Genomic DNA, 72,089 nt, shown 5'->3' with positions numbered 1-72,089 from the left:
GAACTTCCTAAGGAGAAACTGTTCTTGGATTTCTTATCTATATTGCCATCAGAGCCACACCCCACTTTTAAGAGAGAAATGTCTAGTCTTAGCAAACTAAGTTATCTGTTGCTCAAATGTCCACTAGTTTCTTCTAAAGACATTCATGAAGTCTGTGTTTATATTCATAGTTGTAGGGAAACTTGTGACAATGAGAAGCCTCTCTTCTCATCATTGTATACTTTTGAGGAATATAAAAGTTGTTTTTTAATGTCAAGACCCTCTGCAGCTTCTATTTCATGTCCTTATTTCCATTTCATCTTGTGAAATGGAATAGATTTCCAACTCTATGTTCTTTTAGCTTAACAACATTTCAACCCAGCTACAATTCCCTCTAGTCATGTCAAGATCTGATAACCCTCAAGAAAGAGGTATTCCCAAGTATCTATTCTTTTCCTGTAATTGACTTTTCTGGTCCGTGCTCAGGCTGGACGTGCTGCTGTTCACCTGCTGATCTGGCATCCCCTTGTTCACACAGCCAAAGAAGCACAGCAGCTGGGGTTCAGTACTGCTAGAGATGAACTTCCAGGCTCTACACATCTCCATTTCACTCATAAGCAAATAGACTCTTTTCCAGCCCCTAAATAGGACTTGATCCCAACATTTGCTGAATTCGCATGAAAATGACACACTTGCTGAGGTGCCAGATGGATGAATTGGAGTGCTCTAGGGCAAAACTACACCTGTTTCAACTCTTACCTCTATCACATCTTATCTATTGTGCCAATTATGCAGACACATTTCATTTTTCTCTCATGCTTTCAAACCAGAGACATAATAATCTCCTCACAGGAATTGTTTGGGGGATAAAACAAGTCTACAGCACAAATATAGCACTTGAGCCACAAAAGATGCCCTAAAATGTAAGTTAGCTTCAATTTTCCATTTTACAAGGTTATTTGAATGGTTTATCCAATGACACTTAGAATTTACTTGATCTAATTTTCAGCCTGCAGGCAATGCATGCCGGTGTGTGTGTATATACATTCTTTTACAGAAAGAAGGAAAAATATAAACTATTGAAGAGCTAATACAACCTTCTATTTAAAAAGTTCTCCATTATAACCAACTTTCATTATTAATGTTTCCATTTTTCTTGTCTACAAAATGCTTAGGTTGAACTGGATAATCCCCAAGGCCTTGCACTCCATTTTATTCTCAGCTATTTTTCTTGTAGCAAGACTATTTTCATTCTGTTGTTGAAGGAGAAGATGAGGAGACATGTTACATTCCAAGTGTCTCCTTTCCTCTGCAGGCTCTAGGGAAGGCCTGTGTCTGTCTGGTTCAACTTTATTCTCACTGATGAAAGTGTTACCACCTTTTTCTTATGCACAGGTGGGAAAGATCATATGCTTGATACATTAACCACAGTAATTATCAGAGGTTTTTAAGGCTTATCTGTCTAAAAATTGTAATTTGTCCAGGGCACAACTCTGAATGTTATCTCACACCCCTGTAGATATCCAAATAGTCATTTGTCCCGACCTGCGGGACTCGGTTATTCGTGGGGGCGAGGGGAACCAAAACCTGGAAGAGAAACGGGCGAGAGAAAGGAAGGACCCAAGCAAACGGTTGCTTGTCAAGAGCCGTGTATTTTAAAAAAGGCAAGCTTTTTATAACAAGCTCGGGTTAGGGGAGGGGGAAGGCAGGTGGGGTCATGGAAAGGTACAGCTTCTTCTTGGCCTGTGCCCTAGAACATTTTGTGGTTAGGGGCTTTTCTCAGAAGTAGCTATCTCTTTGTGCATCAGCTTTCAGCAGGATGAGGCATAGTCAAGGTATTCAACTGAACAGGATGTAGGTGGGTGACAAGGCTTCGGTTTCCAGGCGAGGGGGAAGGCTGGCAGGGGTCCCTGTTAGGGGTCCTGGTCTCTGACAGTCATTACTGTTAAGTAGAATTTTTGTTTCACTTTATGAAAGCATTTTATGTCATTACATCCAAATTACCTGGTAGTATGCTTCCAACTAACTCAGTATTCCAATAATTAGAGCAGCTATATCAGTCATCTTTGAAGTGACATTAGAGTAAATGGACACTTGGTGAAGGCATCCTCTGTATCCAACATCAATTGTGTTCCAAGTCATATACGGGTCCACTTATATTTGCACAGATAATCTTTTGTCTCTGCCTATGGAGAGTGTGCAATCTTTGCAAACAAATTCCCTGCTACACACACAATTAGAATAGAAGCTAGAAATATTATAAATATCCTGTTAGTAATTATACTGGATGACATTTGAAACCCTTTACATTTTTTTTTTGAAAATTAAGAAATTTAATATGTGACTGAGTTCATATCTAAATTACAAATTACAGCCATATGATCCTAGGAGGGGGCTACCACTGAGATTTAACCACTGTGGCCATCTTCCTGACTAGCATAACTGTCAGTCCTGATAAACAGCCATCAAATAATATGTAGCAGAAATGTGAACCTCTGACACTCAGGCAGAGAAAATGACGTCCAGCTCCTGGCTCTGGTGTGACAAAGCACAAGTCTATTATACAGGATCCCTGGAGTGTGCTGTGGACCCCAGTGCAGCACTCACTGGAACACAGCAGGCTCACAGGGTATGAGGATCTTCCCTTTCACTCCAGCCCTGGATTGCAAAAGACCCTGTCTCTCAGAGAGTCCAATTCCTAATTCACTAGGAAGAGGGAGCACTGTAACTTGCTGGGGCAGAGGAAGAACAGGAGGCTTCTGGATGTTTAGTTCTGACAGGAAACAGTCTAAGTTCAAAGAATCTCTCCTTTAGTGGGAACCCTGAAAAGGTATCTAATCATCCAGTCTGTGACTGATACAAATGATAATACAAGGGTCTGGAGAAGCACTATCACTCCGTGCAGACAAAAACTGACCAGAATCAAAATAAATGCCTTCAAAAAAAAATGAAGAAAGAAAAAGGAAGGCAGCTCTCAGCATCTCCCTGTTCCAGAGATCGCCGCATCTTCTTGTGCAGTGCCAGCCTCATCCCATAGACAAAATGGTGAAGGTCGGTGTGAACGGATTTGACCGTATTGGGCGCCTGGTTACCAGGGCTGCCTTCTGCTCTCCATCTGGTGGCAAAGTGGAGATTGTTGCCATCAACGACCCGTTCATTGACCTCAACTACATGGTCTACATGTTCCCGTATGACTTCACCCATGGCAAGTTCAACGGCACAGTCAAGGCTGAGAATGGGAAGCTTGTCATCAACGGGAAGGCCATCACCATCTTCCAGGAGCGAGATCCTGCTAACATCAAATGGGCCGATGCTGGTGCTGAGTATGTTATGGAGTCCACTGGCGTCTTCACCACCATGGAGAAGGCCAGGGCCCACTTGAAGGGTGGGGCCAAAAGGGTCATCATCTCTGCCCCTTCTGCTGATGCCCCCATGTTTGTGATGGGTGTGAACCATGAGAAATATGACAACTCGCTCAAGATTGTCAGCAATGCGTCCTGCACCACCAACTGCTTAGCGCCCCTGGCCAAGGTCATCCATGACAACTTTGGCATCGTGGAAGGGCTCATGACCACAGTCCATGCCATCACTGCCACTCAGAAGACTGTGGATGGCCCCTCTGGAAAGCTGTGGTGTGATGGTTGTGGGGCTGCCCAGAACATCATCCCTGCATCCACTGGTGCTGCCAAGGCTGTGGGCAAGGTCATCCCAGAGCTGAACGGGAAGCTCACTGTCATGGCCTTCCGTGTTCCTACCCCCAATGTATCCGTTGTGGATCTGACATGCCGCCTGGAGAAACCTGTGCGCAGCAGTGTCTCCTTCCTGAGCTCCAGGTATCTTCGGAGCCACTCCACGCACTCACCCTCCATGTAGGCCCAGAATTTCTGTGCCACACCAGCCTGCTCCCACTTGTGTTAGGTGATCTGCGCCACCATGTCTGCTGCTGTCCACATTTTCAGGTCTTCTTTCAGGATGATGAAATCTCGGCCATCGTAGGCAGACTGATAATACCCGCGGAGGAGGCTCTTGTTGGACCTCTCCTCACAGCCACATACCCACTGGAGTGTCTACATTTTTCTTAATCCTATAAATGTCTTAATCTTATATATGTCTAAAAGCTTTAGATTAACTGCAAGGATTGGCTACATAGTTTTCAGGGTATATTACTTAAAATGACAGTAAAGTAAATTAAGTGTGTAGGTAATAGAAACTAGTTGTAAATAAAAATTTGAAACCAAGTTAGCTTTTATGATTAAATACAGAATATATACTGAAAAATGTTCATGTACAATGTAAAATGATCTTGAATATATACCATTTACTCTCTGCTTCTGTTAAGTTAGATTATTTTAGGTTACAAATATAAGTGACAATATGTAACTTTTTCTGTACTGGACTTCTTCAACTTAACATAATGTTCTATAATTTCATTCTTGTTGGTGACAATTTAAGGGGCAGGAAGAGTGACTGGTAATAATTAAGGGATGCAGGGCCTGAGTGAGACAAGAACGATTCTGATGTTTTTCTTTTTGAGTGTTTTTGTACACGAAGCTGCATATAGCTGCTAACTGAGTACTATTATTGTAGCTTCTAAGATAATTTAGTTTTGTTTCTTGTTGTCAAAATAAAACACTAGCAAATCATCTTAAAGGAAAGGGTTTTGTTTTGTTTTTTCTTTTTGTTTTCATCTCTCAGTTTTGGGCTACAGACCATCGCTATTGAGAATGTTGCATCATAGTCAAGAAGGAGAGAAAAATGAGTTACTATATATGTTTATGCTAAGCTTGCCTTTTTTACTTTTAAGCTGTCTGGATCCCCTGCCTAGAGAATGATATCACTCACTGTTGGTGAGTCTTCCTATTTCATTTAATGTAATCAATACATTCCCCCACAGAAATGCTCACAGGCCAGCCTGATCTATAAAATCTCTTTTTGAAGCTTACTAGAATGTACCCAATTCTATCACAGTTTTGACACATTTTATGTTAAATTTAGGAAGAATTGAGGACTTATAAAAGGATAGACATTGAACTAAGTGGCCTTCACTATCAGCTCATCAATAATGTAGTCTGAGCAAGTCATTAAACCTAAGACTTGTTTTTACCATTTATAATAATGAAAATGATTATGTTTTCCACAGGGAAGGATTATAAGGGTTAAACAGGATACACTATTAAAATCTTCCATTATATAAATGCTTAGAAAATATCACTGGCATACAGTTTAGGATTTTAACTTCTCTAAGTGGGCTACATGATTGGTGGGGGGCTAGGAAAGTTGTATGTGTTTTTACTGCATCTTTTGCTCATTTCTTCTAAGTTCCAATCTCAGTGACCTTTATCTCACAATAAAACAAGAGCATAGCGTTTAAATTGAGGCATGTAGAGTATCTGGGAAAGTGCTTGAGACATGATGAGTGTGCCTCATGGGAAAGCTGCTTCTGTTTGCTGCTGCTGAAGACACAGTGATCTATTAAACTGTGAGTACCATCGGTTTACAAACACATACATATTTCATTCCCTAATATACATTCAGCACCAAAAGCTCAACATTGAGGGGACGCTCAAATTGTTTAATGGATGAATGGATGATAATATGTGCTATCCTAAATTTAGATGGGGACATTGTGGTAGTTAATAATCATTGTCAGCCCGGCTGGATTTAGAATCACCATGGAAACATGCCTCCAAAACTGTTTTTTTCAAAGAGGAAAAGATCCACCTTCAGTGTGAGTGATACTAGCTCAAGGGCTGGAGTTCCAGGCTAATTAAAAAGTAGAAAGCATGATGACCACCTGCATTCATCTCTCTTTGCTTCATAAGTACAGATGTATGTGGCGAGGTGCTTAATTTTCTTGCTACCATAAGGACTTTTCAACTATGATGAACTATACAAGTGACCACATAAATCCTTCTTTCCTTGCTTATTACAGGATATTTGTCATAGCAATGAGAAAGTAACCGATACAGTCATGGACTCAGGGAAGAAAATGCTTTTCCTACTGCTCAGAAGTAGAGGAATATCATCATGGAACAGAGAAAGTACATATTGTCTTGAGAGACAGAAAACCCACCTTTCTGCATTTACCCTACCTCTGCCTTTCTATTTAGTTCTGTTCTGTTCTGCTTTTTGAAACCCAGGTTCGTATCAAAGAGAATCTGACAGTGGTAGGATCTGATAGAAATAAGAGCATGCAAGCTGGTGTTCTCAAGGCTGCATGTAGCCAACAGCACATGTGCCTTAACTTTCATTTGGGGAAATGTAATTGAGGTCTATTAAAATGTGAACCAGAAAGTATCACATGTATCTTCAGATGTACATTCTTCCCTCAAAACCTTAGAGGATTTGAGAAATAAATAAGAGTTTCCAAACTGGAAATGAAGAAATTACATTGTTCCTATTTCATCCTATATATGAAAAGTAGAAAGATCCCACAAATACCTGTTAGGTTTAATAAATAATTTCAGTAAAGTCATAGGCTACAAAGTCAACATACACAAAACAGCAGTTTGTAGTAACAATGAGGTTCTGAAAAGTCAGTAAAAGCATTTATAACCACTACAAAGATAAAATAAAATACTTGGAAATACATTTAATCAAGGAAAGCAACCTATATTAATGAAATGTTGATGAGGAAAATGAAGATAGAGTTAACTGAAAGTTCCACCAGACTTTAAAATAAATCTCTGATAGTGAAGCCCATTAATTTGTGCTTCACTCACCATGAAAAGGTATTTTTAAAGTTAGTTAAATAGTATAACAGAAAGCCTCAATTCACTAATACAAATAGTTAAAAATAAGTCAGCTAACTTGCTAACCCAGTCACAAAAGATGCAAGGAAACAAAGGTCAATTGAGTGCTCCAAAGATCTGCCAGCTGTAGAAGATAGGGAAAGTGCCCAAGGGTAAATTCCTTAAGAAGGGGTGGGTGGGGGATGGGGTAAGGGGACAACATATGAAATGTAAATAAAACATCCAATAAAAAAATTTAAAAAATTAAAAAAAAAAAAAATTCCTTAAGAAGGAGAACATTACTGAAACACCCATCTGTTCCTGTGATGTTTTAGCCTTCTCTGGAAAAACTCCCACCTAAGGGCCCAAGGACTTGCTAACTAAATCCTGCCAGGTAGTGAGCTGGCTCACATAAAATTCGCACTGGGTCCCAAGGCCACGGAAACCAGGGACAGTTCTTGTGAGATCTGTTTACATACATTACAGATGTTTGGAACAGACAATTGTGTATGACTGTACCACAACCCCTTCCTCCCCCCAGCCTCTACCTTTAAATATCCTAAGCTGTTAGATCTCAGCATTGAATCCACTGTCTCCTATGTGAGACACGTTTCGATCCGAAGCTTCGTATAGTAAAGAACTTGACTTACATTATTACAGCAAGAGGTCTCTGGAGTTTCTTTGGGGTTCGCATCATACCTGAGTCTGTTTTAGGTTCTGGAGGATCTTTCAACCACTCCTGCTGATTTTTGTAAGAACCTCAAGATAGAAGATACATATCCACACCCAGCAAAAATTCTAACATGTGTGACTCTCAGGCTGACATCAACTCAAAGGAAGTGCATGAGGATAAAAAACTACAAGGAAGATCCTCAAGCCCTCAAACTGGAGGCTTGATAGTGGCGATGACTCCAGGCATACAAAGTTCTTACCTGAGTTGAACATCTATTGTGTTTGTTGCTTTAACCTGGCTCCTGAGCTACGAAAGCTTGTACTTTCCTTTTCCCAACCACAAGATGGATTATAAAAACATTATCATTCTTGGCAAGGGAAAGATAAAGACATTAACTACTGTAAGGTCACCGAAGTGGGGAGACTCCCACTCAAGCCACAGGATATTTCTACCACCCAGAATCACACAAGAGATCAAACTTGCAGCAAACCGCAAAAGGCTTTATTTCTGGATTTCGGGATATCAGTCAACTGAGACCGAGACTCCCAGGAGGAATGTCGACCTCAAGGCTCGGGAGCAAGGGGTATTTAAAGGAGAAAACCCGCAAACCAGGGGGGTGGAGGGAGAAACCAAGAGGGAACAGCAGGAAATCCCAACCCACATCATAAACCAGGGTGGGGAGTGGGAAACATCCTGTACACAGAAAGTTTCAACTTATTATTCAGCTAGTCACAGACCAGGGTGGGGAGTGAGTAACATCCTGTATACATTCTTTTCAGGAATGTGACCTTAACCTAGTCATTTACTTCGTGGTCAGTCACTTCCCGGGTGACTTGGCCAATCTGTATTATTAGTTCTGCTATTCTTTGTTGGAACAACCTGACTGACTTGCCCCCTGGCTAGTTCTTTTTTGGGTGGCCAGCCAGTTCCTGGAACCTAGGCCTGTGAGACTGCCAACCTTAATTCAGATTGGGGGTGGGAGGGGTCTCAAGCTTCTCTATGAATTTTTATATACTTTAACTACAGGGGCTTTGGGGACATGACTGAGGCAAGATGATGAGTTCTTTTACAAAGGCACACTTGCTCATTACTATGCCTTTTTGTTCTACGTTCTTCACAAAGTGGCTCATGTTTTAAGAGATTAGATAGACAGACATACAGACAGATAGAACAAAGTCTTTAGAGATAGCATGTGTACTCTGTTCCCAGAGCAAGAATGTATTCCATACCTCAATCAAACTCTCTTCTTTTTCTAGTCCAAATTCCCATGGCAAGGGACACAGTTCAGTGACAGGTCATTTCTCATCTCAAAGGCTTATTTCCCTTAGCCAAAGATATGAGATGCCTGATAAACCAGGAGCAAGAAGGAGTGGTGATTGAAGCTTATAGGGAGAAATGCTCATTTTGTGGAGGATGGAAAAAATATCTCCCGATTCCTTATCAAGACTAGGGTCATTGGCTTCCATGGAAGAAAGCACTTTTTTTTTTAATTGTGCAAAGACAAAAAATCACAGGTCAGCTATCCCACGGAATAGTGAAAAATAATTTTTCTTACCTGCAATCAAAAGGGCAGAGTTTCCTAGGGTGACATGCTTTCCTCAAACAAAGAATAAGTGAGGAATAAGTTAAGGAGACCTATGCATATTCATATGGAGAGGTGCTTTGGAGAAGATATATTTCTGTATATGTTTAATTTAAGGTACATACTACTGACAGTGCCATTAGATTCATAATTCAAGAAAAAAAAATGTAGCAGAAAGGCACACCCATACATGTTATGGTGACATTGTAAAGCTGTTGGGTAGATGATTCTATGGGATGCACCCAGCAAGTGTCACAGGTACACAACAGAAACTTTCTGGTTGTTTCTGGCTTGCATCATCAGTACCCTGCTACTGAAATAATAGGAAAGAGAAAGCAGGGAATGATCCAGCTTGGCTTCAAGAACACAGACATTCCAGAGACTAACAACTTCTTCCAGGACCCCTTCCCTTTCACATTCCAGCAATCTGAGCAATGTCCCCATGTACTGGTGACAATATTTAAACTTTTAATAACCAAAGGAAAGAACACTTTTTGAGAAGAGTTGAAACATATCTGTCCCCAGTCCCTTGTACTTTTATGGTGCCTAATATCAGCAGGTATCTGGTAGCAACAGGATTTTGCTAGTTTGCATCCCCAGTAGGCAGCTATAATTTTTAATGCTAGATGCCCTTTTAAAGTTCACCAACAGGAAAGGTTGAAAACCATAGTAAATGGAAATTGAGTTTCCATTCTATAAACTCTTCAGAGTTTAGTATAAATAATGGGATATAGACTCATGTAAATTACTATTATCTTAAATGCAGGTTATGTTTAATTCCAGCTTACTGAATCCCTACATTATGTAAGGCAGCTCTGAAGAGGTGAAAACACTTTCCATGTGATTTACAAGAGGTCAGCTGGGGTACCAGCTCCTTCCTCAGCTTTGTCAATGGGAAAATGAGGAAGTTAGACCTCATGATGCACATTCAAGGTCCACCTTACTACTGACACTGTCTAGGTTTTATTTATGTCATGTTTTTGGATCATTTGTGGGTATATAGATATCTAAGAGGTATTGGACACTTGGACACACTCATTCCTTAGTTTAAGAAGGATAGATGCTAGACATGTCTGTCAGGTTTTTGGTCACTCTAGCAAATACTGGAAGCAGCAGTTAAAAGAAGAAAGCTTTCTTTTATTGTCAGAGATTTCCATCCTTCCATGGTCAATTTCAGGTCTGATCAGAGGCAGAAATATCATGGCTGTGGCAGGAGAATGAAGTAAAGGCTACTCATCTTATAGTAGTTGATGAGGCAGTGGGAAGGGATGAGGGTTGAGGAGGCAGGAAGAAAGAATCTGCATACCCACTTTCTTACTTCCTCTAATAAAAACTTACATTTCACAAGACCCCCATCTCTCAGTTTAAACTAAATCATCAATGGAGCTGGCCATGTTATTCATGAATGCAGAGACCTTTGTGATCCAATCATTTCCTCAAGGCCTTATTGCTGCATGTTGCTTCTGTTAGAAACCAAACCTGTAATAATGGAGGTTTTGGAGAACACATTGTAGAGTGAAAAATTATAGATACTGGGTATATAGAATCCTTTTTAGACATATAAAATATTCTTTAGGCTTTCTTTATAAGGACATGGAAAATTTTCTGAGAAACTGAGCCATGAAGCAAGTTAAGAATGTGGAAAGACCAGTCACCATTACTGGAACTGGCCTATCTGCAAAGAGAAAGGAAAGAATGCAAGTGAACTAGGTGGAACCAAGCTGGGAACCAAGCTGAGAACCACAGTGACAGGGCAAAGCCACAGTGACAGGACCACATTCTTGAGAAAGATAAGCGTACAGAGAGTTTTCACCTGATCCTGACTCATGTAGGTTGGGTTCCTTTGGAATGTTCCACTATTTTTATGTTATGCCACCTCAACAACCCCTCACCCTCTCCCCATTCCTTGGTTTGTGGTTTTTCCCCTTAAAAACCCCTCTCAAACTGGCTGTCGGGGTCAATTCAGCTCCTGCGTGGACATACGAATTGACAGACAGCTAGCTGTCACGCCCTAATAAACCTCGCTATTGCTCTGGTACATGGTGTCTCGAGCAGATTACTGGGTGGTCACGACTTTCTGAGACTTGAGAGAGGGTCTCCCCTCTGCGGAGGTCTTCAACATCATATTCCAATACTAACACTAGAATTTGAAGGTAGGCTGAGAATCCCCTCTTAAGCAACAGGCTCTGAAAAGAATAAACCTTTTGAGACCCCTAGTGTATAGAGGCTGAAGCCAGGCCATCCGTGCTCCAGGAACTTAGCAGACTACAAAAGGGCAGAGCCAAGAATGCAGGTCATCTGGTTCATAGGCTTTGGGCTCTGGATTCTAGGAACTGATTGACCATAAAGAAAATGCCAGTCATCTGGGCTGTTCTAAGGACTGGCTGGCCACATGATAGATGATTAAATAAGATTAAATTCTTAAAAAAATAAGTACACAGGGTGTTTCCCACATGATCGAATGGCCTGGGGACCTTCCACTGTTTTTAATGATACTGTCTGCTGATGTTCTTATGATTCTCCCTTGTCCCCTAGATTGTACCCCCCTAGTTTGTGGTTTTCTCCTTTAAATACCCCTTGCTCCTGAGCCTTGAGGTCGACCCTCCTCTTGGGAGTCTCGGCCTCAGTGGACTGATATCCCGAAATCCAGAAATAAAGCCTTTTTCGGTTTGCAGCAAGTTCTGTCTCTCGCGTGATTCTAGATGGTCATAATCTCCTGTGGCTTGAGTGGGGGGGTCTCCCCACTCTGGGGGCCTTACAGCTCCTTCTTCTGCTCTCACCTTTTCCTCAGTGTCTCTTTCTGTGGGGTTCTTTTTAATTGAAGCCTTTTAAGCTCTTCTCCAGTCCTTCCTTTGCTTTTTTTGTTTATTCTGAAAACCCCTCTAAACCCATCCCTTGTTCTGCTGGTCAGCACAGGGAACTGCCTTTCTCAGTTCCTTGGACTCTTGGTGTCTTCAACTACTGTAAGACACTGAACAGAAGACTGGAGAGGAAAACACCTGGGAATCTCTTTCTCCCAGCTTTCAGAAACATCAACAGGAGCAGTCACCTCTTGAAGAATCTGGACTGGAATCCATCTCTAATGCTGTTCTAGCTTCCACTGGAGAAGCCTCCAACACTCCCCTTCACTATGACACTCCGAGGGAGTAGCAGCTTTTTGTACTAGAACTTGGACTTGCCTGCAGGTTGTTTTAACTATTGAAACACTATTTGCATTTTAATCCACCTACCCTCAGTTAACAATTTGCTATATTAAATTCCTGCTTGATATACTTGCTGTTTTCCTCAGTAGCCAGATAACATCTCAGTAACTAAAGGGAAAGAGAGCCTGGGGCCATGGAAAGAGCCTTCATTCACCAGAGTCACAAAAGATTAGCATTCTGCTTTTTTTCATCCTAATGGCTTCTAGCAAGGTCTGTGACCCCTGGCCATTGATAACAATACTTGTTTCTTGGGCTTACTGGAAAGGTTTTAACTGACTTCACATATATAAAATGATATAAATGACCTGGGTCAGAGTAGATCTCAAAAACCTAGAATTGAATTCCTTGATACCAACAAGAAATAGATTTGTCTATTTTGCTGGTTACTCAATTCCATGTTATTAGGTCCTCAGCTATTTCAGGGATACAACCTATATCCTTTATAATAAAGAAGATTTGAAAGTGGAGAGAAAGAAAGTAAAAGAAGGCAAAGTTAAGCCAGGCCATGTTTGGCACATACCTGGAATCCCACGGTTGGAAGGCAAAGCCAGATAGATCTTTAGGGCATGAGGCCAGTCAGTCTACATAGAAAATTCTAAACTAACTGAGGCTGCATGTTGAATTATTGTGTAAAACAAACAAATAAATGCACCTCCATTTAGGAGATGTACAAAGTCCCTTAAGTAATTTTCTTGACTTATTTACCTATTTCAAAATATAACAATTAAGTTAATCTTTATTGTTTGAGAATTTCACATATGTATGTAATGTGTTTTGACAAAGAGAAACCCAGATTCTCTCTTCTCTTAGCTATTCCTGCCACTCTTTCTCCTATTGTCATGTGTTTTTGTTTGTTTGTTTGCTTGTTTGTTTTATTTAAGCCCACTGAACCCACTTAGTGTTGCCTGGATGGGCACCGGTGTAGGATCATCTGCCAGAACCAGAGTAACATCTCAAGGGCTGCCTCTGAGAGGTTTCCCCTGCTTTTAATAGAGGCAAAAACTGGATCGCTGAAAGATATAGTAGAAAGCTTGTGCTGCTTCACCAGCGGTTAGATTCCAGAACATTCTGTGGCTGCTATCTGAATTTGCAAATGAGAATATGAATTTGGAGAGAAAGTGCTAAATTGTCTTGAAAAGACAGAAGACAGTAAACTTATTTCCTTTTAATCTTGTAAAGAAAACCCAAGAGACATGAGCAAGCAGAGGGACAAAAAAAAAAAAAAAGTATTAAGAGAAATGTGATTGAGTTGGAGAATATGAATGGCCATGGAGGGAGAGATAAGGAGGAAGCAGTGGAGACAGGAGAGATAAACAGCTGCTTCCCTCTAATAAAGAGTCTTCCCCAGCTCCCACTTCTAAGAAAATTCTATCTCAGGAACCTGTCACAGGAGACATAATCCACCTCTGAAAGACAGTTTGGAAAGCAAAGAGAAATAGAGGTGCAGCAGGCGGCTGCAGGGAGACTATGTCATTTCAAGGTCATTCTCATCTGTGAGGCACCATGAATGTGACCCCACCCCCATTTTCTTGAAGTGAATGACTAAATACAATATTCAGTTCTTAACTACTTCTTTTTAATCTTTGTGTTTGTGAATGCTCTCACAAGTTCCATGACATACACATGCTAATCATAGGACAACTTGGATGTCAGTCCTGCACTTATACCTTGTTTAATCCATGCTCTATTGTTCACTGATGCTGATGCCAAGCTAGCTGACCTGTAAGTTTCTGGGGATTCTCCTGTCTGTAACTTCTGTGCTCCTGAAGGAGCAGTGGGCTTGGAAATGCCCACTTCAGCATCTGGCTTTATATAGACTCTGCGGATCTGAATTCAGGTCCTTGCCTGGCATGTTAAGTATTCTACCCACTGAGCTATTTCCCTAGCACAGTCCTTAACTCTTTAAGGAATGCATTTCTCTTGTTTCCAGCAAATAAAATGCTCACAGCCATTCATTTCTAAATTGCTAGTTCTTTTCCAAAAACTACTCATGGGAAGAAGCTGTCCAGAGTTAATCTGCTCAGAGACCAACAAGGGCATACTTGAGTTTAGGTTTAAGCATCTACATCCAGCCAGATGTCCATAACTATGTAGTGTCAGGAAGACTGCTTTGGAACCTTATTCACTCCCTCATCTAATAATGTTCTCAGCCATATCCTGGGATGGACCACAGGATTTTCTTCTATAACTGTGGGGGAACTAAAACTTAGAATGGTGAATGACACACCAGGGTCATTTGAATCTGAAGTCTGTGTATCTAGGCCAAATATGATTCCCCCCCCCCTCTCTCATACACACACACAAATGTATGTACACATATACACATATCTACACAACATACAATGTAGGTATGGCACACGTATTTTAGGACTTAATGAGCTTGTTAGAATAAATTTTATATAATGAATGCCTGGTGAAAATCTTTTACTAACTAGTGTCCAAACTTAACAAAACAATAAAACCCCTGACTCAGAGGAAACTAGCTATATATCTTACTTATTAAAATACTGAGCTCATGATAATACTTACTAATCAATATAATAAGCAATATTTTAACTTGTTCATTAGAGGTAGGTATAGTTTAAGCAAATCATAGGCATAAATAAATGTTTACAATTAGTTCTAGTGAGTCACGTGTTATCATTTTATGCATCTCTGAGGCACAAAAACTTATATAGTTGGTCCAAGGCCACACAGATTGTAAACAGCAAGTTAGGAATTTGAACTGAGATAATATAGCTGAAGAGTCTGTGTTCTAAATGGCTGTGTTAGCCACTAGATTAGCCACCATTATTTGTGGGGTTTGAAAGTGGATATTGTAGTGTCAATCTCAGGGGTGTAGGAAGAAACATTGAGAACAATATCTATTGAATCCTTCTTATAGAATTTGATCTCAGGCGAATAGAAAGTTAGCACCATAGACTAGGTCCTGGCTAATACAGAACGTACAGGCTGAACACACTAAGTTTAGAGCATAGCCTTCTTTATTCTTGCTGATTTCTAGCTGGAATGTGATGGGATGGTAAACCCCCTGGACCACACAGACAAGCTACTAGGAAAACCAGAATGAAAAGAGCAGTTTCCAGAGTACACAGTAGATAAAGAAGTCTTTTCATGACCTTAGCTTGATTGTGTTATATCCCTTAGGGTCAACACTTGACTGTGTGATTCCAGGTAGCTTCCCCATAGTCCCAGTACTGCAGTCTTGAAAATTCAGGAAAGAGACAGGTGCAGATATGAATAAAGATATACAAATCCTGTTAAAATACCTCCCTTATCTGCTATAATCACTCACACAACTGATGGCCCCATGAGAGCTGTGGAATCAGGAGGCAGCTCTGAGGAACAGGGACTGAACATTAAATCATTAAGTCTAAGTCGAATGGCACTTGAGGAAGCTTGGCATCTAAAAAACAAATTGTATTAGTGACTTTCCTCATTGCTATGGTCTAATATCCCCAAAGAAACAACTTAAGAAATTGATGCTGGCTCACAATTTTAAGTGTACACAGTCCATCATGCTGGGGGGAGGCATATGTGATGTTTCATGGTGAGAGTATTTTATAGTGGCTGGTTACATCACACCACCAGGCAGGATTCAGAATGCTCCAACAGGAAGCCCAACCAGCCTATAACTATCAAGCTCTTCTTTGGGGGCTCTTTATCTGCCCCGTGTCCAAAAGTTGTGTGACCTCCCCAAATAGTACCACTAGCTTGAGACAAAGTGTTAAATTCTGTGAATCCGTGGACAAGAAATATCACACTTAGACCATAACAAAAATGTATAGTGGGAATGCTCTACAGAGAAGTCGGATTCCAGGAAGATAAAAGGCACTGATGATCTGAAGGAAATTTTGACCTCTTTTTTATTTTGTTTTTTTGCTCTAATAATGCATTTTATAATCCAATGACTCATTCAATATACATACAAGGTGCAGAGGAAGAAGGAAAACCTGAGTGGATAAAGTGTTTTTTTTTTTTTTAAAAAAAAAAAAAACAATCCCACCTTCTTCTCAGACCCAACATTTGGAGCAGAGGTGAGGCACCAAACAAGAAATGAAACTGTAGAGGTGGACAGAGGTCAAATTGGAGGCCACTCTATGCCAAGTCAAACTTGGGATTTGATCTCAATGACAGTAAGCTTTATTAGGCAAGTACTCCATTGGTGAGCTATACCCTAGACCACTAGGAGATCTTAAGGCAAGTATGAAAATCAGAATTTCACTTTTTAAAAAGTGCATGGTAGTCTTACCTCAAGTCCTTTTTGAAGATCAATTTATATCATCCCAGGAGTAAGAGAAAGATTGAACACAAGGACTGGTAAACAGAAAACCAGCTTCCTGTGGTCTCTATTGGCAGTTCTGGTTTAACCTCTGTGATTCAGACTCCTCACTAATAATAGGATAAAGTTGTTCTGTCTCAGATGTCATTACAAAGATGAAATAAGCTAATCTGGATAAGTGATCAGAATAATGCCTATTCTAGATGCACAGCTTCTCTTCAGGACTAGGTTCTTCCAAGCATGGTTCCATATTCCAAACTACATGGTGCTCTCCTTCTTTATAGCAATGGTGATCACAGTGGTCTCCCTATCATAGGCATTTATTTGCCCGAAATTTTTAGCAATAATTTACACAGTATAAAAAAGAAGTAAACACAAATAGATTTTCAAGCATATTTTTGTTTAAGAAGAATTGGAAGCACATGTTTAAATTCTGTGATTTGCAACCAGTCTCAGCAAAAATCAAAAATAGCTCAGATTTTTATAACAGAATCAGGAAAAGTGGATCAAAGATGTGTTTGGGAACGATTGACCTCATTGGTATATCTTAGGCCTAGATAAAAGTGTCAAGACCGGGGACCGAGCCTAGAGCAGGTCGCAGGCAGCAGCTCCGTACCCAACCGCAGAAAACCAAGAAAAACAGGGACTCCCAGGAGCTTGAACTCACGCAGCATCCCAGGTAAAATTGAATCACCCGTGATGCCTGCTATTAGAAGTTCTAACCCAGATGGACCAGAAGCCAGGAGCCTCGCCCTTACCCTCACCCCCTACCTTTTCCCACCTGCACAAGGTCCCCTGAAGCTGGGCAACTGCAAGATCCTGCTTGGCAACTGCAGATAGACTCAAAGCAGTGTACCATATCATCTGAAGAATAGCAGGGAGACCATAACTCAAGCAGTGCACCATATCTTCTGAAGAATAGCAGGTTGCAGTCCTCCTCGCCCCCACGAATAACCAGGACCCGCCGGTCGGGTCAAGTGGCACCCAGACATAGGGCTCAAGGCACGGACCCATTCGGACGGACCCTCATTGAGAGGATGTGCGCACGACATCAAGATTGAGCAAGACAGAGATCATTGCCCGTGACCTGTCGTCCACGGAACCAGGTTGATGCTGCCATCAAGAAGGCAGTTGAAGTTCATTACCATCAGCTGAAAATTGCAGAGGATCCAGAAGTGACTCCGCAGGAGACTGACACAGCTGTCAGCTCCCCTGCCTCCCCCTACGGTCAACCCCTAGACTTCCACGCCCTCCAGAAGGGTTCCTGGTATGCCTGGCTTTGCCCTCATTTCTCTCGCTAGAGAGCTTGGCCTCTTGATCACCACAACAAAAATTGGCTTTTTCCTAAACCAAGGCCACCCTTGATATGGCCGCTAACATTGGGGAGCCTTCCTTTATGACAATATTACACCCCAAACTGACAAATGGTTGGTAACTTGAACATTTACAAGAGACTAGGATGGCTGTGAGTTAGTCCAATGACGGGATTATTGTAGGTCCACTTCCCAGGGGCCCACCCAATGCAGTCGAAAAGGAGTGCGTGGTGCTGGGAGTGGGTGCAGCCTACATGGCCTAAGACAGGGCTCTCACCCTCCTTTCACCCACATCAGAGTCCCTTGACGTTGCCCATCGTAGACAGCCTAAAGCCTTCGACCATCGATGTGACTCGTCTCACATCAGTGTTTTGGGGTTGTGAACTTGTCTAAGACCCCCCATAATTAGACATCCAAATTCAAAACTCACATAGTTGGGATTGAACATAAGACGCCTTCTCTAACTAAACAGAGAAGGGGGAGATGCCAGAAGCCAGGACCCTCGCCCTTACCCTTACCCCCTACCTTTCCCCACCTGCACAATGTCCTCTGAAGCTTGGCAACTGCAAGATCCTGCTTAGCAACTGCAGATAGACTCAAAGCAGAGTACCATGTCTTCTTAAGAATAGCAGGGAGACCATAACTCAAGCAGTGTACCATATCTTTTGAAGAACTGCAGGTAGATCATAATTCAAGGCAGTGTACCATATAGACCATGACATGTTTCAAGGCACAGGCCAAGAAGATTTTGTACTTTTCCACCACCTGGACCCTCTTACCCCCTCCCCTTGTAAAACATGCTATAAAAAAAAGCATTTCATGTTCAAAAAAAAAAGAAATTAAAAAAAAAAAGAAAAAAAAATCATGATTTTGTAAAAAAAAAAAAAAAAAAAAGCAAAAAAAAAAAAAAAGTGTCAAGACCTAGGCTGGCTGTATAGGTTAAAGATCACAGTGACTCATCCATAGCCACTATCAAAAGAAACAGAATAGCTAGGTAGGCTCTGCTTCCTAAGACCCATTTTAATGCTTCAGAAATCCCAGGCTCCTTTTTCCTTTCTTTTTCTGAATGTAAAAGAAATATCTCAATACTGGCAAATACTTGAACTGAAATTAAATTCTAGAGTATGAGTTATAAAATCACCTCTTGTAAGTACTCAGTTAACTTGTCCCTAGAAAGTACTTGATGTCTGGAGGGCAATCAAGGGATAAAATACTTGGGCCCTAAAACACAGTTCTGTTTGTTCTCAAAGTCTAAAGTAGTTCCACAGATTTGTTTTTAAAACAAATATATTACTTGATATTCTGTCCTGAGAATAACACTGATCCAGGATTTGTGATACATCTTAGATATGTGAAAAGGATACACAAAAAAAAAAATGCATAATGAAAAGTGGTGTGTATGCTGGCTTACAAACCACATATTATAGCTCTGCTTTTTGTGTTTTATTGGCCTGTCATCCTGGCTTATTTAAATGGTGGGCACATCAATGCTTTCTTCTAAGATACCAGTGTGTTTCAGCTATGACTTTGACGTCCCTTTACTGTGGTCAAGGTCTTCCTATTTCTTTTGCCTGCTCTCAGGCAAAGTCTGACTTCATATCTTTCATTGACACTAGGGAAAATTTGTGTAATGGAAAGTTAAATATTTAAAGATTCAGAACTTACTATCTAAGGTTTGGTAGACATTCATATGTATGCCCTCTAAAATTAAATTCTCCAAAATATGGTTGTCAGTGTCAGTGGAAACATATTCCAAGAGTTCTTTTTGATAAACTCATGGCCCCAAACAAAACAGCTTCAAAACAGAAGGCACTCCTCCCCATGGCAGGCTGTGGCCACCAGCAGCCATGAGTCAACCAGGTTCACCTGAAAAGAGGGCTGGGAATGAAAGAGGGATGGAGGGCGAGAAGAGATGAAGCCAAGACAAAGGTCTCTGATCAAGGCTCAATGCTTTAATGTCCAGCTTTCAATTTAAAGGGGAAGCCCCACCTCCACCACCAAATCCCTTCTTGCTTCAGCCCAGCGTGGGTAAGGGGAATCCATCCTTAATTGCAGGCCAGGAGGTGTCTCAAGGCAAGCTCAGCAGGCAGTTCCTGTAGCAGGCTGTAAGTGCAGCCAAGGTGGGTAACTCCACCTAGGTGTCTATTGTCATGAAGCCAAGGTGGGTATTCCACCTAGATCCTTTTATTTGGTCTATTGTGGTAAACAAGTTCTCTCAGGCCTGCTCAAGGCTGGGGGAAGGGCACAGCAGGCTATACAAGTTGGTCATTGTAGTGGGTATATTTTGTTGTTTGTTTTTGTTTTGTCATTGTTGTTGTTGTTTTGTTGTTTTTCTCTGTATCAGTTTGTTGTTTTCTTAGCTGTAGGGAATTGCCTTGTTAGAAAATGGACTTTGTTTCCTGAATCCTGGTAGTTCTGATCTATTCTCCCTACACCATATTCCAGTCAATAATATGGATTCTGCAATGTCTCTCATTCACCAAAACCAGAGTGTGGTGAGTGTTAGCACATGTGCACATTTCCCAGAAGGAACTTCAACTGCAGATCCACCTACTCTTCAACCAAAGAAAAGCTAACCCTCCATACTTTGTCTACCTAGCCAATGGGCCAAGTAGCCATAACACTGGCCTTACATTCTTACAACTCTTTCCATCACAGTTTGGGCTCCCACCAGATTACCATCATTAGCTCTTTCTAGAAGGTGCTCAAATCAATGTTACTAATGATTGCACATTGCTAAAACCATGATCACTGTTCACTTCATGTAACACATTCAACAGCAGCATGGTACACATTTCACTTTTCACTTGGGTCAAGAACAAAATTGGTTGTTTTTACCTATACTTCCTGAACTCTTCAGCTCTCTAGGTTCAGTTCTAGAAAATGTACATATAGCTTTGAATATCATCTATAGGCTGAGACTCCTCAAACTTCTAGTTCCAACCCAGAGCTCTTTTCAGACCTCAGACTTAATGCTGTTGTCATGTGACGTCAGAAATCCAGCAGGGATATTTAATTTAGCACATCCAATAATTTATTCCTGGTCCCACTTCTGTATTCTATATTTTTGTGTACAATTCCTTCATTTTACCAATTCTTTAAAACAGAAACCTTAGCGTTAACAATGACTGCCCATACTGTATCAAATCAAACAACATCTAGTCCTGTCTGACCTGACAACTTCTTATCATCTCCATGTCTATTAGCATTTGCTAGTGACTCCTGAAGACCTCCGCAGAGGGGAGACCCTCTCTCAAGTCTCAGAAAGTCACGACCACCCAGTAATCTGCTCGAGACACCATGTATTGGAGCAATTGCGAGGTTGTTTATTAGGGAGTGACAACTAGCTGCCGGTCAATTCGTATGCCCACGCAGGAGCTGAATTGACCCCAACAGCCAGTTTGAGAGGTATTTTTAAGGGAAAAAAACCACAAACCAAAGAATGAGGAGGGGGTGAGGGGGTTGCTAGGGTGGTATAACATAAAAATAGTGGAACATTCCAAAGGAACCCAACCTACGTGAGTCAGGATCAGGTGAAAACTCTCTGTACGCTTATCTTTCCCAAGAATGTGGTCCTGCCCTGTTACTTCGGCCCTGCCCCATCACCATGATTCTCAGCTTGGTTCCACCTGGCCAAATTGCATTCCAGCCAGTTCCTGCAACTAGTCCATCCACATTTCCAACCTGCTTCATGCCTCCATGTCTTTGTAAAGAAAGCCTAAAGAATATTTTATGCCTAAAAAGGATTCTATATACCCAGTATCCATAACTTTTCCCTCTACACTCCAGAGCAGATTCTCAGCTTCCATTCTATTCTTACAGGGTACATGCTTTACCCAAGTAAGCAGGAAATACTTAGAAAATACTTGTTAGTTCCTGGCACTCATCAACTAAAGTTGTCCCCTCTACTTTACCATGATCTCAGATTCAGATCAACAGTCTGGGCAGTTGTTCAACAGTCTGAGGAGATACCTTAATAAGTAACATGTTTGTCATGCAAGCATTCAGAGCAGAGTTTGGTTTCCAGTACCCATGTAAAAAGGCTATGTGTATTAGGGCAGCAGAGATAGGAGGATCTCATGCGCTCTGGACAGCCAGTCTAGCTGAAATGGCAAGTGCCAGGTTAAGAGAGAGACTCCATCACAAAAAATAAGGTGGAAAGTGATTGAGAAAGACACTAAGCATCAACCTCTGGTCTCTATAAGCATGTGTGCAGACACATGCACATTGATACCCAGATGCACACACATAAAGTGTTGCACTATTGCACTATACATGTACTGTGTTTTCTGATTCCTCTCCAGTTCATCTCATCCACTTCCTCATCCCCCCTGCCAAAACATCCTTCTTACACTTTCCAGTCACACAAAGGGCTCTGTCCCCAGCTTTGTCATCTTGTGTTCTGCCACTTCCCAAAATAGCCTTTTGGATGTGACCTCCCCAGAGAGGTTTTCCTACATCATTTCATATAAAATAATGCCTCTCATCCCTCTCCACATCTAATATCTGCTTCCTAATTCTCTAGAGTAGTCCTCTACACTACCCGGTTACCTATCAGCTCACCAATTCTTAGTCTGTCACTCTTCATTTCAATAGCAGCTTCAGGAAAAGTAGGACTTGAGCTGTCTTGTTTCAGTGGAGGTTAATGCTACTCTAATTGCCTCAGCTGTGATGGTGCACTTTCTTTGATACCTACCTTGATGTTCTGGATTCCAGAAACTAACACACACACACACCAAGAGAGAGAAAGAAAGGGGGTCAGGGAGAGAGAGAGAGAGAGGAGAGAGAGAGAGAGAGAGAGAATCAGTCTTATATTTAATATGCCTTAATCAGCTCAGTGGCATTCACAAACATACACATGGATAACACCTCCTCTTCAATACTCCTTGAGTTATTACTTAAAATCTATATTTCATCTTTGCTGCCCTAGACCCAATTTGAGGTTAGGACTAGGACCAATATTTCCTGGCTCGTACATGATTGGTATGCTATCTGTTCTGCAGCTCTCAAGCTTGGACCTTATTCCTTTCCCAGCATGGCAATTCTCCTTCCTCCTCCTCCTCCTCCTCCTCCTCCTCCTCTTCTCCTTTTCTTCTTCTCTTGGTCCCCTTGCCTGCGAATCCTAAACTTCTGCCTCTGTCTCTCTACCCAACCATTAGCTGCCAACAACTTTATTTACCAATCAGAAGCAACTGGGGGCAGGGACCCTTAGTGTCTTACATACAGATTTTTGTGCAATTTGGGGAATCCAATTAATATAATACGAGTGTTAAACTAAATCCACAACATCCTGTTATTACTGTCTTCCAGTGTCTGAACAAAATACTTGACATGGAATTTTCTGTATAAATTCTTTCTCAGAAAAGCTAAGTTTTTGCCCCATTTCCCTCACAGCAGTTCTGGTTGTTGCATCTAGCTTATATGCAGACCTAAACACACACACCACCCACCATTTCATCTAATGTATTCTTATTCCTTCTTACTTTCATATTAATACCAGTGCTTGGTTTCCCAGAGTCTCTAAGCATACCTCTACTACCAGGTAAAATCTAAGATTGATTCTTAGGGACAATTGACACAGAAGAAGGTAACCAAAATAAAATTTGAAATCTAGTGGAGAAGTAAAATGAAAAAACAGATATTTTAACTAGTTATCATAGCTAGTTATGTGTGCTCTGGTACAGTCTTGCATATGTGCACTAAGAGACTTGGAAACACACCCTCTATGTACACAGATATGCACATTTCACAAAAACACACCGATACCCTGCACTTGCTAAACTATGCCAACAACCCATGTAGCTGTACACTGTTCTCCACAGAAACACATTCACACTATGGACTAATATCAAAGCTTTCTTTATGAACACTCCTCATGTTAATAGTGGCAAAACAGTCACATTTCAAAGCAGTGCTCACACACAAACATAGAAGTGCTCATATAAAATCACCAATTAATCCCACTTTCAGAAAGTATAAAGTATAAAGTATATACTTTTCATATAAGTATCTATTAAAGCTATTCCTACATGCCCCAGCCCATTGTTTTAGCACAGTACATCTGATAAAGCACACACACACACACACACACATGCACACACACACATGCACACACATACACACATGCACACACACACATGCACATGCACACACACACTTTAAAAAAAACTAAAGTGCTGTATCCTGTTGTTATGGCAACAAGCCATCCAACTGCCTAGGAAAGGCAAGGACATACAGAGACAAAAGCAGTGTTGTAGCTCTGTATGCAGGACCTTTTTTACTGGTGTCTGGTAGAAGCTGCCACACATCCTAGTGTGCTCCCTAAAACCCCTTTCTCTTTACATTTACCTGATTATTTCCAGTACAAGTCCCAGTGTTTTTTCATCTGTGTGACCATTCTCTGTGCTTTAGATACCATGTCTTCAATCTAAACTCCAGCATTGCTCAGTCTACATTTACACACTCTTTCTAAATAAACTGCTTTAGGAACCTGTTTGAAATATCTTCAACAGTGAAAGACTCATGCTCAATGAAGCATTGCCCTCTAATTATTTCCCTATCTCATCTTCAAGCCACAATCCCCAAAACAATCATCTGCATTTTATGTTTTATACATACATACTAAGAAGGATACAAAGTGGGGTGACTTTATAAGCCCTCATGACCTTCCCTCAATGACATACTTTCTCTAGTAAGACTGTACTTCCCTCAATCAACTTGGGTATGACCAACTGGAAAACAAATGCCCAAATACATTAGCCTATGTCTGGGAAGGCATTTCTCATCTAATCCACCACAATGATTCAAGAGCCACTGCATCCTTAAGGCTTTTAATGACTATCCTCACTGCACTTCTTTGTTTCCCTATTCAGCAACCCTGAATGGACATTTAACACTATATCACCTGAGAGCCCTTAAATCAAGTTTCCATATTAGATCATTCACAAGGCCACTGTGCATGCCCTCAGACACCACCATCTTATACTTGCCTAGTACCTGCAAAGATCTGTGCACTGCTCACCTCCTAGGTGTTGTGATAGGTGAAATGATAACTTTGTGAAGCCCATGGAAACATCAGACTTACAGACACTGCTGCTCATTGATAGTGTGTCTTCTACAGTGCATCCAAAGGTGCATTGCTTTTTCCCAGCCTATGGACTGAACCCAGAAAACAAAATTTTTTGGTGCATACAGGATTTCTCAAATTTGCTGTAGATTGACTGACTGGTTTTCATTGCACCTCACACCTTCACATGTGTTTAGCACCTACCTGGTTCTTGAATACAATTGATTTCATGAGCCCTCCCCCCCTTAATTCAAATTAACTCAAGATTGGGCATAGAAAAAATGAGAGCGGGTACTTCTTCACAGTAGAGCAGTTATAGGAGGAGATATTTCAGAGCTGAACAGTCTATGTTTTAAGGTAGAATGTCTCATTTCCTAGCTATATAAAATTAAATAGTTTAAATCCATAATATGGGTCTTGGTTTCTTTCATTGTAAACAAGTGTATACTAATTTTACACAATTCATTGTGTGGCTATAATGTTTGAAAAAGTAACTGCGTAGAAAGCATTAGCACAGTATACTCACCAAAACTAGCTATTACTCACTATTCACAAGGCAGAAGAAATCATAGGGTAAGGTGTTCAGTCTTTGAAAGAATATTGTATGTTTAGAGAAAATAAGGTGCCATATGAAATGAATGAGAAGTGGGAAGAGGCAGAGGTCAAAACTCATTGTTTTGTAATATCTAACAGAAGGGTCAAAGTGTGGTAGGCACCCACTCTCATTACCAGTATGGTAGAGTGAATGAATGAACACACACTCTCGTTTTAATGTGCTTGCATTGCTACAGCACAGCACCACAGATTGAGTGATATAAAGCCATAGAAATGTATTGCCAGCAGTTCTGTGGACTGATGAAATCTAAGAGATTTAGTGTCAGGTGAGGGCTTGGTACATGGATCTTGTTTCCATGCAGCATTTTCAGTTAGTGGAAAAAGCAGAAGGGCAAACGAGTCCACATGGCTCCCTTTTAGCTTTTTTCAAAAATAGCATTAAATTCATTCACATAGCCTCATTACCCTCTCAAAGCCCCCATATTTCAATATATCTTGAGGTTTGAGCTTTGGAAGGTACATATAGCAACCCCTGAGGCTTTCATTGACTATAGTGTCTGCCTGTCATGTGTCCTGAAAAAAACTGGAGTCTTCATTTCATGGTTTATAGTTTATGCAAGTTCTCTGTGCCAGGAACTGTGAACAAAATAATGATATGTTTCCTTCTAGGCCAAGACAATAAATTCCTCTAACTTAGCTATTCTCAGTAATAGATTGGGTGGCAAAGGTACAAGCAGATCTCTTCCTGGAGTGAGAAGCATAGGTAATAGTGGCAGAGTGACTCAAGAGTAAAGGGTTGGATGAATCCAGAGCCTTGGAACAAGAGAATCAGGTAGCTTTGTTACATAGTTGGTTACTCACAACAAAAGTGGATACTTGAGCTAAGAGATGAAGTAGGTAAAGAGTTAACTAAGCTGCTGAACTTGAAAAAAAGGTGCTCTGAACAAAAGAAGCAGCTGGAACAGGGGCCCTAGTGTGAAACCTAGTGGATTTGAGAGCATCAGGAAACTGGAAGGGAAAGAGTGAAGGAAAGGGTGATGACATAAAAGGGTGACAGGTGTAACACCAACTAAGGTACACAGGCCTAGAGGATCCTTGGGAAGTCACTAGCTGTTGCTGCAAAGAAGCAAGGAGTAAGGACAGGCTCCTGAGCCTGCATAGTCTCCTCGGAGCTGAGTCCTGTGATTCTGTGCAGAAACTGGCCGTGTCTAAAGCCAAGCTTCACTAAGAAGCAGAAGAGATGCTGTTAGATCAGGATAGTAATGCACCCCAGGAGTGGAAAGAGCTCACCAAGAAAACAAAGGAACAGGAAGGCTGATGGTGAACGTACAGGATCCAGTGGGATGAGGCAAATTCTACTGCACCCTTGTACTCCAAAAGCCATGTCCCTTGCTTTGCTCTCATCTCTGCTGTAATGAAATCATTACCTATTTGTAAAACTGATACCTACAGTCACAACAATAATGTTATAGTATATGATCTGTTTATGACACCTGGTTTAAAAAAAGGCCTTGTTATAAACATTCTATTACATTAATCCTTTGCAGTTTGAGGCAGTTTTAGTTATACCCCTACTTAATCAGATGATCAAGGAGGACAGATGGTGCTGGGACTTATCTAACTAAAGTCACCATTAGGTGACAGAGCCAAGTTTTTACTTGGCACTACTCTAAACTATTCTCCAAGGATCTAAACTGTAAACTTGAGAATGGTTTGCTTGCTACTGGATAGTTCTTCCTTTTAGACACACTTTTCAACTTCATGCTGTCCCCAGCTCCAGTAAGTGAATTAGGGCCAGACCAAACTGCTGAGGATTTGAGGTGATGATTGAAGAGCTCCTCTTGCATACAGTCATGATATATAAATGTCATTAGGAATGTCTTTACATTTAGTAACTATTTTGTTTTCAAGTCAATGGATGTTTACAAATTCTTATTCTGTACTCTTTTCACTGTTTTGCCCTATTTCTTTTAAGAGGCAGCCTCCTCTCTTAGGATGTGGGAGCAAGATTAGACTTTCTAGTTATAAAATAAGAAAAATGTTTAACTTGGGCTTATAATTCCAGAAAGGTAAGAGTCCATCATGACAGAAATGTATGGCAGCATGCATAGTGAGGGGCTGGAAAGCAAAGGATCACATCTTCAACAGGAACACAAGATAGCAAACATAATGTAGGACAAAGCTATGAACTTTCAAAGCCTGTCCCAGGTGATATACTTCTTCCTCCAAAACTGCACCACCTCCCCAAAGTGATACCAACTGGGGACCAAGTGTTAAAACACCTGAACCTATTGGAGGAGGTTCTTATTCAGACCCCAATATCCCATGTATAAAAGCATACTGGCACTTTTTGGAGTTTTAAAGAAAGGCTTTCTTCCAACTATCAACTAAAAAATAGCTCTGGAGAATGTTAAGGATCTGGAGTTGTATTACACACATTTCTCACAGTAATTATAGTCTTTAATTTTGGAAAATAATTACTAATAACATAAAAGTTACCCAAGTACCTTTAATTGGGCTTAAATTTATAAAGCTAACTTAATCTCATGATTTCAAGCTTGTACTGTTTGCGGTGATCAGTGATAACTGTGTATGTGGGGAAGAGGGATTTGATTCTTTCACAATAGAGACAGGTTATGTCAATTCTGAAGTGTTTAAAAAGCAAGATTTGCAACCAGAGCTCCCAGGATCTAAACCACCAGCCTGGGAGCATTTAGGGAAGGACCCATTGCTCCAGCTGTATATGTATGGGAGGATGGCCCTGTCGGGCACAGGTGGGAGAGGAGATCCTTGGTTCCATGAAGGCTGGAAGTCATGTGGGGGAATTCAAGGGTGGGGAGGTGGGAGTGGGGGGGTAGGTGGGGGCACATCCTCATAGAAGCAGGAGGAGAGGGGATGGGATAGGGGGTTCCTGGGTGGGTGGGGAAAATGGGGTAAGGGGATAACATCTGAAATGTAAGTAAAATATCCAATTAAAAAAAAAAGCAAGGTTTGCTGATGGTAGTGATTGTAGTAGTGTATGTGCATGCACATATGCATGTGCATGTATGTGTGTGTATGCACGTGCACTTGTGTTGGGTGTCCTACTACAAAAGCAATTAAATTGAACTGTTCTTTTTTATCTATTATATTTTCCTCCAGGATTTCTCTTACTATTCTGAGAACTCATCCCTGGTGATCTCTCAGAGGGCACTTTCAGACATGGTGTTTTTGGTTGCATATCCACGAGCCACAATTTCTATTACCAGTGTCTTCTGATGTTAGGCTCTTAATCTTTCCTCCATTTCCCAACTGGAAAAATTTGTGTGTATCATGGGTCATTAAAGCTAAATCCATTATCTTTTCCCTACTTCCCAATCTTGTCTCTGCTGCTATATAAATCACATCTGTAAATGACACCCATGTCCTAGACTTTGGAGGCAGATATGTACTCAGACTCAGCTCCAAACCTCAGTCACAAAGTTCTGGCTTATGTCGATGAAAAAAATATACTTACTAGAGTTTACTTGTACTGCATCTATTTTCATCTTGCTTCAAGCAAACTGTATTTATACATAAAAATAAAAAATCTGACATAATTCAATAAATGTTATGACATCGAGAATTAATATTTTAAATGTAATAATGGCAAGGTTGTGTTTGGAAGTTTTAATTCTTTTAGAAATGAGACTTTAAAGCTTTCAGAGGCTCTACTACACTCATGAGGGTTTTTTTTCCCACAATAATCCAGCAGTGGAAAAAACAGAGGAGAGGGGGATTAATAAATGAATCACAGAATATGCTATGACTCTCTCTCTCTCTCTCTCTCTCTCTCTCTCTCTCTCTCTCTGTGTGTGTGTGTGTGTGTGTGTGTGTCTGTGTGTCTGTGTGTGTTGGAGTATGCAAACCTCACTACTACTGTCAATTGAATTTTTATTTACATTTGTTTTGGGTTTGAGAATTTCATGTGCGAACAGGATATTTACATAATTTCTACTTTATCTTCTTCCCATACAACTTCACAATGTTCCTCTCAAATTTGCAACCTCTTCTTTATTAATTACTATTGTTATACACACACACATAAGTATATATACACATACATACACACCATATGCATGTATATCTATATGTGTGGGTTTAATCTGCCAAGAACGTTTAGTGTTACTCATATTTGTATGTCTTTAGAGCTGACCATTTGTATTGGATAGCCTTCTGTATATAGTAGGAAGCTGCATGCATTGAATCTTAATGGGTCACTTTAGCAACAAGACTTACACAATGACAACAGCAGTTTACATCGATGGGGAAATTTTACAATACCCCAACCACTAGATAATTCACTTTTCATGGGTGGGGTACTTGTCTTATTCATGCTGAGCAGTATCCCTAAGTTCACACATTATATGCCACAGCCACTAATTTCACTGTGAACACATCTTTAGATGCTACTGACTGACCTGCATGGAAGAAAAATTCCTGGTTGAGAACTCTAGCTTTAATCATTGTATGTTACATACTATTTCCTTGGTTTGTCTTCTAGTTAAACATATACATGGTGTGTCAGGTGATTCCATTAGCTGTGTTCCACTAGAATGAAATTCCATAAAGGTAGGCTGTGCCCTTCATGCCTTCCCCTGTATCTCAGGGACCTCATACAAAGTAGAAAATCAATTAGTATTTGTTACTCAATGAGAAAAAAATTTGTTAAAGAAAAGCAAATCTGTAATTTCATTGGTCAGAGGAATATACATGCTCCTTGTCGCCATGGGTAAAATACTCAATCTATCTCTGCCTCCATATTCCCATCTACAATGTGAGATTGATAACAATAATGACTTCATTGGTTTGTTATGTGACCAATCTTTGCGTGGGAAAGTCTGTGTTGTGTTGTTACATTGCTATTAATGATACGCTCAGAAAATGTCCTTACTTTGAAGATAAGTCATAAGACAACTTGAGCTAGAGTACTACTCTCTGTGCAGTACCTAGGAGTATCAGGAACATGGCACATCACTATCCAGGTACCACCCTGATGCAAATACCTCATAGGTTTCCCACTGGGTGGTACAACAGCTGTCTTGTGGCAGATAAGCACCTTGGAACTTGCTTGCTCTCCACTCTTGACTCCCCATGCTCCAACAAGTCAGATTCATTCTTTTAAAATATCAAGATCTTCAACTTGTTTTTTTTTCTACCTGAAAAATATCCTTCCCTGCTGTTACCTGCCTACATTCCATGTCCTATAGGAATTAGCACTAATGTCAAAAATTTCCAAGAACCCAGGCTTTAGTATACACTCTGACTTCTTTCTATCTACATGGCTTCAACACCTGGCAGGCTGGAGGTTTGTGACACAGTAGTTTGGATCTGCGTTTCTTTCAGTGCTAATCTCCCTGAGTCAGAGCATGCTTAGACTCCCAAAAATTAATTTGTTGCATGAACAAATTCATTCATTAACATCAGACCTTTCCTCTAATACTATCTATGAACTTAAGACTTAGCCTTCTTGCCATGTCAAGGGAAAGCGTAGTTTTAGATGTATCATATTTCCTGCTCTTAGTAGGTGTGCAGATGCCTGCTAGATGTTCTATTTGACTGGAAAGACATGCCTCCTCCAAGGATGGCAAGGTTTCTGCTTCCTAAGGCTATAGGGCTGGCATACTCCTCCTTATATCTGTTCTTGCATGTATCAACAGACAATAATTTAATAACTGCTGATGTCATCAGGTAAGGATGGCCCTTTAAACCTAACCTTTACCAGTTCATTTGTCTTAAACTGAGGAGTGGAGACAACCTCAAATTCTCCCTAATCAGTCTTAAAGGATGAGATTCTAGAAACAAATGAAAGATGATGTTGTCTTAATGAGGCTTCATTTTCACATTGCTAGGTTAGAAAGCAATTCCAAGAAGAAGGATAAAAAGAAAAGAAAACCTGCAGTGTGTCCTAAATGGTTAATGATCCTAAGCAAGCAATCTGTCCAGCATGAGAAGGATTTCATTTGCAATCTGACAATCTGACAGCTGATCTATAATCAGGTTCTGCTTGGCTGGAATCCTGAGTCCCTCCTCATACTTCTCCATGGGGCTCAGTGAACACCCTATGGAGGGAAAAGCCCAAACCTTTTATTATAAGCATTTCTGATTTCCCAGAAGCTTCTGAACAAAGTGGGGTGTGCAGATGCCTTCCAGATGTTGTTCTATTTGACTGGAGAGGCATACCTTCTCCAAGGACTGCAAGGGTTCTTAAGACTAAAGGGCTGGCATGCTTCTTCTTATTTCTGTTCTTGCATATATCAACAAACACTAATTTAATAAATACTATCTTGGAAACCAAGATTGAAAAGATAAATAACATCATTTCTGCCAACCCAAACTCTAGCTTGATGTGGGATGAGGTAACATTAAGTAGATGATTGTAATATAAGCTACTTCCGTCTCCCTCTCCAACAGGAAGTGCAGAGGAGATTCAGTAATGTGTCGCATGGGCATCTCTTGTAGTTTGTTTAAATTATTACTAACTAATGTTAAGAGTCCTTTATGTGCTACAAATACTAGTGCTTTTGTCGAATATATGGTTTCCCAATATTTATGTATCCTCAGTCACTGCTCTCTCTCTCTCCTGCCTTAAAAAGTAAGCTTTAAAGTGAAGAACCTAATTTTAATGTAGTTCAGTAGATCAATATTTTATTTTATTATGATTTGGATTCTTGACTGAGATATTTTTGTTCCACTCTAAATAAAGTGGGTTTTTTTCTTTATTTTCTTCTGTAATTTTGTATTTACAGGTTTTGAACTTACAGATTTTAAATACTTTTATTTCTTTCTCTTTTATTAAAAATAGATTATTTTCTCACACATTATATCCTGATTACAGTTTCCCCACTCCTCCCAGTACTTCCTCCTCTCCCATGCAGATCTACTCCCATTCTCTCTCTTATTTGAAAAGAATAGGCTTCTAAGAGATAACAACAAAATGTATAAAAATAGAACAAAAACCATCATACTGAACTTGGACAAGGCAAACCAACAGAAGGGGAAAAGGTACAGAGATAGGAACCAGAGACTCATTTGTTCACACACTTAGGAGTCCCATAAAAACACTAAACTATATACACAGAAGATCTGCTGCAGAGCCATTTGGACCCTGTGCTTACTGCTCTGGTCTCTGAATTCATGTGAGCTTTGTTCCATTTATTTATATAGTCTTTTCTCCTGGTGTCCTCCATCCCTCTGGATCTTATATGCTTTTTTCTGTCTTTTCTGTGGTGTCTCATAAGCTCTGAAGGGAGGGATTTAATGTAGACATCTCATTTAGACTTGAGTGTTTCAAATGTTCTAAACTCTCTCTCTCTCTCTCCCTCTCCCTCTCCCTCTCCCTCTCTCTCTCTTCCTCTTCCTCTTCCTCTTTCTCTTCCTCTTTCTTTTTCTGTGGATCTCTGTATTTATTCCTATCTGCTATAGGAGGAAGCTTCTCTGATGATGGCTGAATAAGGAGTTGATCTATGACTACAGTGAAATAGCATCAGGAGTCATTTTATCACTACTTTTTAAAAAGACTAGTAGGATTTGGTTTTACCTTAGGAATCTGGGATGTCTAGTCTCTAGTAGTTGGTCCTAAGCAGTGTCATATGTGAGTTCCATCTTGTGGAATGGAGCCTAAATCAAATAGTACATTGGTTGGTTACTTGTATACACTTTGCTGTCACCACTGACCTAGCATATCTTGTAGGGAGAACAGATTGTGGAACAAAGGTTTTATGGCTGTGTTATTGTATGTTTCTCTTTGGTGGTCTGCCGAGTACCTTCCCTACCAAAGACACTAAAACATAGGGATGGAGGTTCTACACAGGCTTCATACCACTTCTCTATGATCAATGAGTTGTGTGGGAGTTGTCTTCAACAATGGTGCCATTTTTTCAGTTTGTGGAGGACAGACTGGGTTTGGGGATTTCCATAGGATCCTTTTGGTCAATAACACAATTACATATAACCTGGTCTCAGTACTAGAATCTTTCTTGGGACTCTGCCTCTCACATTATTTAGAGTCTTCACTAATGTCACCTTCATATATTTTAGGAACTGTTTGTGCCACCTGACACATGCCCCTTCATTCTAGCTGTCTCTCCTCACATTTTCTTCCCCTCCTCACATAATCTTCCTAATCCATTCTTCTCTTCCTCCCCACCCTCCCATCTACCCATAAAATCTATTCTACTTCCCCCTCCCAGAGAGATCCATGGATCACCCCTTATCCCCTTTTTCTATACCTAACCTCTCTGGGTCTATAGATTGTAGTTTGGTTATCATTTACTGAACAGCTAATATTTGCATATAAGTTAATGCATACCATATTTATCTTTCTGGGTTCAGGTTACCTCACTCAGGATAATTTATTCTAGTTCCATTCACTGATCTATTAATTTCATGCTGTCATTTTTAAAGCTGAGTAACACTTGATTGTATAAATGTACTACATTTTATTCATTCATTCTTTTCTGTTGAGGGGCATCTGGTTAATCGCTAACTTACAGCTATTGTGAGTAGAGCAGCAATGAATATGATTGAGCAAGTGCCATTGTTGTAGGGTGAAGTATTCTTTGGGTATATGCTGAAGAGTAGCATAGCTGGGTTTTGAGATATATCAATCCCCATCCTTCTAAAGATTTTTATAGTGGCATACATAATGAATGCACTGCCACTAACACAGTATATATTTTTGTTATTCCTCATCCTTGCTAATATGGTCTGTCAGTTGTTTTACTGATTTTAGCCTTCTAATAATTATAATATAAAATCTCAAAGTAATTTTGATTTATGCTTCCCTGGATGTTGAATTTTTCTTAAGTGTTTGGGAATTCTTCATTTAAATCTGTTCCTCATTTGTAATTGAATTATTTGGTCTTTTGACGTCTCATTTCTTGAAGTCTTTATATATTTTGGATATTAGTCCTCTATCAGATATGAAGTTGGAAAAAAATCTTTCCTACTCTGTAGGCTGTCACTTTGTCTGAATGATGTCTTTTGCCTTACAGAAGATTTTTCAGTTTCATGAGGTCCCATTTATTTGTTGTTTATTTTAGTGAATGTATAAATCATGTTCTGTTCAGAAGTTTAATTTTTATAAGAAACAAAGTATGAGTAGACATTTGTATATAGACACATAAACAGATAGATGATAGAATGATAGATATATAGATCGATACACAGATGCACGATAGATACATATATTCAATTGCTTCTACATTGTTTAAGAACTATATTTTATATAGTAAGTTGATTTTGCACCTGTTTTGAAATTTGAGGACATAAATTTGATGTCAATTCTATGCTGGCTCTTGATCTGTCTTTACACCACAATTATACTGTATTGACTTCTGTAAACTTATAAATTGTCTTGAAATTAGGTAGTTCAGATCATTTGTATTTCTTTTTAAAGTTTGTTTTGGCAATTTGGGGTTACTCCTTTTGTTGTGTGTGGATTAAAATTGTCTCATTGATTTCCAAAAGAAAACAATGCTGGTTCTTATCTGGAAATGTTGTAGATAAACTCAAGGGAAAGTTGGCATACTATGATTGTGCAGTTTTTCAATCTGTAATCATTACATATTGAGTTAATATTTAGATTTTTCTGAACTCTGTTGTTAGTGTTTTATGTACACATTGTAGGATGACAAACATTTCCTGGGAGGACACAACACATTTACTCACCCCAGAAAGCTAGCTCATGACAATCCAAAGTACAGAGAGCATCAAAGTCCAATTCTATGAATCAACAACTTTTACTGATGTTACTTAACAATAATATCAATGATATGTTACTTACAGGAGCAGAAATAATTTAAAGACAGCTAAAACATCAAATCCTACTCTGTGTAAGCTAGCAACTCTACATGCTGGAGAGAGTCCTTTCCAGACAACGCTAGTCAGTCTTTGCTTATTCTAGAGAACTGATCTGGTCTCTGCTTCTTTCAAGCTGTTGTTTTTATTTTATCTGAGTGTCTTTACAGCCTTCAGCTTTGGAAAGGAAATTTGGCAGAAGAAAATTGCTCATAGTAAACAGGAAGTAGATAGAAATCAAGAGAGGAAAAGTCTATTGAAAAGACATACTCTTCAGACACATTTGCTCCTATGAGACCTCTACCTCCTAATCAGTCCCACCATGAATTCACCCACAAATGGAATTAGTGTTCTCAAGATCCAGTGAACCCTCAGCAGCATTATCAGCTGAGTATCAAGTCTTCAGACATGAGCCATTTTGGAAGACATTTTACACCCAAACCATAAGAATCACATTAACTTTCAAATGTTTACAGTATCAAGTCTTTGGACATGAGCACTTTTGGAAGATATTTTACATCCAAATCATAGGAATCACATTAACTTTCAAACATTTACAGTAATCAAGTTGACATCTTTAATTCAGTCTGCAAATTTAATTCCTCTCTTCCATGTGCTGGCTTACTATTGCTGCAGTAACATTATTGCAAATATAGTGACTAAAGGCAATACAGTTATTCACTCACAGTCTTGGAGGTCAGAAGTTCAAAATGAATTTTTATGGGCCATCATCAAATGCCAGCAGAGCTAGCTCCCAAGGATAATCTCTTTTTTGTGTCAAAGTCCGGCTTCTCAGGCTGTCAGCACTCATTTACTCATGGTTACGTTACTCCAATTTCAGTTTCTTAGTCAAATCATCTTTTTCCCCTGCAACCACACCTCTAGTAATATTAAGATCACTCAAGATTCATCAAGCCTGTCTAGGTGATCTCCTCATCTCAAGACCTTTAACTTATTCACTTCTGCTTCTTTCCCTTTTCCATATAAGGTTACACAGTTTCTAAAGTTTACTACAGGGGAACCTTTTGAAAGCCAATTCAGCCTACTATGCTGGATAATATAGAATAACACTTTGAGGATTAGAACACAAGCAAACTTAGGGATTCATAATTACTTTTTCATTAAAAGTGTGTGTGTGTGTGTGTGTGTGTGTGTGTGTGCGTGCGTGTGTGTGCCTGTGTGCATGCAAGTGCCCACAGAGGCCAGAAGAAGGTGTCAGATCCTCTAGAGTTGGAGTTATAGGCAACTGTGAGCCACTAAATGTGGATGCTGAGAATTGAACTTGGGATCCAACTTCTGGAAAATCAGCAAATTCTCTTAAGTGCTGAGCTGGCTCTCTAGCCTCTCCTAAATTAGGTTTACCACATTTCCTTTGCATATGATTGTTCTAGAAGTAGTCACAGATACATATTGGAATTTCTGCATGTATTCTTCTTACTTCTTAACTCTTTTCTCATACTTACTGTCTTACTACTCGACATTTCTAGGCTAATTACTTGGTTCAGCCTTTGAGCTCGTAAGTTGACTCTTCAGCTATTTTTATTCTACTATTTATCTATTAAAATATATAGGATATTTTTATCCTAATTATCCTTCTTCTGAGTTTCAGAAATATAGTTCTAGTTTAAAACAGCCAGTATCTTAATACCCTGGAGAATCTTTCCTAAAATATATATTTTTCCTGTATCATCAGGTAAATTTTTTTGAAGTCTACTTTCTGTTATTATCCAGCTTGATGCTTCTTTAAAGGTGCAAGTTTTATTTTTCAGATATTGGATTTTGTTGTTTTTTTAAAATTTGTACCTAAATGCTAGACTGAAAAGTAGTGAAAGATGAAACACACCATTTTAGACCAAATACAGGTCTTTGCCTTCTTGTTGTAAATCCTGTATATCTCCAGATTGTTGTAAGTAGTCACAACTAAGAGGAAGGGTGCATACTTACAATTTAGGTCTGTTGTTTCTGTTTCTCTAGATATGAAATGATTTGTTAAGTCTCTCATGTTAAACTTGTACTTATGGGTTTGTTGGAGGCTTTAGCTGTAACTTTTAAAATGGAGACTTTCTTAAGCCAGGCAAATTGATGCATGGTTGTAATCCCAGCACTAGGAAGGAAGAGGCAGGAGAATCACCCATGTGCAAGTCTAGCGTAGGCTACATAGTGAGACGATTTCAGAGAGGACATGACTAGGTGTATCTTCTTTCACTGAGGCCAGACAAAGCAGCCCAGTTAGGGGAACAGGATCCACATGCAGGCAACAAATTCAGGGACAGCCCCTGCTCTAATTGTTGAGGAACCTGCATGAAGACCAAGGTGCTCATCTGCTACATGTATATCCTTTCTCTCCTTTCTAATTTCTTAATCTATCCTTCCTTTTTTCTTTTCTCCTTCTGTTTCTACTTCTTACTTTCTTTCTCACTTTCTTCCTACCTAGTTTTTGTAACATTGCTGTGTTGTCTCATGATTTATAACCGTAAGTACACTAATTGGTTGTATTAATTTTCAACAATAACACACATCATACCTCTCTATGGGGACCAAACACTTTCTCTCCCTAACTATCACAGAAGAGCTAACACTTTTCCACATTCTCACAATGTTTGGTGTCAATACATTATCTAAATTTTGTTTACTTGCTTTTAAACTTTGTCAACATGTCAACTAGATACAAAAACAAATTTTGTTGTAGTTTTGATCTTGTCCATAAATTAACACATTATTGGCTAACATATCTCTTTTTGGTGATAAGGACTCCCTCATTTTTTAATTTATTTTTATTGACTAAATCTCTTCTTTGGCAATTTCATACAGATACATAATGCATTCTGTTTATGTCCTCTTTTCCCTATTGTCTCTTATTTTCCTCTGACCCGTATCACTGCCTCCTTTCCGACAATTCTCTTTTACATATCCATGTCTTTTTGTTTTGTGTTGAGGGTCACTGATTTGAATTAAGTCTGTCTGTTTGACTATGGATTTGGAAAAGTCAGTAGAGCCTGGTACTATGTAACACCAGAAAATTACTGTTCCTCTGGAATAATCCACCTGTATCCAATAGTTCAGAAGAAAGAGGGAAGAATCAGTGAGCTGCTCGATATCCACAATTAGCTGACAACATGCCCAGTCTCCTGCAGGGCCAATGCTATTACTTCTAGGAGATTATACTTACAGTGGCCATGTGAATGTAAAGACAAGTCTTCCAGCTGTTACATTCCTTCCATTCTCTCTTCTGTGGTGGTGTGAGCTTTGGTTGTGGTATAATTAATATCCAGTTAGCACTCAGTCATCATTCATTTGCTATACCCTAAACAGCTATGAGTCTCTGCATACATGGAAGGTCACTTGCAGCCTAAGACCAATGTTTCTCAAATTATTTCATAAACTAGAAAAAGAAAGAATACTTCTAATTTTGTTTTGAAGCCAACTTTACATAAAATACAGGATATAAAAACCAGAGAAGGCTGGACTCCCAGGAGTTTTAACACACCCAGGAGTGTAGGTGAGTAGGCAATACCCCCCCCCAAACAGGGAGTAATTTGGGACGCTCAGGTACACAGTAACTCCCTCAAGGCCAGTGGTGTAGGACCCTTCCCATCTATCCCTGGACCTAAGTAGCCCTAAGGCTTCAGCTCTGAACCCAACCCCCAAAAACCCAGAGGAAGCTGTACTTCCAGGAGCTTGAACATGCCCAGGAGTGTAGGTGAGTAGGCCACAACCCCTCTACCCCCCCAAAAAAAACAGGGAGTAATTTGGGATCCTCAGGTACCCAGGAACTCCCTAAAGATCAGTGGCATTGGACCCTTCAGGTCTGTGTCTGCACCTGGATCAGCCCTAAGGCTTCAGCTCTGCACCCAGTCACCCAAAACCCAAAGGAGGCTGGACTCTCAGGAGCTCTAACACATAGGTACATAAGATAATGGATCACCAGATCTCAGAGCTTAGGCACACCAGGATTTCAGGATCTCAGAAGCAGCATGACTCTGAGGAGCTATCATAACCTGGGTCTCAGGATCACAGGATCACAGGATCACAGAGACAGCTGGACTCTAAGGAGTTCTGAAACAACCAAGATAACAGGATAGACAGGCTCCAGTCAGAGACAGTGAAAGAAGGTAGCACTAAAAATAACCAGATGGCAAAGGACAAGTGAAAGAACATAAGCAACAGAATCCAAGGTAACTTGGCATGATCAGAACCTAGTTCTCCCACCATAGCAAGTCCTACATAACCCATGACACTAGAAAAGCAAGATTCAGATTTAAAATCACTTCTCATGATGATGATAGAAGACTTTAAGAAGGACATAGATAACTCCCTCAAAGAAATACAGGAGAACACATGTAAACAGGTAGAAACCCTTAAAGAGGAAACACAAAAATCCCTGAAAGCATTACAGGAAAACACAACCAAACAGGTGAGGGAATTGAACCAAATGATTCAGGACATAAAAATGAAAGTAGAAACAATAAAGAAATCACAAAGGGAGACTACCTGGGAGATAGAAAATCTAGGAAAGAGATCAGGAGACATGGATGCAAGCATCACCATCAGAATACAAGAGATAGAAGAGAGACTCTCAGGTGCAGAAGATATCATAAAAAAATTGACAAAACTGTCAAAGAAAATACAAAATTCAAAAAGCTCCTAACCCAAAACATCCAGGAAATCCAGGACACAATTAGAAGACCAAGCCTAAGGATGATGGATATAGAAGAAACTGAAGATTCCCAACTTAAAGGGCCAGTAAGTATCTTCAGCAATATTATAGAAGACAACTTCCCTAATCTAAAGAAAGAGATGCCTATGAAATACAAAAAGCCTACAGAACTCCAAATAGACTAAATCAGAAAAGAAATTTCCCCTGTCACATAATAATCAAAACACCAAATGCACAAAACAAAGAAAGAATATTAAAAGCAATAAGGGAAAACGCTCAAGTAACTTATAAAGGCAGACCTATCAGAATTACAACAGACTTCTTAAAAGAGATTATAAAAGCCAGAAGATTCTGGACTGATATCATACAGACCCTAAGAGAACACAAATGCCAGCCCAGGCTATGATACGCAGTAAAACTCTAAATAACCATACATGGAGAAACTAAGTTATTCTATGACAAAACCAAATTTACACAGTATCTTTCCACAAATTCAGCCCTACAAAGGATAACAGAGGGAAATCATCAACATAAGGTGGAAAATTATATCCTAGAAAAAGCAAGAAAGTAATCTTCTTCGAACAAACCCAAAAGAAGATAGCCACACCAACATAACTCCACCTCTAATAACAAAAATAACAGGAAACAACAATAACTTCTCCTTAATTTCCCTTAACATGCATGGACTCAATTCTCTACTAAAAAGACGTAGACTAAGAGACTGGATATGTAAACAGGTCCCAGCATTTTACTGCATACAGGAAATGTACCTCAGTGACAAAGACAGACACTACCTCAGAATAAAAGGCTGGAAAATGGCGATCTGAATTCTTGCTTAGGCTGTGAGGCTAAGCACTGCAAAGGAATATAAATAAAAGATAAAAATATCTATCTGGGTTCCCTGAGGGACTAGCCTGACTGCATAGGGGTTGATGTCAAAAGTATCCCCTCTCCAGGAAAAAGACATCAGGACGGGTATGGCCCTCATGCCTCACTGGACAACGACAGGGGGACTGGAGCCATTACAAGGTCCCCTTCAAATACTGGAGGTCAGGCCTCTATCCCCGCCTTTGCAAGTTTAGAATTGCCACAGCCCTTCTATACTTAGAGAAGAGAGGAGATGACAGGGGCAGCCCTGTTTACCCACTGAAGGCCTAAAATCAGCCATAGGCCTAAAATCAGCCATAGGCCTGTCATACATGTATACTAACACCAAGTCTTGGGTCTCAGTGGAAAAACATTGAAACAGATGGCTATAAGCTAATGTAAACAGGCAGCTTTTGTGGAAATTTACAAGCCTGAGTAGTCATAGACCTTGTAAATAGGTAACCTGGGCAGACTTTTACGATTTGAGAAAAAATAAATTATTAAAAAAAAAAAAAGGCTGGAAAACAATTTTCCAAGCAAATGGTCCCAAGAAACAAGCTAGAGAAGTGATTCTAATATCAAATAAAATTGACTTTCAACCAGAAGTTATCAAGAAAGATAAGAATGGACACTTTACACCCATCAAAGGAAAAAAACAACCAAGATGAAATCTCAATTCTGAACATCTATGCTCCAAACGCAAGGGCACCCATATTGATAAAAGAAATTTTACTAAAGCGCAAAGCACACATTGTACCTCACACAATAATAGTGGGGGACTTCAATACCCCACCCTCATCAATGGACAGATCATGGAAACAAAAACTAAACAGAGACATAGTAAAATAAGAGAAGATATAAACCAAATGGATTTAGCAGATATTTATAAAACATTTCATCCAAAAACAAAAGAGTATAACTTTTTCTCAGCATCTCATGGTACCTTCTCCAAAACTGACAATATAACTGGTCACAAAACAGGCCTCAACAGATACAAGAAAATTGAAATCATCCCATGCATCCTATCAGATCACCACAGGCTAAGGCTGGTCTTCAGTAATGATAAAATCAAAAGACCTGGAAATGAACCCACATACCTATAGTCACTTGATCTTTGGCAAAGGAGCTAAAATCATTCAGAGGAGTAAAGACGGCATTTTCAAAAGGTGGTGCTGGTTTAACTGAAGGTCAGAATGTAGAAGAATGCAAATAGATCCATTGTTTTCTCCTTGTACAAAACTCAAGTCCAAGTTGATCAAGGACCTCCATATAAAACTGGACACACTGAAACTAACAGAAGAGAAAGTGGGGAAGAGCCTCAAAGACATGGGCACAGGGGGAAAGTTCCTGAACAGGACACCAATGGCTTATGCTCTAACATCAAGAATTGACAAATGGGACCTCATAAAATTGCAAAGCTTCTGTAAGGAAAGGTACACTGTTAATAGGACAAAATGGCAACCAACATATTGGGAAAACATCTTTCCCAATCCTACATCTGATAGAGGGCTAATATCCAAAATTTACAAAGAACTCAAGAAATTAGATTCCAGACAATCAAATAACCCTATTAAAAATGGGGTACAGAGCTCAACAAAGAATTTTCAACTGAGGAATATTGAATGGCCATGAAGTGCCTAAAGAAATGTTCAACATCTTTAGTCATCAGGGAAATGCAAGTCAAAACAACCCTGAGATTCCACCTCACGCCAGTTAGAATGGCTAAGATTAAAAGCTCAGATGACAGCAGATGCTGGTGAGGATGTCGGGAAAGAGGAACACTATTCCATTGTTGGTGGGATTGTGAGCTGTTACAACCACTCTGGAAATCAGTCTGGCAGTTCCTCAGAAAATTGAACATAGTATTAACTGTGGATCCAGCAATACTACTTCTGGGCATATACCCAAAAGATGCTCCAACATATAACAATGACCTATGTTCTACTATGTTCAAAGCAGCCTTATAATAGCCAGAAGCTGGAAAGAACTCATATGTTCTTCAACAGAGGAATAGGCACAGAAAATGTGATACATTTACATAATCGAGTTCTACTCAGCTATTTAAAACAATGAATTCACAAAATTCTTTGACAAATGGATGGAACTAGAAAATATCATCCTGAGTGAGATAACCCAATCACAAAAGAACACACATGGTACACACTCATTGATAAGCGGATATTAGCCCAAAATCTCACAAAACCCAAGACATAACTCGCAGACCACATGAAGCTCAAGAAAAAGAAAGACCAGAGTGTGGGTGCTTTGGTCCTTCTTAGAAAGAGTAACAAAATACTCACAGGAGCAAATATGAGACAATGTGTGGGCCAGAAACTGGAGCAGAGACCATCCAGAGACCACCCCACCTGGAAATCCTTCCCAGATGCAATCACCAAACACTTCTTGTGGATGTCTGGAAGTGCATGCTACAGGATCCTGATATAGCTGTCTCCTTAGAGGCACTGCCAGAGCCTGACATATACAGAGTCAGATGCTCACAGCTAACCATCAAACTGATCACAGGGTCCCCAGTGGAGGGGTTAGAGAGAAGACTGAAGGAGTTAAAGGGTCTTACAGCCCCATTGGGAGAGCAACAATACCAACCAACCAGAGCTCCCAGGGTCTAAACAGCCAGCCTTGGGAACATACATGGAGGGACATATGTCTTTCACTGTTTATGTACAGGAGGATGGACTTGTCAGACATCAGTGGGAGTGGAAGGCCTTGGTCCCTTGAAGGCTGGATGCCCCAGAGAGGGGGAATTCAAGGGGAGGGGAGATGGGAGTGGGTGGATGGGTGGGGGCACACCCTCATAGAAATAGGAAGAAGGAGGATGTATTAAGGGCTTTCTTGAGGGGTATGGGGAAAGAGGATAACGTCTGAAATGTAGATAAATGAAATACCCAATAATAATAAAATAAAGAAAAACAAACAAAAAACAGATAATGAAAGTTATGGCTATGGAAGTCGAACATTTGAGACTTTTTAGAAGCAATTTAACATTACCCATATTATGGGGATTCCTGATAACTGTCAAGGACAAGGGACTGTGGAACAGGTCCATGAAACTTTAAAACAATATTTTCATAAAATATAAAAGGGAGAGATATGCCCCTGTACACCACAAATTTATTATCAAGTTCTTTTCATTTTTTTATTTTAAATTTTTTAAAAAAATATTTGGATGCCGAGGAACTTTCTGCTGAGTGTCTATGGCACTCTAGCACTAAGCATACTTATACATAGGTGAAAGGGAAGGATCCACTTACTGGCATAAGGCATGATCTTGATCAGGTATTAAATACGGGGAAGAGGGTATGTTTGTATTTTTTCTGTAGGATGCTGAAGAAGCATAGTGGCCACCAGAGCAATGGGTGAGACATGTTGATGCCAAGACAAAAAGTGATGCTAACCTGTGAGCTTGCTGAGAGCCCTGACAATGGTGACTGGGAAGCTGTATTGGACATATGTTCCCAAACCACCATTGCTTACCTACCTATACCATTGCCTCAAGTTCTTAGACCTTGTGGAACAGAGGATCAAAAAGAGAAGTTATTATGACTCTTGTATTGTTCTTAAGTGTGACCAGATATTCAGATTCAATCAAGGACTGGTCTAAAAATCAATCCAATTTTGGAAATAACAGTCTTCATTTGGAAGTCTGGTTCTGGACACTTTCAGAGACATATATGGAAATTAGCTGCAGTTCTCTATGACGCTATGTTAGCAAGAGATTAAGTTGGGGCAGGATCCGATTTCAAACAGGTATTAGCACATGTGTTAAGGCTCTTTTAATTGTCAAGTTAAAAATACTTTTGTTTCTTTTACAGTATTTAATGTAAGTTACATTGATTATACACCTTCTAATTGTGTTTGTGTTTTGAAATCTGGCATGTCAGTTATGGAGGTCTATCAACCAGCTTTTGTTTTACTGCTCTGAATATCACAGAACCTTGGTATTCTAAAAATAGTTTGCAAGTACTGGAAGAAATGAGTCAGGCTTTAAGCAGAAGCAAGAGGGCAGTGGCCTTGATTATTGCTGATATAACACCTTTAATTACGTTAATTGCTAGCACCACTGCTTCTGCAATTGCTGTGACACAAGAAGTTAAGAAAGCTACTTTTGTTAATCATTTAGCAAAAAATGTTACTAATGTGTTGAATATACAAGAAGATTTAGATAGGCATTTGGAAGAATGGATTGATGCTCTTTATCCTATTCAAATTATTGGAAGGAGGTTCAGAATTTAAGGGTAAGGAGCCATCTCAACTGTCATGCCAAATATCACTGGATTCATATCAGTTCTAAAATTTACAGTGGTAGTCATTATAATTAGGAAGAACTTTAAAGACACTTGCAGTGTATTTGGCATAATTCTAACACCTCTCTGGATGTTTTAACATTACATAGTGAGCTTATAAGTTTCAAGAATGCTGCTCTGCTGAGCATTGATGTGGTCGATACTGCAGATAAAATTACCCATGGCCTGAGTTCAGTAATTCTATTTTGGTCAGACTTCAAGAATGGCATATATAGCTTGGCCATGCTAGCTCTTTTTGTCCTGGGAATACTTTTATTTCTGCCCATCATGTTAAAGCTTGTCTTTAACAACATCAACATGTTGGCAGCCAAAGTACATGACTTGAACCTGAAAATGGACCCCCAGACAGAGTTATTAAATTAACAGGCTGGAAAGCCAAGGATGGGTAAAATTTTGCACAGAACCTTATCAACCTAAGATAAGCATTACTTATAACCAAAGCATTGCTTTGTTTAATGCATATTCCATGATGGGTAAGGAGGGCATTCTTGTCAGAACGACCTGAGACAGACTCAATCGTGTTAATAAAATAAAAAAGGGGTAGAGGCAGAGAGCCTTTGGGGCTTCTTGGCGAGAATCTGACATGGGCCAAAGACAAGGAAATGGGCCAAAGACAAGAAGTAGGCTTCAGGCAGGAATCTGACGTTAGTCTAAAACAAAGAAGTAATTTCAGGCAGGAATCTAAATCTTGGGCCAGAAGAAAGAAATAATTTCAGGCAGGAATCTAAATCTTAGGCTAGAACAAATAAGTAATTTCAGGAAGGAATCTAAATTATAGGCTAGAACAAGAAGTAGAAATCAAACATAAAATGACTTTGGGCTAGGACAGGGAAGTTGTCTCAGATATTTTGGTCACCCTGATAAGCCCTTAGAAACAGTGATCACAGGAATGTTCATTCAAGCTGCCTAACCTTCTGTAAGTTTTCCTATAGCATCTCTGGTAGAACTCAACTATAACTTTTTTTGGTGATAAATGTTTAACTCAGTTCTTTTAATGATATCTTTTAATGGTAATGGTGTATGTCATGGAGGTGCGGGGTGGAGGGCAAAGACAGAGAGGATGGACATGGGAAAGAATAGATAGAGATTGAGGGAGAGTATAGGTGCTCTTGGAGGCCAAAAGAGGTCATCATATTCCCTGAAACTGAAGTTATGAAAATGTGTGGCCACCATATGGGTGTTGGGAACAACTCCTCTGAAAGAGCAGTAAGGTCTCTTAATCACTGCACTATCTCCAGTCCCCATTCTTTATGAATGAAAAAGAGCTAGTTTCAATAAGTTATGTTTTATTTGCATTTAAGAAAATATTCTAAAATTGTTAATTCACTTCAAACTTCCAAATCTATATACTTCACATTTTAAAAATAGAATTCGTTTATTTTCCTTGTGAGTCTTATTTATCTTATGTATATGTCCCCCTTTTCTGCTTAATACCCAGGCTATTGACTTGAACCTTATCTTTTGCTTTCTGAATAAATCATGCTACTCTATTTATTTTATTAGTTCAACTCATTATTAGTTTGTGAAGAAAAAATTCTAGCCAGAGCCCACAGAACCCATGAACTGCAAAGTAGCCAGGGAAAGGATCATTCTGAGTCCATCTGCACCCAGGCCTGACCTTATGCCACAACTCTCTGGACCTCAGTCTCACCCTGCACTCCAGTCCAGCCCAGAGAGAGTAGGTCTCCCAGGAGTGCTAACAAAACAAAAATCACAGGTGAAGCCAAGAAGGACAAGTTATGTTTTATAGAGAAGAGCAGGCCAGCTCTGCAGCGCTGCTTTATAGAAGATCTGCAAGCTCTTGCGTGGAGTTTTCGGCAAGAGTTTGGGGACACTGTTCCTTTGAACCAGTACTCTATCAATCAGCAGAAAAAATATTTCACATGCTTGTCCTGGCATGGCTCTACTCCACAGTTTAGACTCACTGTCGCAGTACAGAAAATGAAAATGCCAACTAAATTTGAACAAGACATGCAATGGCTAGATTTATAAGTCAATAGATACTTGTTAGCATATTAAACAAAAATAATACACTTATCAGCTTATTAAACAAAAGCAATAATTCAAAAAAAAATCACAGGTGAGATCACCACTGCTGCTCAAATACTGGGCCCAAATGGGACCTGCCCAGAGCCCACAGGACCCAGGAATCTTGGAGCAGCCAGGGACAGGAATGTACTGGTTCCCATCTGGACCCCAGTCCCACCTAGGTCTCCCAGGAGTGCTTACACAGCAAAATCACACCTAAGACCACAGACTCACAGGCTCATAGAGGGACAAACTCCAGTCAGAAACAGCAAAACCAGCTACCACCAGAAATAACCAGATGGCAAGAGGCAAGCACAAGAACATAAGCAACAGAAGCCAAGGCTACCTGGCATCATCAAAACCAAGTTCTTCCAACACAACAAGCCCTGAATACTCCCATCACATCTGAAAAGCAAGATTCTGAAAAAAAAAAAAAAAGCAAAGAGTGAAGCAGAGACTGAAGGAAAGGCCATCAGGAGATTGCCTCACCTAAGGATCCATACCCTATAGAGCCACCAAACCCAGACACTATTGCTGATGCCAAGAAGTGCTTGCTGAGAGGAATCTGATATGAATGTCTCCTGAGAGGCTTGGACAGTGCCTTACAGATACAGATGGGGGTGCCTGCAGCCAACCACTGGACTGAGCACGGTGACCCCAATGAGGAGTTAGGAGAAGGACTAAAGGAGCTGAAGGGATTTGAAACTCCATAGGAAGAACAACAATATCAACCAACCAAACCCCCCTCCCCAGAGCTCCCAGGGACTAAACCAACAACCAAAGAATACACATAGAGGGACCCATGGCTCCAGCTGCATATGTAGCAGAGGATAGCTTTGTCTAACATCAAAGGGAGGGAAGATCCTTGGTCCTGAGAAGGATTGATGCCCCAGCATAGGGGAATGATAGGGCAGTGGGGTGGGAGTGGGTGGATAGGTGGGGGATCCCCCTCTTGGAAGCTGGGGGAGGAGTGGTGGAATTGGATTTTTCAGAGAGTAAACCTGGAGAGGCAATAACATTTGAAATGTAAATAAACAAAATAACCAATAAAAATGTTTTTTAAAAAGAAAAAAATCTAATTAGATTTTTTTATAATTTTAAATTTGCTTTATATCTTATTGTTCGTTGATTTTAGCTTCATTGTTTCCTGTACTCAATTATTATTTTTACTGTACTTTATTCTACTTTTTAGACATTTTTAATACACTTTAGTTTTTATTGTGTGTTTGTGTGTATGTGGGCATGTGTATTACAGAGAACATGAGTGAACACTTACAAGATTTGATTCTCTTCTTCCATTTGTGGTATCTTAGAGTTAAAACTCAGGGAAGAATGTTGATGAGATTTATATTCTCTGTTCAGTTTTGAAGTATTGGTTGCTATCACAAATCAAGTAAAACATATAACACAAATTGAATTAATCTGTGTTAAGAAATATAATACAACTAACTTTTTTGAAATTGAACTATTTTTATAACCTGGCACTAATTAATTTTTGTAAATATTTATTCTATATTTTAGAAAAATCTAAGGTTTAGTGGGAACAATATCCTATTGTGACTTATACCAATTTTGTTATTATATTTTTCAAGCGTTTGTCAGCTGTCTTGCCTTGTTTATATACCTTTTTCTGAAAATTATGTGTTAAAATATTTTGCTATTATTCACAATAACCTTATTTTTGGAACTGTATTTGTCTGAGTTTGGATTTCTGTGATGAAATACCATGACTAAATGCAAGCTGTAGATAAAGCAGTTTGTTTGGCTTATATGTCACATTATAGTCTATTGTTGAAGGAAGTCATGGCAGGAGGCAGGAACTCATGAGTGCTGTTTTTTGGCTTGCTCTTCATGCTTGCTTAGTCTGCTTTCTTCTAGAACTCAGAGTCACCACTCTAGGAGTGTCTCCACTCACAACAGGCTGGGCCTTCCCGCATCAATCATTAATTTTAAAAATGCCCTACAGGTCTGCCTAGAGCCCAAACTTATGAAAGCATTTTTTTCAATTGAGGTTCCTTCTCCTCCGATGACTCTAGCTTTTATCAATTAGACATAAAACTACCCAGCACACTATTTCTCATTTTAAATTCAATGCATGTGTATGCATATGTATATCTGTATATAAAGTACATATATTTATGCAACATGAACATGAGTTCAAATATTCTATAATTCCCTGTGAAACTGATTATTAACATCATATCATTATCCCTTTTTATCACTACAAAGCTTTGGGTTTAACATTAATTTTGATGCCAGACATGGTAGTTCACCCCTGTAACCCAGGCACTAGAGATAAAGACAAAATGATCTTCTATATTCAAGCCTAACTTTGGCAATCCTTAATTCTAGGACAACATGAGCTAGAGAAACTGTATTTCATGAAATTAAAATAGGAATGACGAATGTATAAATAACTGAAGTTTTGTTTTTATTCTGATATTGCTATGGGGCATCACATTTCTTTTCTCCATAATTTATCTGATATGTCTTCTTTCTAAGTAACTCCCCAATATCACTTAATATTTACCTGTCATTTTCTTTTAGGTATGTCTCATAAAATAAAATTGATTGAATGTTGTTAGCTTGCTAGCACACCCATAACAAAGTATCACAGAATGGAAACACAGAAATCAACATACTCACAGTTCTATGAGCTGAAGGTTTGAGGTCAGGGCCCTGGCAGAGTTGGTTCTGCTTGGAGGAATCTATCCATGGCTTCATCGTCTCATGGAGTTCTCCTGTATGAATCATGCCTACATTTACATCAGTTACACTGTATTAGAGATCTGTACATTCCATCATGGCTTAATCCTAATTATATGTACATTGGCACTGTTTCTAAATAAAATTTATTTCTGAGTTATTGAGAGTTAGAATTTCCATGTATGGATTTGGGAAAATAAAAATCAATCCATAACAGTAAATTTTTAAATACATATATATAAACATTGTATTTACATCTACCTTGCTTACATTCTACTTTACTTTGTTTGTATCTTCTAATCTCTTTCCTGAAATTTGTAATTTCTCAAATAGTTTTTTCTTTTTATTTTATATATGCACACAAATTAAGTTATTTATAAGTTTATTTATAATTTTATTTTATATATGCACACAAATTGAGTTTCTAGACCTCCAGAACTACATAGAAAATAGCAAAAGTCATGATCATAAACTCTATTATTTTTATTGCCCAGTATTTTTTCTGCTTGTTTATAACATCTTCTGAGGTAGCTATTATTTATCATAGTTCCACACAAACAACACTAAAATCTGTTCCCTTGTGCTCTGTCCCTTGATTTTTAAATCTTTCTTCTGCCCCAAATTTCTTCTTTCTAGAGTGCATTTTGATATTAATTTAGTCAAACACTTTATTGCTATATTCTTCTTTTCTTCATAAATAATAAATCGAGTATAGGTGAATGTTGTTCTCTCTCTCTCTCTCTCTCTCTCTCTCTCTCTCTCTCTCTCTCTCTCCATCTTCCACTCTTCCACAGTTAATTAAAACTCTTGGCTACTATAGAATGTTCAAGTAGATTTATTTCATGTCTCCTTTTAAAAAATTCTTTGTGTTTCCTAAATCTGAAAATATGATTCATGATTCCTTCAACAATTGAGGAAAATCCTCATTCATTGTAAATCCAATAATTGCTGCATCATCATTCACACAATTTCTTTTCTTAAAACAAGAAAACAATTTATTCTTAGTCTTCTATAAATTGGCCATAGCCTTGCAACATAGATTCAAATCATCTTGAAATCCATTAGCCAATCCTTCCAAAATCTGCAGGTGGGGTTCTATAGTAATTAGACTGCAGGAGGTGGGACTCCTCAGGACACAGAAGTGGTCTTATCTGGCTTTAGGTCTGGTAGAGACTACTGTATCAACTCAGCAATCCATTCTATAGCTTTAGCATCACAGCAAGACTGGATAAGCCACACAGTAAAAGGAGAAGGGTCTCACAAGCAGGCAAAAGACACAGAGACACCTCCCTCTCCCACTGATAGAAATCCCACAAGAACAGCTATTCAAATATTCTGTGAGCCCCTAAGAGTAAATACCAATCAGTTGATTCTTTAGGCCCTGTTCTTATGGTATCTAGGGATATCTCTGGCTCTTTTCCTTCCTCTGCAATACTCCCCAAGCTCTGCCTAATAGTTGGCTATGGAATTCTGCATCTGTTCTCATCAGGTGCTAGATGAAGCCTCTCTGGTCTTTCTGGTGATGATTATGCTACACTCTGCTCCAGACCATTGTGCAGGCAGAGCAAACTAGGTCAAAGGTTTTGTGTCTCGGTTGTTGCTTCAAACCACTTGAGGCCTTGCATGGTAACAGAGTATGGCCAATTCAAGATCCATGTCCCCCCATTATTAGGAGTTTTGTACAGTTATTCTCATAGATTCTGTGAAGTTTCCATTGCATCTGATCTCTTCTGTTCCCAAACCTACCCAACCCCAGTCTACCTACAAATTCTATTTTCTTTTTCCTTCCAGGGGAGACCATGCATTTCCCCTAGAGCTTTCCTTGTTACTTAGCCTCTCCAGGTCTGTGGATTGTAGCATGATTCCTCTTTACTTTACAGCCGATATTCACTTATAAGTGAGTAAATACCATATTTGTCTTTCTGCCTGGGTTGTATTTCTCTGAATGATGTTTTTCTCGTTTCATTTATTTGCCTGCAAATTTCATGATGTCATTACTTTTTAACAGTAAAGTTATACTCCATTGTGTAAATGTACCACATTTTCTTTATCCATTCTTTAGGCAAGGGACATTTAGGTTGTTTCCATTTGTGGTTATTATGAATAAAAACTGCTATTAGCATAGTTGAACAAGTATCAGTGTGGTAGGCTAACAAGTCCTTTAGGTATATCCAGGAATAATATTAGCTGGGTTTTTTTAGGTAAATCTATTTCCAATTTTCTGAGAAACTGCCATATTGATTTACATAGTATCTGTACATGTTTGCACTCCCACTAGCAGTAGAGGAGTGTTCCCCTTGTCGCACATCCTTGCCAGCATGAGTTGTCACTTGTGTTTTTGATGTTAGCCATTCTGATGTGTGTAAGATGAAATCTCAAAATAGTTTTGATTTGTATCTCCCTGTTGGCTAAGGATGTTCTCAGCCATTTGGGATTCTCTGTTTAGATGGGTACCCCATTTTTTAAATTGAATTATTTGGTTTTTTGTTATCTAGTTTCTTGAATCAGTCTTTCTTTCTTTCTTTCTTTCTTTCTTTCTTTCTTTCTTTCTTTCTTTCTTTTGGATATTAGCTATATGTCAGATGTGGAATTGATGAAACCTTTTTCCATTCTGTGGCTTGCCATTTTTGTACTATTGATGGTGTTCTTTGCCTTACAGACTCTTTTCTGTTCCATAAGGTCTCATTTATTAATTGTTGATGTTAGTTCCTGCACTATTGGTGATTCCTGCAGTAAGTTGTCTCCTGTGTCATTACATTCAAGGTTCAGTGTGTCTGGTTTTATGTTGATCTTTGGTCCACTAGGACTTGAGTTTTGTGCATGGTGGTAGATATGGATCTATTTGAATTCTTCTAAATTCATGTATCCAGTTAGACCTGCACCATTTGTTGATGATGTGTTTTGTTTTGTCTTTTGCTTTTTACCATTGTGTATTTCTTGCTTCTTTATCAAAAATCAAGTGTCCATAGGTGTGTGAATTTATATTTGAATCTTAGATTCAATTCCATGGATCAACATGTTTGTTTTGTTTGCTTTTGCTTTTGTTTTGCCTTTGCCTTTGCTTTTGCCAATTCCATGTGGTTTTTATTACTATAGACTATAACTCTGTATTACAGCTTGAGATCAGGGATGGTGATATCTCCAGAAGTTCTTTTATTGTATAGCATTGTTTTAGTTATCCTGTTTCTTTTCCGTTCTTCTATATGAAGTTGAATATTGTTCCTTTAATGTCTGTAAGAAATGTGTTGGAATTTTGATGGTGATTAAATTGAATCTGTAGATTGCTTTGCTAGGATGGCCATGTTTACTATGTTGGTCCTACCACATCATGAGTATGAAAGGTCTTTCCATCTTCTGATACCTTCTCCAAGTTCTTTATCAAGTTCTAGAAGTTTTTATTTTACAGGTCTTTCATTTGTTTGGTTAGAGCTACCCCAAGATATTTTATATAATTTATGGCTATTACAAAGGGTTTTAGTTCCATAATTTCTTTCTCAGAGAAAGAGATTTGAAAAACACAGGAATTTGGTAAAACAACAGCAACAACAACAACAACAAAAAAAACCTTACAAACATTCTCTTAATTTCATCCCTAGAGATCTGATCAAATGTCTTTTGCCAATTTCTCATTCTGGTCTCTGTGTCTGGTGTATTTTATCTTTTTTACACTCTAGACTGTGTCCTGAGCAATTTCCAAGGTGTCATTTGGAAATGACTATTTCCATTTTAAAAATGTACAAATTTTCTCTTACGAACCATATATTAAATTTCTTTCAATAATTTCATCTCATTTCTATGAAACCTATCTTCTTTTTGTCAGTTACACTCTGTGCTTTTAACACACACACACATACACGCACACACACACACACACACACACACACACACAGAGAGAGAGAGAGAGAGAGAGAGAGAGACAGAGACAGAGACAGAGACAGAGACAGAAACAGAGACATAGTTTTTACCAGCCTGGAAACCTCTGTGCTCTGCCTATTTATCCTTTCCTCTCTACTATTTATCCTTTCCTCTCTACTACCCTGTCAACCACTGAGTGGTTTACTGATTTCACTGTGGTGGTTTTCTGGAATGTCACATAGTAGAAACCATGTAAATTGCAAGTTTTTCTGATTTGTTTCTTCAGCTTAGAGATACGTATTTAAATTTCTTTCCTGGCGTTTCATGGCATAAGAACGCATTTCTTCTTGACTCTGAATAATTGCCCATTGTCTAAATGTACCTCACTTCATCACTTTCTGAAGAGCATCTTCTTGGCTTTCAGACTTGGGCAATTATGAATAAAGCTGGTGTAAACATTGTTGTATAGATGTAATTTTTCAAAACTTTGGAGCAAATACACAAAAGATGACTTCTGCATGTGACATAGCAGGAAAAGCTCAGTTTGAAAGAAACAGCCAAACTTTCTTCTGTAGTGATTTGACCATATTTGCATTTCCAGCAGTGATAAATGGGACTTCCTGGTGCTCTTTATGCTCACTAACATTTGTAATTTTTAGTCTCCTGAATGTATGTAATTCAATAAGTATATAGTAATATACACCTTATACACTTCTTTGTTGTTTTAATTTATATTTTCTTTGTCATGTAACATAAAGTTCCTTTTTAAATTTTACTTTCTGACTATCTATCTCTTTGGAGAAGAGTCTGTCAAGGTATTCAGCACCTTAAAACTTTTAATTAGGGGCTGTAGGGAGGGCTCAGCAGTTAAGTGCACTTGGTGCACTTGCAAAGATTCTTAGCATCCACATGACATCTGATAACCATTATTAACTTTAGTCCCAGGGGATCCAGTGCCCTCTTCTGACCTCCACAATGCCTGCTACACAAATGGTGCATATATAACCATGCAGGCAAAACACCAATCACATGAAAAATTTTAAATAATTAAATCTTAGATTAAATTTAATTATTTTGACTAATATAATAATTTTGAAATTCATGAGATACCAAGAAATATATTTAAAATAGAAACTAATTTGAATATTTTAAAGGTAAACCAATGATAACAGTTTAATGTGATAATGATTCTGTTATTTACTATCTAATATATAAATTGTTGTTGTTGTTAGGGTTTTATTACTATGAAGAGACACCATGATCAAGGCAACTCTTATAAAGGAAACCATTTAATTGGGGCTGGTTTATAGATTCAGAGGTTCAGTCCATAATCATCATGATGAGAAGCATGATAGACTGCAGTAGACACTACTGAAAAAGAGCTGAAAGTTTTACATTTTGATCTAAAAGCAGCCAAAAGGAAACTCTCCTTTGCATGCAGCCAGTAGGAAGGTGTCAATCTCACTAGGCAAAACCTGAGCATAGGAGGAGATCTCAAAACCTATCTACAAAGTGACAAACTTCCTCCACAAAGTCACACCTATTCCAATAAAGTCACGCTTCCTAATAGTGCCACTTTTCATGGGCCTAGTATATTTAAACCACCACATTCTATTTCCTGGCCCTCATGGATTTGTTCAAACTCATGAGTCTATGGGGCCATAGACTAGTAATGCACTAGTATGCACTAGTATGCACTAGTATGCACTAGTATACATATGCACTAGTAATAGCATAAATCAAAATACATTTTGTCTAACTTCAAAATTCCCATAGTCTATCACAATCTCAACAATGTTTAAAAGTCCAGTCTTTTCTGAGATTAATGCAATCTCTTAACTGTAGTCTCCTATAAAATAAAAAAGCAAATCACATACTTCCAACATCACAGGATATATATTACCACTCCAAATGTCATAGTGAGAAAATGCTAGACGAAAGCAAGACCAAAAACTAGCTGGGCAAAGTCCAAAGTTGTATCTCCATGTCTGATGTCCAAATCCTTTCAGCTTTGTTGACTGGAACACAATTCTTTCTCTTGAGCTGGTTCCATTACCTGCTAGCAGCTTTCCTCAGCAGGTATCCCACAGCTTTGCCATCTCTAATACCTTGGGATCTCCAAGGAAATTTCAACTTCACAGCGTCTTGTTCCAATGTCTGGAGTTCATACATGATCTTCTGGGCTCCTCTAAAGGATGGTCACCTCTCCAGCTCCTCCCTCTGTAGCACTCTAGGCTCTGGTTGACTCTACTCCACTGCTGCTGCTGTTCTTGGTGGCCATCCCACAGTGCTGGCATCTCCAATACACTGGGATGTTCTACTGCAACTATACTTTACCAATAAGCTCTCTTCACAGTGCCAAATCTCAACTTCCTTGATAACCTCATCATTCCTGGGCTATCAACTACAACTAATACATCACTTTCCCCAGTGACCTTTCCTGGTTCTCACAGTGCCAAGCTGAAGTTGCTTTTCATGACCCCTTTCATGCCTTTAAAACCAGTGACATCTTGGATGATTCTTACCAAGTCCGGCTGCAGGCATGGTGTCTCACTCTGGAACATGGTTTATTTGTATTCTCAAAAACAAAACAAAACAACAATAAAAAACAAAAACAAACAAAAAACAAAATCAAAACAAACAACAACAAAAAAATCACTTCCCAGAAGAGTTCACTTCAGTGATGCTGCTTTCTTCTTCATCACCATTAGTTTCTTAGCTCCATCTAACCAGCATTAACTGTCCCAGTAACCCCTTTTACTCTTGACACTAAATCAGAGCCACATGTCCCAATCTGCAGAGTTCTGCTGTTTACTCGAGCCGGTACATGGCCTCCTTGTTCTATTACATTATCACCAACTTTCTGTTTTCCAACTTCTTTACTGACTAACTTGGCTGTCCTGGAATTTTGCTCTTACCTTGAACACAAAGTCTGAATGCTTCTGTTTTCTCAGTGCTGTAATTAGAGGTATGTACCACCACATCTATACCTAAGCATTTCTTTACCCTTTCACAAGATCTTTATAAGTTTTGGATTATGGTTCATTCCAGATATAGCCAAGTTGACAACCAAAAACAGCCAACACAATCTGTCCCTCATCAACTTCACACAGAACAATACTCTCTTTATATCTAAATGAAAACAGTAACCAGTTCATAATAATGCATAACATGATATAACTACCCTTGTTCAACTGCAAATTCATAAATAATAAGCTTAGCTGGGTGACAGCTTGCACAGAAGCCACCAGTCCTTTAATTCCACTTACCATCACTGAACACAGGATTTAACTCCATTCCATTTCCTAGAGCCCCTTTACTCTTAGAACCACACATTATATATTTGCCCTTTCTAAGCTTGCTATGCTTGATCAGAATACTCCTAATGAGAGTTATCCACAGGACAAACTCTAAACTAGGTTTTTCTGAGACTTTCTTTGCCAAAGCAATTAATGGAAATCTCTTCACCTTAGCTTCAGGCAGAGTCTTTGGAAAAGAGCAAAAAGCAGCCACATTCTTCACCACAATATCACATGAACTATATCAAATTTTTTTCTCCTCTGTAACTTTAAGAGACAAGTCTACAGAATTCAAATCATCTTCAGCACCAATGTTTTCCATATTCCCATTAGAATGGTCCATTAAGCCCCACTTAAGTATTCCACTGCTTTATAAATTGAAAATCCCAAAATCTATATTCCTCCAAACAAAAAAATAATCAGGCCTATTATACCAACACCCCACTTCTGGTATCAACTTCTGTCTTATTTAGTGTTTTATTGCTGTAAAAGGACACCATGACAAAGGCAACTCTTATAAAGGAAAACATTTGATTGGGCTGGCTTACAATTTCAGAGTTTTAGTCCATTATTATGGCAAGAAGCATGGCAGCCTGCAGTAGACACGGTGCTGAAGAAGGAGCTGAAAGTTCTACATCTTGATCTTTAGGTAGTCAGAAGGAGACTCTCCTCTACAGGTACCCAAGAAGAGAGTCTCATCCATACCGGGCAGGGTCTGAGCATAGGAGGAGACCAAAATCTGCCTACAGAATGACTTGATTCTTCCAATAAAGCCATACCTATTCCAACAAGGCCACACCTCTTAATAATGCCACTTCAAATGGGCCAAGCATATTCAAACCACCACAATTGTAGTTATTACTTTTCTCATTGTGTCAAAAATATATAAAACCAACTTAAAGAAGTAAGGATTTATTTTGGCTTACAATTTTAGGGGATAAAGTCCACAGTGGTTGGGGATGGCATGATTTTAGGAGTATGAAATAGCACATCACATTGTTTCTGCTGTCAAGACTGAGGCTACCAAGGTATCCTTCCTACTGTTTCAGTGTGAAACAACATATTTCTCATGAATGGCTAAGGCTTTCCCTGCATCCACTTGCATGAAAACTGAAGTCCATTTAAGTTACTTTTCTCATCAGACTATACATTTTAAAAATTTTTGTGGTCCCCTTCTCTCACATTCTAAACATGACTAAAAGCAATTACAATAACCAATCAACCATACAGATATTGAAATTTTCTCTACCAAATTACTTAGTCCTTTACCATTGACTTCAACCACTTTGAAGTTCTCAGAACACTTAAAAATTGTACCCAAATTCTTTGCCATAATGAGAACATGAACAACTTTGAGCCCAGTTCCTGATAAAGTCTCAATTCCTCTGTGAAAGCTCCTAAACTGGGTCTTCACTACTCACATTTAAATCAGCATTCTGGTCTTTCATACTTTCACCAGAATGGCCCATTAAGCTCTCATGACAGCAAGGTAGCTATATGGGCAGCCTCACTTCCCAGCTCTATCTCTCTCTTGAAGCAGTACAGGAAGCCAGCCTCTGTGCTTTCTCACCACTTGCAGAGCTTCCCCTCCTCCTACACTTTCTCACTGCTTGGCCTTTCAGAGAAGGCATGGCCTAGCACTGAAATATTGCTGTCCCCATTTTAATAATAGCACTCCCTAATGAAATCCCCCTCGCTGGAGCGACAAATGCCAGCTTGAGATTAGATAAACAGCAACATCTCTCGGCCCATGTTGCCAAGACTGGTGCGGAGGCTGGCACCCTCTCTGATAGATGACTAAGCATATCCCAGTGCAGGTGGTTCCTGTCCTTGGGAGGAGTGAAGACCAACCATCCTTGGAGATATAAGTACCATACTTTGAGTCATGAAAGGAGAGCAAATAAGCGTTCCCTGACAGCTGTGGTCAGTTTGTAAAAACATACTAGTTTCTGATAACATCATAAAGGTCAAAAAGTTCCCCTCCCATTTGCGAGATTCTGCCCCGCTGCCTGAACAAACAATATCATGTTTGAAGGATGATTTTCCTTGCCATCCCTAGATGCATGGTCACATTCCTAACCTGTGATGTGAAAAGGACTTGTGACCCAAGCCTGGGTGGAATAAAGATTCTTTTGTTTCATTACATTGGGTCAGCAGTTCTTAGAGTTCTTCTGGAAATCCTGAGACCTGGGCATAACATTCTGGAGTCTCGTCCTCCAGGATCCCCGAGCAGATTTCTGGAATCGCCAATCTGGAGAGTCTAGTGCCAGCGAGCAAGTGTGGTGGTGAGTGTTTGTCAGCATTTCTGTATTGTTTGTGTCTGTTCTTTCTGACCATATTTTGGCATTGATAAATCAGTCAGCAGTAGACTTTAGGAGGAAGTTACAGAAGTTAGAAAGACTAAGGGAGAAGTCATTGAGAGATTTAGGGGAATTTGCAGAGAAAGTGTACCATAACAGGGAAACTAAAGATAAAAAGAAGACAGGATAGATATTAAACAGAGATCTAGCCAAAGTCCTGCTAGCCAATGGTAATCCAGAACAGAGAGAGAGGAAGTGCCAGCTCCAGAAGATCACTGAAGGGAAAGAGCCTAGAGAATGTGGCTGTCCAGAGTTTGGAGAAGGTCACTGGCCAGCAATAGGTAAGAACCAATATGCCTATTGTAAGGAGGAAGGACTTTGGACTGGAGAATGCCAATAGAGAAAGCCCAAAAACAAGACTATGGTCACTGAAGGAGTCAGGCCTCAGATCCCTTCCCCAAGCCTAGGGTAACCCTTAAAATGGGGAGACGGTCTAGATTTCCTGGTGGATACTGGAGCCCAACATTCAGTGCTCGTGAAGGCTGAAGGACCATTATCTAATAAGAAATCCTAGGACCAAGGTGCCACAGGTGCCAAACAATATTCATGGACTACCCGAAGAACAGGAGACGTGGGAATGGGATGGATAACCCATTCATTCATAGTTATCTCTGGGTGCTCCTACTCCTTACTGGGGAGAGACCTACTAACCAAAATGAGAGCCCAGATTCATTTTAACCCTGGGGAAATACAGCTAATGAATGAGAACAGTGAACCAATCTAGGTGCTACCACTTGACCTGGCCTCTGAGACTGAGTATAGACTATACAAGTCACCTGCTGCCCCCGAACAAGATCTATAGGTCTGGCTGGAAAAGTTTCCCAGGTGTGGGCAGAAACTGGATGCATGGGATTGGCAAAACATTGACCCCCTGTATTTGTAGAACTTAAACTGGGAGAAGATTCAGTGTGGATCTGCCAATATCCCATGTCCTGAGAGGCATGAAAGTGGATCACTCCCCATATCCCAAAACTGCTGGCCTTAGGAGTCCTTAGGCCATGTCAATCAGCCTGGAATACTCCATTAATGCCCATGAAGAAGCCAAGTCCATTGACCACCACCCCGTACAGGACCTGTGGGAAGTTAACTGCAGAGTGATAGACATACTTCCCATGGTGCCTAATCCTTATACCCTATTAAGCTCTCTACCTCCAGATCAAAAACGGTATTTAATTCTGGACCTAAAGGATGCTTTCTTCAGCCTAACCTTGGCCCCCAAAAGCCAGAAATTCTTTGCCTTTGAATGGCATGATCCTGAAAGAGGCATTAATGGGCAACTCACCTGAACCCATCTGCCTCAAGGCTACAAGAATTCACCCACAAATTTTGATAAAGCTTTACTTGGGGATCTGGGTGAGTACTAGGTCACCCAGACATAACTCTTGTGAAGTATGTAGATGACCTTCTAATTGCAGCGGAGACCAAAAAAGGAGTGTAAGAAAGGGGCCCAGAATCTTCTACAGGCTCTGAGGAATATAGGATATTGGGCATCTGCCAAGAAAGAGCAGCTCTGTGAGGCTGAGGTCACCTATCTTGGATATATTCTGAAGAAGGGCCAGTGGTAGCTTTCCACAGCAAGAAAAGAGACTGTTCTCAACATCTCCAGCTCCCAGACCCCACGACAGGTAAAAGAGTTCTTGGCGTATGCAGGCTTTTGCAGATTATAGATCTCAAACTTCACTGAAATACCCAAACCTTTATATAAGACCACCAAAGAAGCCAAAGATTTTGTTTAGACTCAAGATCATCAAAAGGCTTTTGGGAAAATAAAGCAGGCCCTGCTGTCAGCTCCTGCTTCAGGGATGCGAGACATCACTAAGCCATTTCACTTGTATGTCAATGAATGTAAAGGAATAGCCAAAGGGGTCCTGACTCAATCTTTGGGGCTGTAGAAATGGCCTGTGGCTTATTTGTCAAAAAAATTAGACCCAGTGGCAACAGGATGGCCACCTTGCCTGTGTATCCTTGAAACTACAGCATTACTGGTTAAGAATAAAGATAAATTGACTTTGGGACAAAATTTAGCCATGACTACCCCCCATGCAATCAAAGGGGTACTCAAACAACCACCTGTAAGATGGCTCAGTAGTGCCTGCATGACTCAGTATCAAATCTTACTAATTAACCCTGGATTCCAGCCACCTGTTTCCTTAAATCCTACAACCCTTCTCCCTGACCCTTATTTAGACTATCCTCTCCACTGATGCATATAGCTAATAGCATGTTTAGAGTTTTCTCCTGCATGGGCCGATGCCCAGCACACATGGAAAAAGGTTTCAACAGTCATAAATATATATTTTAGCTTTCAAAATGGAGAACAGTAAGTAACATCAAGTTGCCAAAGATTATTAGGGCAGAGCCCCTGGGAATTGTTCCCCACGGGCTGGAGGGGAGGTGCCCGTAAGAATGTCTAACAAGATCTACAGGTACGGATGCTCTTTTTAAGGTCTTTTGTTGGGACCTGGGGGTATTTTGTCTTAGACCCCTCCAGTTTATGTGAGTTAATGAGTGAAACTGTGTCATCTCAGCAACAGTACGGCATTATAAGCCTGAGGCAAGTTGATCTGCCAAGCAATTTCTAGCTGATAGGAACCCTGGGAGGTCTTGATAACCTCGAAGGTGTTGGAGAAAAATGGGATGTTGTCTTTGTTTTAGTAGGGTACATGCCTGGATCATCGAGGGTGATGGGGTTAGAATCAAGTCTAATACGCGTCTCTACCAAATAAGGCAGTAAGTTTACTACATAGAGGCTGTCAGGAAACAAATTAGAGGGTTCAGAAATCATATCTAATGCCATAACCACAGCAAACAATTCTTTAAATTGGGCAGAACCCTCAATTTCTTGGAGGTCTGACTTTATAGGCAGTAGACTTTTGTCTGATGAGGAAGGGGGGAAAACGACAATGGAGAACCCCAGGCACCCACCATCTGTAAAGATGGAGGGATAATTTGGGTTGGGGCTAGATAGAAAGAGTCTGGGGGGGCTTCCATTCAAGTCTAGAAAGGAAACTCATCCACTTATATGATCCAAAGTAGCAATCAATTTCACCAGGAAAGCCCTTGAGGGTCAGAGCGACCCAGCTATTGTTTCTCTGTAACCAAAGGAAATCTGTGTTTTTAAATGGGGTAATGAGGGCAGAAGGCTCCGTTACAAAAAGCCTAATAGAAAGATCTCTCCCCTTAATAATGCAATCATCCAGCTGGATAGCCATAGAATAAACTTGAGGGGCTCCTCCCACTGAAAGGTGGATCCAATGGACGAGTTCACCCTCTTGACCAAGTAGAGCAGTGTACAACCTTTCTCCAGGGAAAATATATAAAATAAGTGGTAGGTTGGGATTATATTGTTTAAGGGTGGCTGAATCAATGGCCTGTTGAATCTTACTCAACAGCTGGATATGCTCAGATTTCAGCACTATAGAGGTGGAGAGGTCATCTCCCTTAAGGAGGTCAAATAATGGTGTTAAATCTTCTGTGGCAATGGAGATCCAAGACCTCATCCAATTAATTTCTCCCCAAAGCTTTTGTAACTATGGGAGGGTATAGGAATCTTGAATTTGAAGTTGAAGCTTAACAGAAGACACAGCATCCAAGGACAACATGGAGATCTTACATGGAGATCCATGTAGGATCTTACATGGAGGCACCTTTTGAACCCTTTCAGAAACATCCCAAAAATTATTATATTTAAGGATGGAGAGGCACTTATCAGTAAGCTCCTGGAGGTCTGAAAAGCTAGAGCCACCCAAAATATTACCATCCATATAAATGTAGAATAAAATATTAGAATCATCTAAAAAGGATGAAAAATATAAAGCATATAATATTGACATATGGAGGGAATTATTGGCCATGCCTTGGGGTAGAACTGTCCACTCGAATCTATAATCAGGCCCACCAAAATTAACAGAACGAATAGAAAAGGCAAACTTCTTTATCTTCAGGGTGTAGGGAAACAGAGAAGAAACAATCTTTAATCTCAATGATGATCAAATGATAGGTGTTAGGGATCACCTGGATCCATGTGAGTCCCCTCTGGAGGGTTCTAAAAAGAATCATTCTCTCATTAATTTTTCTCAAGTCATGTAACAACCTCCAGGACCCACTGGCTTTCTTAATCACAAAAATGGGAGAATTCCAAGGGCTGGTAGAGCCCTTGGAAATGTCCTAATTCTAATTGCTGTTCTACTAAAAGATGTAACTATTGTAATTTTGAAGCAGGAATAGGCCACTGCTCAACCCATATGGGGTTTCCCAGCTTCCAGTATATCTTAGGAATCAGGGGCTGAACAGTGGCCTTTAGAATTGGGGGTGAGACAAAGGGCATTGTTAACGCATCTTCTCAGAATGAGGATCGTCTCTACAATTTGGAAACACTACCTTTTCCTGTTCAAAAGACTGTTCACATTCTTCAGTATCTAACAGATCATAACAATATTTTTTGATCAGTAGTAATAAAGGCCTCTGCCTCACTAAGGATGTCCTGGCCCAAAAGGTTAGCAGTAAGGCCAACATCCACAAGGGGGCAGACCTCACAGCAATATCCATCATGGTCCTCCCAGGAGATCCAGGAGTCAGTCTCCCATGAGCTAGATTGTCTCCCCATGCCCAGTAAGCACAGGTCCACACAAGCTGCCAAGAGTGTCTTCCTCCTTCCTAATCACTGTTTGATCTGTGCCAGTGTCAATGAGGAACTGGAAAGTTTTCCCACCTATGGCAAGGGTCATCTTAGTGTGGAGCACAGGGACAAGGTGCACAGTCCAGTTAGCACTAACTGGAGGTTTCCCCTTATTTAATGGGGCTGGGGCTGGCCTGGAGGGAGTTTAAAGGCTGGGAGGAAGTTTTAGATCTAATTAGTAGATTGGTTGGGGGCACCCCTTGGCAGATTGGGACACTCTCTCTTAAAGTGGCCTTCTTTGCCACACCCAAAACAAGTCTTCCCTCGGCCAACAGAGATCTGTTGTAGGGTATTTATAAGGACTGCCATGTCTTCTTTATGGGCCTCTTTAAGTACTGCAGCCAAGGCTGGAGTCTGGTAGGAGCAGTCTACATCAAGTGGAAATTATCCACTGGTAGATAAGGTGGTTGCATAGCCCTGCCGGAAGCAAGTTTGTGATCAGTGTTCATGCAGTCCCAGACCAGTGATCTGAGAAATAGATCTCGAAGATTGCCAGTGGGGAATTTTCTCTTGAGGCTTTTATGAACCCTATCAATAAACAAGGAAAAGGTCCTTGGTGACTTTTTGATTAATTCCCAAAATCTGGGATTTGGCAGGCCCTTCATCAAGCTTCTTCCAGGCTAAAAAGCTTAAGACTCAAACCTGATCTTGATAAGGAGGGGGAATGGCTGCTTGTTGGATGCCAGTAGAGTACTGATAGCTGTGCCAGCAAGCTTGTCAGCAGTGATGGGTACTGGGGACTAAGCACTTTGGTCCCGCTGCCCCTGAACTTGACAATCTTCTTGAAAATAGGCAGCCCATTTAAGGTAGGCCGGCCCTGAAAGGATGGCCTTAGCCAAATCCTTCCAGACTTGGGCAACATGCGTGATGCCAGGCCCTCAAGAATAGTCTCAGCCCAGGGGGAATTGGGGCCATCTGCAACCACTGCCTTCTTGAGTTCTTTAATCTCTTGGGGGTCCCAAGGATATCAAGCTGCTGGCCAATTACGGCCAGGGTTGATGTTCACTGGGTAAAAGCTGGTGGCATAATGAATGCCAAGCCCCTGCCTACTGTAAGGCAGTGGGGCCTCAGGGACTCTGAAAAGGGTTGTTTGAGGGGGTCTACGGAAGCCGGTTTTATCTCCTGCTTGGAGGCTGGCCAAGGGGCATTATCAAAGGGGTCCAAAGAGGAATATAGACGTTCCGTGGACAACAGCCCACAAAGACTGTTTTGGTTTCCCTATTGGTTCGGCCGCCTTTGCAGCAGAAGGAGACTCCTTGGCTTTTTACTTCTTTTCTACCGGTGGACAGGGTGGAAAGCAAACTCTTCAGAGCTGCAATGGTAGGGAGTGCCCTCAGGGGAGGTAGCTCACCCTTTTCCTTTTGTGCTCAGGTAATGAGTGGCTGAACTCACACGTCCCACACGTCCCAGTCAAAGATGTTTCTTTCTTTCTTTCTTTCTTCCTTCCTTTCTTTCTTTCTTTCTTTCTTTCTTTCTTTCTTTCTTTCTTTCTTTCTTTCTTCCTTTCTCTCTCTCTCTCTCTCTCTCTCTCTCTCTCTCTCTCTCTCTCTCTCTCTCTTTTTTATTTTATTTTATTTTATTTATTTTTTTGTTGCTTTTTTCGAGACAGGGTTTCTCTGCATAGCCCTGGCTGTCCTGGAACTCACTCTGTAGACCAGTCTGGCCTCAAACTCAGAGATCCACCTGCCTCTGCATCCCAAGTGCTGGAATTAAAGGGAGCCAAGAAGGGAACTTAAGTAGGCATCTGCAAGCTTGGAGGGCTTGGTTATCGGAAAAGGTCAAACCCCTGCTCTTAAGCAGGATCCTCAAAGATTTTAGGGTGGGGTCAGGCTTAGACATGGACTGTTCCATAACTTATGGGAGTGCACTCACCAGCAGGCAGATTGGCCCATCAGCGTTCTCTCAGGAGGAGGAGGGAGAAGATCCTCACTTGGGGCACCAGTCTGTCAGCTCCTTGCAGGCAGGTCCAGGTGAGAGGAGGGAGGTCCCAGTCCTGAGGGGCTCTCCAGGGCTGAGTGGGATGGCCCAAAAGAAACATACCTAGCCAGGAGTTTTGTCTGAGCATGACCTTAACTCTATTGCATCTGCCTCTCACTTAATAAATTTGGAGCAGAGGGAGGGGGATTTTTGGTGGTGTAAGATGATTTAGGAGGCTGGGAAAGGGTGATGGAGGGTATGGGGTGACTGACATGGCTAATGGCAAAGCTTTACATCAGCAGTGATGGGGCAGAGGCAGAGCCAAACAGTCTTGCTGAGTCACCCTGATGCAGAAGTGACGGAGATAGATCTCAAAATTTGAGCCAGGCTTAGGCTCTCCCACAAGGCTGCAGAAACTGGAGCTAGACTATGGTTTGTCCTCAAGGCCAAACTAGGGCCAAAATGAGGCCCAACACAGAACCACACAAGTTTTGACCTGGAGACTGAATCTATGTGAGGAGATTTCGCAGGGACATGCAGAGCCCAGGTAGAGAGAACCCTACATGGTCTTGCTGATCACACCTACTGGAGTAAAGTGGATGGGATCGATGCCTAGATACACTGCACTCTTGTGAGACCAGCAAATTCCTTCTCCTCAGAGGAGGACCGACAAACTTCACCACCGCCACTGGAATGGAGGTTTTAAAAGGGCACCAATCCCTTCAAGTTAAAATTAACCCTGTCTTAAGCTTGCTGTTTTTGCTAACTGTGTGTACTGCTGCCCTCAGCTCATGCCTTCATTAAGAGACTAGAAACCCACACCAGCCTTTTGACCTGACTTGGACAATCAAGAATCCTGAGACTGGTTATTGCACCCAACTGGCTCATACAAAGAAGCCACTTGGGACTCCCTGGTTCCCAGATTTGACCTTCAGTCAGTGCAGGCTGGCTGATAACTCATGACCTAACACACTCAATAGACTATACGACATTCATACCACCAAAGTCAATGGAGAACTTTTTATATATGTCCCGCGGAGAAAAGAACTGCTTCATGTGGGCATCCAGAATAATTTTACTTTGCTTCTTGGGCTTGTGAAACATTAGTCATGGGGATCAGGATACAGAGGGTGTCAAGGGACGACCTTATCACAGCTGCCAGACAGGAGGATGACTCGAAAGCTTTACTGAGGTTCACAGAAAAAGGGAAACAAGTGAAGGGTGGGAAGCTGGGAGATCTTGAGGCCTCTGGCTCCACATCATCAGAGGAGTTAGTCCCGGACTCCTTTTTATAGTTAGACTCTTGATAAAATGAATTGTGAATACCCTGCTGGTAGCTGTATGGCCAAATCAGATTTTGACAAACCCTAAAAATGTATGAAAAAGAACTGCACAAAGAAAACCTGTGCCAACATCATCCCTTAGACTGGTGGCTACTGTATTCCCAGTCACTCTCCTGCAGGGATCTTCAGCTCCAGAATTTTTCCTGAAGCACACAGAATAGGTAGACCCACTCTGGTCAATGATGTCAAAGACCTACCAAATTCTGAATGTCTCCCAGACAGAGCTAACCATCTCTGGTTGGTTATGTTATAATTCTAGGCCCCCTTTTAATGAAGGCATCTGATTAATATCCAAGTACAATGAGTTTGTGAATACTACCTATAAATGGTCCCAGGAAGGCCCAGCCTTAACTCTACAGATCATATAGGGGCAAGGTACATGCTGAGGAAAAGTTACCCTAGTACATCAGCACCTCTGTAATCGAACAATACCCACTGTTCATTGCAAATGTATTATCCCTCCCACAACCCTGAAAAAGCCTGGTGGGGTTGTTCGATGGGATTAACCCCATTTTGTGCATGGAGAGGTCTTTAATTCCTCTACCACAAAGGAGTTCTGCATTCTAGTCCAGTTAGTTCCCTGCTCAACTTAATACTCAGAAGTAGTGCTGTAAAGCCTAGTAGGGCATGTTGAAGGGGACCTCCTGAGGCAGAAAAGGGAACCTATCTCCCTCACTTTAGCTATAATTCTAGAAGCAGGGCTAGCCAGAGCAGGTACTGGGTTAACCGGACTGACCTTGCAATAAAAGAATTACAATAGTTTGAAAGTTGTAATTTCCCTAGATGAGGATATCCAACACCTAGAAAAGTCCATCTCACACCTAGAGCACAATGTAGACTCTCTGGCTGATGTAGTGCTACAGAACAGGCAAAGGCTAGACTTAGTATTCCTGCAACAGGGAAGATTATGTACTACTTTGCCTGAAGAACATTGTTTCTATGTCAACCCTTCTGGAGTCATTAGGGAGTCACTAGCTAAAGTTAGAGAAAACATAGATAGGCACCAAAGGGAATGAGAGAACTTCAAAAGTTGGCATCATTCACTGTTCGATTCCTTCTTCTGGCTAACTACCCTCATCTCCATGATCACAGGAGCCTTGACTACTGTTTACTGTTACTCACCTTTCAGCCATGCACAATCAATAAGCTTTTGGAATATATGAAGCAGAGACTGGGGACCATTCAACTGACAGTGATGAGGTCCGTAGCAGAGGGGGATGAAGAGGTGCAGGAAGCAAGCCTCTGCGCTTTGTCGATTCTCGAACAGCTTCCCCTCTCTCCTGCTCTTTCTCACTGCTTAACCTTTCAGAGAAGGCATGGTCTGGCACTGAAATATTGCTATCCCTGTTTTCATAGTGTCACTCCCTAATGAAATCCCCCCCTGAAACAACAAATGCCAGCTTGGGAATAGACAAACAGCAACATCCCTCAGCCCCCGGTGTGGCACCCTCTCTGATAGATGGGTAAGCACTCCTCAGTGCATGTGGCTCCTGTTCTTGGGAGAATCCAAGACCAAATGTCCTTGGAGAGATAAGTGCCATACTTTGGGCCATGAGAGGAGGGCAAGTAAGCATTCCCAGACAGCTGTGGCCAGTCTGTAAAAACATACTAGTTGCTGATAGCACCATAAAGGTCAAAAGATTTCCCCTCCCATTTGCAGGATTCTGCCCCACTGCCTGAACAGTCATGTTTGAAGGATGACTTCCCTTGTCACCTCCCCGTCTCATGTAATCCCGAAGTCTGAGATCCTGCTTACGCTTATATGTATAGAAATCCCAAGCCTCTAGATACATGGTCGCATTAGTTGTAGGAAGGGCTTGCAACCCGAGCCTGGCTCAAATAAAGACTCTTTCATCACATTGGAAGTTCTTAGAGCTCTTCTTCTTCTTCTCCTTCTCCTTCTCCTCCTTCTTCTTCTCCTTTCTCTCTCTCTCTCTCTCTCTCTCTCTCTCTCTCTCTCTCTCTCTCTCTCTGTGTGTGTGTGTGTGTGTTTCTCTTGCTGTTGTGACAAACACGGCAGAAAAACGAGGGTTAGCCATTCATCTGCAGAGAAATTAATGTTGGCACTCATCTTACCTTCCTACTTAACCTTTTTTTAAATTCAGTCTATGACCACAGTCCATGCTATGATGATATCCACAGACATGGTGCATGCTTACTGTTTAGTTAAGGCCCTTGCATACTTGCCCTCAGGTGTGTTTCTCATTTTTCCATATCTAATCAAGAAAACAGTGAAGTTTAATCATCACTTACATAAAGCAAAACAGCAAAAATTTAAAGCATAACTTTAAATTCATTTTAATTTCTCATCACATTAGTTGGACAATGAGTTGTTGGGTCAATAAAAAAATGATTTATTTGGAAAGCTAACAAACCAAAAAGTAAAGAGCCTGCTACCAACAAACATCATCTTAGCCAGGTTTCATTAACAGAGCTTATACAGGCAGTGGTGGAGAGGCATTTCAGATAGTTTTACAGGAGGAAATTAATAATTTGGGGTGGTCTTCTCTTCTGACACACTAATTACTGTTATCTGTAGGTCACTGGGTTAGCTTGGAGTCTGTACATCTAAAGGGAAGCTACTGATTAGAAAGTCTATGACTGTGTCTTTAGTCCCTTTGCCCAGGAGTTAATTATTATGTTACAAATGTATCTTTCTCTTGGGGAACCAGGAAAGATAAAGAATGGCTACTTTGCGCTAATGGCCCAGAGGAAATAAGAAAAACAAATTCTCTCTTAGATGGATAAGAAATTGTGGTCAGTCTGGAGAGTTGGGAGTGTGGAGGGTGTAGGTGGGTGTAGGAAGTGTCAGAGATGTGGGGCACGTGGGGTTGTGGTGGGTGGTGTCGGGGAGGTGGGGTGGTGGGGTGGAGGGATGGGGGTGGGTGGTGTTGGGGAGGTGGGGCAGTGGGGTTGGGGGTTGGGGTGGGGGTGGGTGGTGTCGGGGAGGTGGGGTGGTGGGGTGGAGGGAGGGGGGTTGAGGTGGGTGGCTTTGGACATTAACCCTTCAGAGCACTCACAGTCATCTTTTGTACCAATGTAGACACTAATATTTTATTGTCCTACTTCATGAACACATGAAGGTAGAGATTTTTTGTAATAATCAAATTGAAGCTGTTTTAATGGTATTACTTATTTCTTATTGTTTTCCTTCTATAAATTTCATTTTGTACTTTTTATTCTATTGCTTTCAAACACGCTCTAAAATATTTTTTCTAAGCTCTAAACCCAACAATTCTATTAGATGACAATATTGAAGGTTTAATTCCCAAGCTGATTGTTTCTGAATCTTGTTTTCTAGCGTGACTTCTATTTTGCTTTTATTTTTGAACTTAAATATCCTTCTCAATTCATCTTCCGCTTTAAAAGCCTATGAAGCATGTGTCAACCATTTTTCTTTCCAGAGTTTCATTGGCTATTGGGAAGAGCCCTGACATGATTGATGGTTCTCAAAACCCCAGTTCCTCTTAATGGGCAGTTATAATTGCAATATACAAGGAAAGTTCTTTTTCTACCAAAGCTCATATGGAGAGAGACACTTTTTATATTAATCTCTTTCCTTAGCAAAGATTTTCTATTCCATTGCTTTATCTACAGTGTAGCCCCTTGAGAGTTCTAGGTTTATACAGGGACTCAGTTCTAACTCTCAAGTTCATAAAGAACCCAAAGACACATTTTGATTCCTGGCAGTCCTTAAAACTCAAACTTCTAGCTTAGTAAGCATAGCAAATGCTGGCAAGTTTGTCACTACATTGGTATCTTGCCAGCTTTAAGTTTCATGCACCCTTCTGTTTCTGGGTCTCTGCTCAGGAGGGTAGACACACCTGTACAAAAATGTTTGTTATATTTTATTCATTGAAGAGTGGATTTGGGGTTTTATTTATTTTATTCTCATGAGATTTTTTGAATTTTTTTTTAGTCAGAGAAAGATATTATGGCCACTTTCTATATTTTAAATACACGTAATTATGGTCCATATGCTTTTACATTTCCTGATATTCTTTATTATTTACTGGTTTATTGATAAGATATCATTTTCAACATATGAAGAAATTTTTACACTGAAGTCATCAAACATAAGCAGAATCAGTTGACAATTTCAAGTCAATATTGGATTCTTGAAGATTGCCAGGAAGAATAGAGATCAAGGCCAATCCCTACTAAGGTAAGGCAATCAGAAACATAAAAATATGTTTTCCTTGGGAACAATAACAACGTCAATAGAACAGGATATCAGTATCCATTAGACCAGAGATGCAAGATAAATGTAAGAGGAAGGCAGGTTCAAATGATATTTAAGAGGGTGTTTCATGATGAAAAGAAAGAAGTCTAGGTCTGTCGAACTGCTCAGTAATATAGCTGCCTTTTTTTTTAAATAGTTCTTAAATAATAGACATTTCACTGGAAATTTTACCTACCTCTTACTGTCCATGTTTGTGTATACATACATGATGACTCATGTGAAGTTCTCTCTCTCTTTCTCTCTCTCTCTCTCTCTCTCTCTCTCTCTCTCTCTCTCTCTCTCATGTCATGGTCCCTCACTGGGCCTGTAACTCACTGATTCAGCTAGATTGATAGCCCAGTGAGCCTCTGGGATTTAGGATCTGCCTGGCTCTACCTTCCCACTTCTAGGGTTGTAGGATTTCACTGCTGGACTCAGCTTTTCTTTCTCAGGCATTTCACTGACTGAGTTATCTCCCTAGCTCTTTATCTAAGTTTTTTAAACAAAGAAAAACAAAAACAAAAGTGTAGGACCCTGAAGGGCTGCCATGCCCTGGCTGAGACTTTCTATGTGCTGCTGTCTACTAATTAACATTCTGTGGATTTTCTAAGATCAAAACATCCTGATGTAGG

This window comes from Grammomys surdaster, unplaced genomic scaffold (genome assembly GCF_004785775.1).
Source record: "Grammomys surdaster isolate TR1022 unplaced genomic scaffold, NIH_TR_1.0 125752, whole genome shotgun sequence".
Taxonomy (NCBI): Eukaryota; Metazoa; Chordata; class Mammalia; order Rodentia; family Muridae; genus Grammomys; species Grammomys surdaster.
This window is presented reverse-complemented; position numbering follows the sequence as displayed.